The 66,910-nt window shown below is 36.6% G+C and overlaps 1 protein-coding gene and 2 pseudogenes across 1 annotated transcript; 1 reads left to right on the top strand and 2 right to left on the bottom strand.

Moving 5' to 3' along the window:
* Positions 1-10,197: 10,197 nt before the first annotated feature.
* Rab21 (RAB21, member RAS oncogene family) lies at positions 10,198-34,941 on the bottom strand. The gene is made up of 7 exons (XM_087192433.1): positions 34,553-34,941; positions 21,155-21,214; positions 20,322-20,429; positions 17,743-17,806; positions 13,167-13,221; positions 12,475-12,563; positions 10,198-11,211 (listed from the first exon to the last, which is right to left on the bottom strand). Exons 1-7 carry the CDS (start codon positions 34,703-34,705, stop codon positions 11,069-11,071), a joined length of 672 nt encoding a protein of 223 aa, XP_087048559.1. The 5' UTR covers positions 34,706-34,941; the 3' UTR covers positions 10,198-11,068.
* Positions 34,942-56,757: 21,816 nt separating this feature from the next.
* LOC147823660 (uncharacterized) lies at positions 56,758-57,586 on the top strand (annotated as a pseudogene).
* Positions 57,587-59,013: 1,427 nt separating this feature from the next.
* On the bottom strand, positions 59,014-64,590 carry LOC110349227 (transcription initiation factor TFIID subunit 13 pseudogene; annotated as a pseudogene).
* Between the last annotated feature and the right edge of the window lie 2,320 nt (positions 64,591-66,910).

The raw sequence follows: 66,910 nt of genomic DNA, 5'->3' as shown, positions 1-66,910 counted from the left end.
GTTCTGATATTAAGTGGGGCTTTTTCTGTTATATTCTCTAATGGCTGTTATTTATGTAAATAAAAGCTTTGGGTTCCTGTGATTTTATACTCAATGACTATTAGTTTTAAGAGACTTTGAGCCAACTCTCTTAAGCTTTGTAAATTATGTACAAATACTAATTCTACCTTCTCCATTTCTAATGCCTCTAAATTCTTTCACGTGTTAATTTTAAGTTTTAAAGTTCCTTGAAGACATGTTATAGTAGCATCTCTTGTATACGTTTCAGACACCAGTAAAATGCCCTGCATAGAATACTCTGTGACTAGTCCTATTATAAAATGCTAATTCTGAGTCAGCCTTGATTCATTTACTTGCTCCACTTAATCAATCCTAGGCATGCAGGGGATTTAGCTCAGTGGTTCCGCCACCTGCCTCGCAAGTGGAAAGACCCGAGTTCAACCCGCGGTACCAAAAAAAAAAAAAAAAATCCTAGGCAAAACTAAAACCAAAATTCTGTTCTAAAAAGATTAAACAATTCTTTTCATAGCATGTTGTTCTTTTTATCTCACAATAACATTTTTCCCTCACAATAAAATCTCTTAAAGTGTCACATATTTTTCAACAAAATAAGCCTTTTGACTTTTAATCTTTTAATTTTTTTCTGTATTTACATACAAAAAATTATAGGCAAAAAAACTGAAGTGTTTAGTTTTCAGATTTGCTTAAATATTCTTGGTGATATTCATGTATTTTCTATAGCAATCTCCCTGAAATTATATATGGTCTCACAAAAATATATACACATTAGGACGGAGGGGGGGGGGTAAGGAAAGGGGAAGTAAAACAGAATTAAGATGTGTTATGTTAGTACAAACTCCCCACAATGAATGTAATTATGCACTGTACATATGTACTGATAAAAAATAAATTAATAAAAGAATATTGTGATGTGGAAAATGATCGCTAAAGCTTAAAATCAAAAGATCTAAACCAAACATTGAAATAAAAGATTAAATGCTATAAACCATGCAAGAAAACCAGTCCTCTCACTTTACAGTTAAATATTTCCAAATTCTGCCAGTAATCTAGATAGAATAGTGATTGTTCATCAAAGAACATAAAATTAGAAGCTCCACTTTCAAAAAGCATATATTTATTTTCCAGTCCATTTTCAAATGTCATAAAAATTCTAACCTCTTCATCAAAAGATGAAGCAAAAGCTAGAAAGAAATAAGATGAAAATTTAGAGAAGTTCAGACAGAAAGTAACTCTTGAAATAGTCTACAAAATGGATATATATTGATAGATTTTCCCACGGGGTCTTAAGACACTATCCCGCAGAGCAACTCTAATGCTCTTCCCAACCGTCACACGGATGCTCTTTTACTACTTCAGTAATTAATTCTTTCTTGGACTGTATAACGGCTGTGTGCATTCCACTCCACACTCCTCTCAAAAAATGAGCTATATTCCCAGTGTGCTAATATTGATTACCATTAACCCATCAAAAGCAAGTAACTGAGATTTAATGTCTAACCAATGAGTTTATACCATCACCAGGATGGGAATCCTGACCACAGTACTCATAGAGCTAGATTTAATTATTCATTTGGATAAATAAAAGTGTCCATTCACATGGCTAATGAGTGTCAGTGATCAGATTATTATTACAATTTTTTTTAGTGATCAGATTATGATTCCACGTTATTTTACCTGTTGCTTCTTTTCCTGTTCATCCCTTGCTTCATTCTCAGCTCAGGTGCCCCATGAGGCACTTGGAGAGATTTCCTTTTGCAATTTCTTGGTATGGACATTCAAATGTCATAAAAATTCATTTGAGTTTACATGCAAGTATGATTTGCCTTGAATATCCCATTTAATGTGTTCACAATTATAGGTGACAAGTATGTGCAATTTCTAAGTGCAAAGAAGTTAGAAAAATAAAAGCAAAAAAATAGTCTTAAAAAACTTTATACATAAATTTTTTTGTATCAGAGATGAAGAATTCTTTGACATTAAATTCTATTGTTTCCAAAGGTGTGGTAAAATAGTGAACAGCACCAGTTCTTCAGTGGTTCCAAAAAAGTAATAAGAATCACTCTAGCTGGGGATTTAGCTCAGTGGTTCCACCGCCTCCTTCGAAAGCGCAAGGTCCTGAGTTCAATCCCTGGTACAAAAAAAAAAAAAAAAGTATAAAAGAGAAAAAGAATCACTAACCAGATTTCAGAAATTGCATAGATGGTAAGAGAAATCAAGGACAGCATTAGCAAAAATTGTGGTGTAAGAAAAATTTAGAATTCTTCACATAAATGCCAGATAGCTAGAAGCTTCTAATTTACTGATCACAGATAAAGAGGTATTAGTTAAACCTTGAGTGAACAGAGGGTTAAAGAACCAATTCTAATCATCCCTAGATTATAAAGTTAAAGCTGACTTGTCATTCTGTTAGGAACACCACAAACTTCTCCACTTTCATTAAATACAAGATTCCCCCCCCGCTTTCAAACCAGTGCATGGGTTAGAGTGGCATTTTTTAAAACACATGAATACTGTGATCTTTTCACGATATGTATCTTAATGGCTACTTTTAAATTCTTAGCTTCTAATGCTCCAAATCACATTTTACCCACTTTGATTTCTCTAATTAAACCAACCCATATTCTTAGAACTCATCACCAATAGGAAAAAAAAGGAGGAGTCATTCACCAGATTGACACTATCAATCATTGCAGTTAAATTCACAGTTCTTCATTCAAGGAAATTCCTCTTATTTTTATTTTTTTAAATTTATTTATTTTTGGTTTTTTTTTTTATTTTTGGTACCAGGGATCGAACTCAGAACCTGAGCTTGTGAGGCAGGTGGTGGAACCACTGCGCTAAATCCCCAGCCCCTCTTTTTTTTTTTTTTGGTACTAGGGATCAAACTTGGGACCTTGTGCTTGCCAGGCAGGCGCCGGAACCACTGAGCTAAATCCCCGGTCAGCCCCTCCTATTTTTAAAAAGCCTATCTCCGCTATATATTTCGCCAATGAAAATTGCTTATACGTGATTACTTGGCAAGGAATTCTAGATACAGCTAATTTTTTTTTACAAATTTTTGACTGAGGCAGCAGTGGAGTTTTATTCCCAGCAATTGTTGAAGGATTAAGAACTATGAAATATCAGCTTTTTGTGAACTGTTAAGTCTAGAACGCAGAACTCACAATTTGTCATTTAACTCCCTTAACAATGCCATATCTGACCATCTTTCCTAAAGTTCACTCGGCATTCATTATCTTCATAAATTTCTTGTGCCACTACTGATGGTTCAAGTCTTTTGATCGTGAAGAATTACTCACTTGACATCTTCAGTTAAAGAATAAGGTCAGATTTAAAAGAACAATATATGATTCAATTTGAGGGAGGCGTGTTGTACAACTTTTTGGATAAGGTAAGTAATTTTGTCACTCAGGAGACAGCCAAGTCTTCAAAGGACTTTTTTCTTGCTAGGTTTTTCATTCCAGAACTATTAAATTTTGCAGAAAACTGTAATATTGATTATGTCCAAGGCAGGCTGTAAAGAGTTAACCCCACAATTTGCTTGTTTATAGAAGGGAGTCTGGCCGAAGCCTACGTGCCAAGGTCAGTAAATCGCGTCCAAATTCCATTCCCACAGCTGAAACCTTCAGACCAGAAGGACAATGGTCTAATTACAACCACGTATTTAGTCTGTTCTGTTCCTAACTCAAGAATGCTTTGTCTTGTCCTTTTTGAGCCTTGTTTACATTATTTCCTATAGAAACCACTCATAGCTTGCCTTTGACCCAATTGATTGCCAATAAAAGTCAGTGCCTGGGTCTGGTCAGCACCTTTGTCAGTTGCACCAGCACTAGTCATCCGGGCACCCTGTTTTCTCTTCGTTCTGTCTCTTAGCGTATTTTTTACTCAGGCCTGTGCTGCACACTGGGCAAGTGGAGACGAGAGACTTACTGCAGGAGTCTGGCAAAATTAAAGAACTGACACTAAATCGTTAAACTTATTCCCCTTCTATGAACAAATAAAGATGCAGATGAGAAAGTTTTCAACAATTGGCTCGTGTACTACTTTTAAAGTAGAAATATTATTTTACTTTCCAGAAGTATCCACTGGGGTCCTTGATTTAACTTTATTATAGTATCAAAAATATCCTTAAGAGTCTGGAGAGATGATCAGAAAATTCACATACTCATTACACTTTTTTACCTTTATGTTCAACTTCAGATAAAAAAGGGGACCCACATTTAAATTAAGAGAAGGAATTTAGAAATACACAAGCTGTCCTATGTAGCAATTCAGAAACGGCCTAATATGACTCAGGGAAGAATTATGTCCTGATTACCATGTGACGCCAAGACATTTGTCAAAGGCAACGAAAATGGTATGACTGTTCTTAAAATTGTATTTCTCCTAGGTTAACACACACACACACACTTAGCAGCTGTTCATATAAACAAAAGGCATTTGTTTCTTCACTGCCATCACACAATTTGGAAAAGCAGTATGGGCTAAAGAATCACTTAATTATCCCCTGGAAGCTAGAAAATAAATTATTCTATTGCAGTCTGGCTTAAAAACATATAAATGACTTGCAAACATTCTGTCCAAAAAAAAAAAAAATTCTGTCCACTTTTACCTCAAATCCACAATTTCAACTATGGTCATTCCCATTTCCTTACCCCAAAAGTCTTACTGGTACATGTTTGATCACATACAGAATGTGAACATTTTGCCTGGTTGACCTCGTTACCCAGATAAACTATGTCTTGAACTATGGGCAGTGGTCATCAGTTCCTTAAACTGAACTCCAAGTACAAAGGAAAAAGTACTGCGGCTGTCAGGTCCCCCTGCTGTGCTGTATGTACCCTGGGCATACAGCAGCCCTTTGACCAATGAATGAGTCATAATATGCTGAAAATTTTATATTATTTAAAAGATCATAAACAATTTTTAACTCAACATAAACTTGTGCTTAACCCACTCTTAGAATTTACTTTAAAAATCAAATATGAATGAATGTGTTTATTCTGGATCATGCCCAATCTAACCTTTCATCCTAACACTAATGTTACGTACAGAGAAGCACCCTCAAGTAATTGTTGTGCATTGCTCTCCAAATACGAAAAACAAACCTCCCCAAGTCACACAGGTATTAAGCAGCTTGCACTTGCACTATGCTTTCCCTATTTCCACTGGGAAAAGAAACATTTGATTTGACCTTTCTAGAATGCTCTTAAGCTTAATTTGTGATAAGCATAAAACATCTCAGAGTCAAGTACGAAATTTTCTAGAATTGTTACTTAAGGTTTTTAAAAAAGGTATGATTCAAATAAAAAGTATGATTCTGTTTTTTTCTTGCCAGGTTGCTCAATTGAGGATGGAACTTGATACGGGGTGGAGAACTAAATTAATAAAAGCCAAATATAAATTTTAAAATTTATATATGAGGCACAGACATAGACAAAATTGTCAACAATGGCTACCTCTAAAGAGGGATGTGGGATGGTGGGTAAAAAGAAATCTAAAAAGTACTAATGTTTCCTCTAAAAGCACAGCTGAAACAAGGTTGAATTTTTGGTAGTCCTGTTATACAAAATTACTCAAGAGTTCTGTAATGTGTTGTACTCTTTCCTCAACAAGTGCTTTTCCTGTTTTCCTTTCTTCCCTCAAATAAAATCATATTCTAAGTAAAGAATCTGCTAAAGTGAAGGTCCAAATTTCATACACTAGTAAATCAAGCCCAAAAGTAATGAGAACTCCAAATGAGTTTTAGCAGATACTTTTCCAGTTTCCAGACTGACATGATTAGGGGAGACTCTAATTCTAAGTACGAGTTGTGTTTACATTCTAATGGGACACATAATTGAATAGATCCCTTTTGGGAAGAGTTCATGGAGGATCAGATATTCAAAATGGAAAAAAAAGAAAGAAAAAAAAAGCAAAACACACCAAAGAGATGTAGGAGAAAATAAAATGGAAAAGGCAGGTATTTATTGAACTCCTTGGACATGTTGGTAAGAGAAAAAGCAGGTTGCAAAACATATGCATAGTAAGACAGAACCTTCATAAAATTTAGAAACCAAAAGACTATGTATTTCTACATGTAAATACATATATATAAATGCACAGCAAAAAGGTAATGAGTTCACCATAGAACACTAGTTACCATTTTGGAGAGCACACCAAAAGGGACATTTAAATTCTTTTTCCTAGAATGCATCCTTACAGAATTAAATAAAAACAAGAAAACTTCTACATTTCTAGTAATACTACATATATTTTCTTAAAATAGCTTGCTATTAAAAAGCTTAGCAAATACCATTGTCTTTTTTTCAACATTATCATACTTTCTCACCTTTGCTTATGCCTTAGTTTTTGCTCAATGCTCTACCCATGTTCACATTTAAGGAAATTATTATTTTTTTAATTACTTGATAACAAAGAGATGATGCAATTATTACTATGAAAACTGAGAGAAATGGTAGCGTGGGAATTAAGGGCATCTAGTAAGCAGCCCCATCTCAACTTGTAACTTCAATGCAACGCATTGGAAGTAGGTGCAAAGTTTCTAAAGCGGACAAGATGCATTAAGAATAAGAGCCTTACTGAGTGTGCAGTGTATTAACTTGACATGTTTACTGAAGAGAAAATGAGAAGTTAACAATAGCACAGCTTTTCACCAGAGACTATAAATAAATCTTGGACAGCACAAGCAGTATTAAATGGTCTATCAAAATAAAGTGGTATTTGCTTAGAAGACAGGCGTTTCTGTTCTGAATTGGAAACTCTTAAAAGTATTTCTAGGGGCCAGGGATTTAGCTCAGTGGCACTGTGCCTGTCTCCCAAGTGCGAGGTCGTGAGTTCGATCCCTGGTACAAAAAAAAAAAAAGTATTTCTAATTTTCTCATTATACATACTAAAATACAATTAGGAAAATTTTGCTCAAAATTGTAATTTGTTTTCTTGAAATGAGAAAGGCCATCAAAGTCAAGACATGCAGAGCATGAATTTTGGTCCACAATACCAAATAGATTACTGTTAAACATGATCAAAAATAAACAATGTTGTAGAGCTGATGTCCATAATAAAATCACACAAATGTAGCTCAATGAATTAGTTTTTAATTATTAAAATCTAGGTAATGAATACTGTATTTCAGAAGAGTACTTGGGAATCAGTCTCTTTTTCTTTAGACGTTAGCCTCTTGTTAATCAGTTCTACTCACATCCTTTTCTAGATCTCAACATCTTAAACGGTCACAAATGCATTCCTTCTTTCTCACACTGTATTTACAAAGAAAGCTGAAAACTACATATAAAACATAAAATCAAAATGTAAAGTTTGAAGGTTAATGGCACAGGTCAAACTACTTCTAGACATAAGTGGTTATATAAGGGTAAATTATATTATCTTGGGCTAATATACAAGACCAATGATCTACATTCTTGGCATCACTTTGTAATACAAAATATTGCAAATTATATATTAAAAGCATCATAATCTCCTTTTAAAAAATGCTCTATATATTTGGCACAATGCACATCCTTATTTAGAAACTATGTAATAAAAGCAATTTAGATTTCAACATTATTTTAAAAACTATCAGGTTGTAAAGTTTTAAATCTATTTGACTTATATTCTCATCTCCTTTTTCTATTTCCTCAATTTTGTCTTCTATTACTAAAAGCCTAAAATTATTTTTATTTGATGCTAAAGAAATGAACTCCACTAATATATGGCTAATAGAAAAAAAAATTCCAATGCAGTTAACAGCCATAAGCTAAAGGTATTCTCAGGAGATACCCTAGACAAAAGAAATTCAAATATTCATATTCATACAACATGATGCTTTTTTCTTTTCAGATTACTGTTTACCCCCAAATTGTTATATTATACATTTTATTGGGGGGTTTTTTGGTATGAGGGATCGAACTCAGGACCTTGTGCTTGTCATGCAGGTGCAGCACCACTGAGCTACATCCCTGGCCCTATATTATACATTTCAAAAAATAATATTCTTCCCCTGTAATCACAGTCAAATGAGAAGCAGAATATTCATCATTATTACAGAAACAATGATCGTATACTTTTAACATAATATTCAGGTATTTTTAATGACTATTTTAAACCAATTTTCAACTATATATGTTAAGCGCATATACGTATATACTTAGTGTATATACTATGTTAAGTGTATAGTTGGAAAACTATTAACTTGACCTACCTTCTACTTTTATTACACAACACCGTATTTGTGCCATCTTCCTATTAACACAATTATTGGGACAGGAACACAAAAGACATAATTAGAGAGATGAAGAAAGTATCAGGAAAATTTCCCCAGCCTTGGTCATCTCTCTTTCTTTTGTATACATACTGCAGCTGGCTGGTTCTTTCATTACCCTTTCACCCGGTTCTTTCTTAAAGACCTTGTGGGCTTCAAAGCAAAAACACATATACTGTATCATCTTTTGTTGCTATTAAATTTTCCAGTTAGGTTTTTAAAAAGGAGCATGAAATGCTTCAGGTGATGAAAAACACATAGAAATCCACAAGCAAATAAAGAAAAAAATATGGAGAATAGTTGTACTCCACCAATCATTATTTAGAATCTCTGAAGCAGAGGTTCCTATTGAGCATAAAACTAAAGAGTGAAAAAAAGCACAGCTCTCCAATTATCAGGTTTTATAACATTCTTTTGGAATAAAGCTCAATTTCTTCCCTAGTTTAAAAAATGAAAAACATTATTTCACTCCAATGATAAGAACTTATTTCCTGTCTACAACACTAAGAATGGCAAAGCCTTTTTTTTTTTTGGTACTGGGTATTGAACTCAGGACCTTGAGCTTGCAAGGCAGGTTCGGTGCCACTGAGCTAAATCCCTGGCTCTGGCAAAGCCTTTTTTTTTAACTTCCTCTAAAAGAGCTAGGAGGGCTAGGGATGTAGCTCAGTGGTGCCCACACCTGCCTGGGAAGCACAAGGACCTGAGTTTGATCCCTGGTACCAAAAAAATACTACTACTACTATTACTACTACTACTACTACTACTAAAGAGCTAGAAGGGCAGAAACAAACTTTCCTGTGAGACTCCTAATTCTCACTGCATCTTCCATCCCCAAATAAACACTAACTTCACAGGAAACCAAGAGGCTATACAGAGTACAATCATCTCATAAAAGAAGAGTTTTTTGTTGTTCTTTTTGATACCAGGGATTGAACTTGGGACCTTGTGCTTGCGAGGCAGGCGGCGGCACCACTGAGCTAAATCCCCGGCCCCAAAAGAAGACAGTTTTAACTTATCTCCCCGACTCTTCCCTCTCCCACCATCCTCGAACACACACAGCAGAGGTCAGTGTGTTGAGTTTGGCAAGGGGAATAATTAAAAGTACGTAAAGTGTGGGCTACAGAATACTTAATACTACTAAGCTAAAATCCAAACATCATAACATCAAGGTGTCAAGTCACTCAACTTTTAACCCATGTGGGTAGGCTTAAACTATTAAGTTAACAATATAGTAGTACTTCCTCAATAACTAAACCCCATATATCTTCTATAACTGTTCATGCTAACAGTTTCATTACATACTACTGCTTATGAGAAGTAAATCCAAGGACCATTCCATTGTATCTTAGACATAACATTTACTAGTTTTCCAATCATGACAGAAATGAAAAAATATATATTAGAAGAACAATTTATGTTAATTTCCACAATCTGTGTTCCTTTTGTGAGCAGTGCCTGATTCCATCAAATTAACAAGTTTAAGTGTAGTTCTACACTAAAGAAAAATAAATCTAATGAAGGACTAATTTACAAAGTATACAAGAATATAGTTTTACAATAAATCTTTCCAGTGTTTGCTATAACTGTATTATATGAAATGCTTCCCTCCACTGAAACTCAGAAGGACAGCTCTTATAAAATGAACGAAACTTTCTATGTTCATCTCTGACAAGCAAAGAACAAATAGAACTTGCTCACGGGGATGTAAAAGTGCTACTTCAGGAGCATAAATTACCACTAACATGTTATAGAAATGAGCCTTGATGAGTGGCTATTATCCAGAACCTTGACCTCTCTTGTCATGCTGCCAGGGAACCCATTACATATAAAGCCTAAGAGAAAACCAAAGCTGTTGCAGAAGTGAACCTCAGCATGTTCTACTCAAATTCTTCTAAGGTAACCATTCTAAAACAAAATCAGAAGCCATTTCTTTTTATTAAAGCAAAAACAGAAAACCCAAACCAAAAGGCAAATGCTGCTGTTCAATCATCAGATGGACTTAAGAGGCAAAAAATGTGACAACAGCAATATTTCAAGTAAAGTATGTGTGAAAATTTAAACACACCACTTTCAAGTTAAGACACAAGTGAAGGGGGAGTGATGATCTTTATATTAGAGTCAAAAGCTTAGGCATTATCAACAAATGTTAATTCACTTTACAGTCATCAATGAGGCTATTGTACATATATTTTTGCACCTTGCGCTTGTAAAAGCAGATAAAATATTTAATATGTTATTTACAATGTATTTTACCAGCTCAGCATACAGAATGTATATAGATTATATCAAAGTAGTAGACAGTTAGGGGCCTGTGCAAACCCTGCAAAAATAGTACTTCAGGTATCTGCTAACTAAAAACAAAAACAAAATCAGTTCGCTGTTTAGGAGAGATACAATTCAAACTACCACAAAATACAAAGGGCTGAAAAAATGCATACCATTCCAACAACATATATAAGTTATTAAATAAAGATCTGATTTAAAAGAATATAAATGAAGCCTTTAAGAAGGTCTTTTCTACATGCATATTATTTCTCATTAAAGAAAAAAATATGTAAAAAGGCCATTGGTAATTGCTTTGCTAACATTTGTAGAAAATGCCAATTCTCTGGTCACAAACTCCACTAAGTTTAGCACTTAAGGTCTCTGCAGTGTTATAAATGTAATTTAAAATACTGTTAATTCTATAACTCCATTGGTAAAATAATGTGACTTGAAATATGGCAGTCTTCATGTTGAGGGCAATGATCCACAGTTTTGTTTTTTCAATTTCTTAGGTGTGAACAGTTATCCAGAAGAACAACACCCTCCACCACCACTCTGAGCTTGAGGTTCATCATCGATAATCTGTACACCGCGTCTTGCAGCTCCTGGTTGACTAGAGCCATTGCCTTTTGCCCTCTCATCCACTTGTGCTGTTTCTATCATCCCTAGGAGAGGGAGAAAGGAAAGATTATCAGAAATGTAATCTTTGAGCTTTCTCCTTCTGTGACTTCAGTATGCAACTATGAGTTATTTTCAACTTTCAATCAACAAGAAAATTATAAAAGAGCAACACAGATTCTGGTTACCACCTCCAGAGATTCTGATTCAGTAGGTTTGTGGAAGGGCCAAGAAATTGCATTTCTAACACAGTCTCAAGTGATGCTGATGTTGCTGATCAGGGACCTTATTTAGATAATCACTACTCCAGAACTATGAGTGACTCAGGAAGTTTCATAAAACTGAAATTTAATCCAAAATTTGTGTTTGTGTAAGTATGTATTTTTTAAGGGAAAAATCAGTTTCATCAAATTCTCCGAAAGTTATTTCAATCCACTGTTCCATAGATTAGGCTTTCCTAAATATGATAAGCATCTTACTATTAATATGAGAAATAATTTTCAGGCTATACAGAAACAAACTTATTTTCCTTCTCTTCTAAAAAATCTTTATTAATAGAGAAACTTTCAAACATATTTCTTTTTTTTTTTGGTACCGGGGATTGAACTTAAGACCTTGCATTTGCGAGGCAGGCGCAGCACCAGTCAGCTAAATCCCCAGGAAACATACTTCTTTTATAGTAGAAAAAACCCAGCATAATGAAAATCTATCACCCAATTTTATCCATACCCCTAAGCATCCCTACCACTATTCTGAATCATGTAATTTTATTCATTAATTATTTTAATACGTATGTCTAAAAGAGAACTCTTTGAATAACTACACTACTACCACAACTAAAAAACTAATAAACATATCTTAATATCATCAAATATCCAACAGGTGGTCATATATTTCTAATTCTTTCACAAACATTCGTTTCATTAAGTTGGTCAAATCAGGATCCAAAGAAGGATCATTACAACAGCTTGTTATAGCTCTTAAATATGTTTTAATCTGTAAATTCTTCTTCCATTTTTACTTTAATAATTATACATATATTTTTCTTTTCATTTTTTTTGTTTTTATTTTTTATGAGTATATACTACACACCTGATTTCACAGCCACTAATTACTGATTAAGAACAGGGCTATAGTAGGGATTTAAGATTTTTAAAAAATGAGTTAAGAATATTAAGTAAATAATACTACAGGTAGATGTGATGAATTATCTATGTGGAATTTAACAGAAAGTGGTAAAATATTTTTAAAACAGTATCAATACTTAAAAAAGGGTCATTTTTAAACATACTAAATATGATTATACCTACTTTTACAAAGGTCAAGAAAAAGTTCCTCAATTCCTTTGTTCTGTTTGGCTGAGGTATGATAATGCTTTGCTCCCACAGATTCTGCATACCTTAAAAAAAAAAGTAACATCACTGATTGATATAAAACATTTGAAATTTAAAAAAAAATTTTTTTTTTCTTTTTTGGTACCAGGGATTGAACTCGGGACCTTGTGCTTTCGAGGCAGGTGCCGGAACCACTGAGCTAAATCCCCAGCCCCTGAAATTTTTATAGTAGCAATTTCAGTGACTTACTAGTTTATCTTAGCAAATTAGTAATTTACCCAAGTTTAGTCAAATTAGGATTATACAGCTACTGAACCTCTGTAGGCATTAAACCGAATTTTTTAAAACACAAATATAACAAGACTTGACATTTTTATATATTAATTTAGAATTCAAATATTTTAAGTGCCCAGTTGATCATAACGGCTTTCTTTTACATCATTCTTGCATTTTTCACTGCACCTAAAGGTGAAGAGGAAGTGAAGTATCTTTAAACATTGCCAAAAATCTAGAAATTACCAGTGTAAACATGCTTCTTTGAATCTAACAGCTTAATCCACTTTAAGAGGTTTTAGTAACACCTAAATAGTGAAGCACACTGTACAAAAAGGAAGACGTTCTCCTTGCAAGCAAACAGGAGTGGTGTGTAGGGGGTGCGCCACACTTACGAGTCCGCTTCTTGAATGGAAACATGTCTCTCCTTTTCCAAATCTATTTTATTACCTAATTTGAAAAAAGAAAAGACTATTCTTAATACTGATTTTTTATTGTAAAATTAAGCCAATTTTAAACATACAATTGCCATTTTAGTTATCTGAAAAGATAATACAAACTCCCATCAGACTTGTCCTACAACTATAAAGTTAATCCCTATGATAAGACAGCTGTTCATGACTGTCCAGGTGAATACTTCATCCTCCTTTAAAGGGATAAATGCTTACCCCTGCTGAATCTACAGTCAGTCAGAAAAAAATAACTTTTCCAAAGAGAAGGGCTCTATTCTTTGATTTAGAATATAACAGGGACAGGAGATTCCCTAGGTAATCTAGGACTAAACACACAATTCTTAATAAAGTATAAGTGGTTAAAAGAGCAAAATTTTTCTCTGCTCCTCAATTAACTTAGCCAGTCAATAATTAAGTATGGTTCTCTCATAGTTTACTAAAATATATCAGGCTAGCCTTTTGAATTCTAAAGAGTATTCTGGTTTCCTAGATAATATAAACTGGTTGAAGAATTAAATATATGGATTTTTAAGTAGTCTTCCACCACAGGAATTGAATGCCAACATGTCCATATTATTTGTTTAAAAAACAATTTTTGTGAACTTTTTATTAGAATTTTATGTATATCATTAGCTCCCCTTAAAATAATGGAATGAAACTCAGATTATGCTAAAAAGCCATCAAAATGAAAAAAAAGATACTGTAAAATGCAGATTCCTTATTGAGTACAAAATGTGAGTTGGGGGGAGAGTGCGAAAGGTAATGGGAACAAGACATAAAATGGGGAAAAATACCCCAAGAAAGTACATGTCAAATGTTTTCCTTTCTTCTGTTATGATACTGGGGGCAACCTTATAATTAAGGTGTTTTCCCACCCACCCTTGGGACTTTTTTATAGAGTTAAGAAAGCAATTTTAGATACACTTTAGATAAAGCACTGAAGCAAGCATCCAATGAAAAGGTACAATGTTTAGCACCAAGAAGTGTAAGTCCAGAGGTTCTATATATTGAGGACCTTAAATAATTTAGGCACCTAATTGCTGCCAGTTGTAAGACACTATTTACCACCACAGTCTAAGGATGAGCAGGAGGGAAGTAAAGAATACTATAAAGCTCAATGGGTCAACATAAAGCCAGTAGTGAGTTTTGTCTTCTTTGAATATCTGTCTACTTCAGCAAGAAGTTCCATATTATTCTAATGTCCCATTTTATTGTCAATTAAATGGTTAATTTGCTAAATATTATAGCCAATATATCTCACTGTAACCAGAGGGAAAACAAGTTGTTTTATTCTACGAAGAATGCAAAAAGCACTATCTGGTGGCAGGTAGCTTCAACAAACAGGCACAAGATTCTGCCTCTAAAAAGGTAAAACAAGATGTCCTCTTAGAGATAGCAAGGACATTTTTGCTCTCATTAACTAAAACATGATGAATTTTTTTCTAGATCTTTAATGTCAGACTGTCCAAATTCCACCAGAATTATCACCACTTACAAAAACAGTAAGGATAAGAAAAGTAGGTAGTCATTTTATAGTACCAAATGAATATTATGCGGAAATTATCAGAAATTGCTTTTAATGTTATAAATGACTAATTTTAATGAAGTGATTATTAACTATTATAACTTTTAATAATCTACATATTAGTTTAAATTAAAATACTGAAAAATCCTATTAAATAACTAGTGCTACTTGGAACATCAGTATGGACTATGTTACAGAAAAATGACCTGTGAGTGACTGACATCCTCTGAAGCTTAAAAGCTTTTGTAGTTTCTACATTCTTTCAAAAGCAAGAAAGCTACAGAACTAAGGCTCTGAGGCTCCTGTTTCGATACTATCTTGCAACTACATAGGAATCAGAGAATTTTCTGATAGGCTTACAAAACCTGAAAATGAGGACAACCACTATAATAAGTACCCACTTCAAGGTATAGTACTATGAAGGCTAAACACACACACACACACACACACACACACACACACACACACTCACAGTGAGGAAGGGGAAAAGCCACTCTGTTAAATAGCAGGATAAAGAAAAAACCAGGCATGGTGGCTTAGGCCTATAATCCCAGTTTTCAGGAAGGTGAGCCAGAAAGATCCTAAGTTTCAGGCTAGCCTGTACCTAGTGAGGCCCTGTCTCAAAAAAAGGTACAAAACACTTTACTATCTTTAAAAATGCATATTAGAATAAATACGTGGAAGGGAATAAGGATATAACTCAGTGGTAGAAAATCTGCTTAGGATAAGCAAAGGCCTGAGTTTGATTCCCAGCCTCCCCCCCCCGCCCGACCTAGAATATGGAAGAAATATGCCCAATGCTAAGAGTGGATGGCCTAATAATGATAAAGAACTAGAATCTGTAAAGTATAAATGGTCTTCCTGTAGCATCCCGGGAGCCCTAAATGAAATAATAAACATGTAGTTTGCAGAACAGTGCCAGGAACATAAATGCTAACTATGATTAGTGATAAATATGTATTTATAAATAAACATACAAAATTGTTAGAGAGAGACTAGATGCAGAATACTAGGGAATAAAACCACCACAGCTAAGAGTGTTAACCAGTAGATTAAAGGCAACCAAGAGGGAAAAGTCTGCTAGTGGAAGTATGGGTTTCTCTGTAACTGATTAACATATGGTCATCAATGGCTGAGAGAAGAATGTAGAAGGTTAAGTATTCAATTTACACACGAAGAAGCAAAGAGATTGTAAATCAAACATAAAGGTTCAAAGATGTATGAAATTCCTATAGGTTTAAATCACTCAATTATGTAAGAACAAGCTAGGAAAAATCTGACAGAACAGCATTTATAAAAAAAAAAAAGACTTCAGATTTTTTTAAATGCAGAAATAATGAACTGATGTGGCTGAAAAAAAGTTCTATAATTTTCAACAAACTTGATAGGACAGTTTGAACATACAGAAAGAGAGAGAGAAGTGTGGTGTGGTGGTATGCACCTGTGGTCTCAGCTGTGTACTTGAGAGGCTGAGATATTGGGATGGCTTGAGCCCAGGAGTTCCAAGTTAGCCTGAGCAATTTAAACACAGTGAAACTCTGTCAATTAAAGGGGCGGAGGGCAGGACCCCATAAATATATACTGGTTCAACATTTGGCTTCTAGGGTTTATTTCAAATGTAGGAGAAATACACACTAGAATTAACCTAAAAAGAAAATAATCTTGACAAGGACAATCTCTGGAAGATAAGCCAAAAAAAACAGTTGAAGATCTAAAGAATATAAGAATATATGAATCATTCAGGTATGCTTCAAATGTGTGGAGGGTTGACTTATATAAAGAGAAAAGAATAAGTGCTTGTCAAATGCTGATGTCTCTGCCACATCATTATATTATCTTCACTACAATCCTATAAGTTAGTATTATTATTTCAAAGTTAGTAGTAAAAGAAAAGAGAAACACTGAATACTACAGGGAACAGAACAAAATAACTGCAAAACAGATAAACGGGAATATTCACAGAATAAATTACTAAATAACAAAGAGAATAAAATACCCTACAACTATACACAACAACGTAAGAGGAATCTGGTAAACATAACATAAAGCCAAAGAAGCCAGACATGAAACAAGTGAGTCCATAGTATATGATTCCACTAATATAAAATTTAAAACAAAACTAAATCATGCAGTAAAAAGTTAGGATAGTAGCTGGAGTGGGGATGTGAAGGAAAGGTAACTGTGATAGTATTGAGATAAGGAAGATGCAAAATGGGGCCAAAGTGGGGCCCCAAGGGCACCATTTACACTTTATGAAATTTTCATTGTGTGAAAATTATATTGTTACTAAAATTTGTATGCTTTTCTGCATGTGTCATTTTTCAACAAAAAGTTCACTGAAAGAGATGGACATGGTGGTGCATACTCCTACCACCACCATACCCATGGCTGTGCAATACTAGTACTCTGGAGATGGAGGCAAGAGGATCACTGAGAAGTTGAGCCCACCCTGGGCTACAGAGTGAATTCAAGGTCAGCCTAAATAGTGGGACTCTGTCTCAAAAAAACAAACAAAAAGAGGTTCATTTAAAAAAAAATCACTAAGTGAGATTGAGGACGCAGCTCAGTTTTTAAGCACTTGCCCAGCACATGTGAGGCCTTGGGTTGAATCCCTAGTGCTGCATGTCCATGTACACACACACACACACACACACACACACACACACACACGCACGCACACACAGAGCTCACAAGAGAAACCAGTAAGTGAAGGTTATGGGAATATGGTATCAACTCATATGAAGAAAAAACTACAAAGTAAGGGTTGAATTGAAGAAAGATTGGGGAAGCTGAAGCCTCACATGTTTAGCTTCTATTTCTTACCCAAAGAATTCCCTGAAATAGAATTTGAATTTCCTGGAATATCACCTCCAAATCTTAAATTATTCTAAAATACTAAATATTAACATGCCATAATTCTTTTTTTCTCAAAAGCAAGAATGTTTGTTTACTATGTCTTTAATAACAAAGAACATTTAAAAAAATGATGCTTACCAACTATACATAAACAGATTTCATTTCCCAACATTTTCCGTAATTCTTTGACCCAGTTTTTTACCTGTATATATAAAACAGTAAATATTAAAACAAATCCTGTTAGAACACCTAAGAACACAACATTGTGAAAATACTTCAGGATTTTGTGTAACAGCTCATATATTTAGGAATTAATATGAATGACTGACTTAAGAATCAATATTACCACATAATATTGCAAACCACATAAACACAAACATACAGTGGAAAGATCTGTTCTCATTCCGTGGTAGAGAAGCACTGGTATAGAGAATTCTAGAACAAAGTTTCACTATCCATGAATCACAGCAGTAAACACAGGTGGAAGTACACTGGAACCAAGCAAATTAATCTTTTTATGTTTTTAATTATTACAATAAAGTAGCAGGATTACAATAAAACCATAGTATTAAGAACAAATTAGGCTTTCATTTCTTGTAATCAAACAATCTGCAAGCAATCAAACCTCAGAGAATTTATATATATTCCTTAAAAAAACACACACATCTATAATTTACAAAGATTACATGAGATACGTGGTAGGCATTTATTGTCATCTGGTCCTATGGTACAAATATAATAGTTCTACAAAGAATGCAGAAGAACTATCTTGAGAAACCCAAAATCCTTATAAAAGCCAAGGTAAGTATCATCATCACCTTATCTTTATAACAGACTGAAACACAGTTTTCTTGGTACACCACCCTTTTTCTTTCATTCACATATATATGTACAAAGTTTTCAAAGCATTTAACTTAGTCAATTTCATACCAAAAAAATGACAGCATTGGTTTTATACCTCCTGAGGCACACATCCTTACTGCCTCGAAAGAAACATACCAAAATCCAATTAACATATTATTCTACTCCTTGTTCACAAAGTATCACAATTTACTAAACCAACCAATTTTTTAAAAACATTGTTACTGGAGCTGGAGTTGTAACTCAGTGGTAGATTACCTTCTCGCCTAGCACGTATAAAGCCCCGAGGTTCTGTCCCCACCACCATAAATGAAATAAAATTGTTTACTTATCTCCCATTAGATCCTCTTCCACAACTGACCTAATCATAGTTCCCAAATATTTTGTGATAAAGTTAGGCACAGATTTCATACTTCCATCAAATTGTGTCAGATTTCTCAATCTCTGAGTTATGGCTGACTTTGTAACTTGCTTTGACTAAGAGTATGTGACAGAAGTAATGCTCAGTCACTTACAGACATAAGCCTTGAGAAGACCTGGCAGCTTCTACTTTTTATATTCTTGGAACCCAGTTATCATATAAAACGCTTAGGACAGAATACAGAACAATGAGGGTGTGTGTGGAGAGAGTACCAGAAACCAGGTATTTTTGGACATTCCAGCCCCAGTCCCATTCCCAGTTCAATGAGTGACTCCATTGCTACCACATACAGCAGAGGACCTGACTGGTCAACCCTCAGAATCAGGAATAGTAGTTTCCTGAATCATCATTTTAAGCCACTAAGTTTTGGGAGTTTTGTAAGGTAGCCATAACTTGTCATTTTTCTACCTAAAAGGTTCAATTTTCTTTTAATCAATGAAATACTGAAACTTTCTTTTTGTTTTTTATTTTTTTTTTGTACCAGGGATTGAACTTGGGACCTTGCACTTAGAAGGCAGGCGTGGTGCCACTGAGCTAAATCACTGGCTTAAACCAATTCTTTTTATGCAGAAAGTCAGGAAGGGACAAAAAAAATAGCTTCAAACAACAGACTCCAAAATAACTGTTGAATTAGCAAGCTACTTATGTTTCATTTTCCTCTCTAGATTACTTTGCCATGTAATTAATAGTCGAAGAGCTAACTTGTGTATCTGCTCTATTACATTTAATTGAAAAAAAATAAAGAGAAAACAAATAAAACAAGAACTAAACTAAAAAGACAAATAATTTCAACAAGAACTTGTAATTCATGGCAAGAAAAGCTTCTGCCTTGAAAATTATCCCGTTTCATTACACATTGCTGACAAATTTATTCCAAAAAAGGCTTTAGGAGGAAAGGTCAAATAAGTAACCCATCCTGCCTGTGATGAGAATTCAAACGTAATTTCAATGTTAACTAATTTTTGGTCCCAAACAACTTTAAAAACCTCACATTTGTTGCTAATTTTAAAAAGGAGTTTTTTTAAATGAAGAAACTTTAAATAAGCACTGCCTAGATTGTCTTTTTAAAGATTTTATTATATCTTTCAGGATATTTGTTGAAGAGTAAGACTTTAAACTTGATTTTGCTCTACCTTTTTTCTTTTAACAATGAGGAAGCCTGTGCAATCACGCCAAGTTTTCAGGTGCCCAATATGTCTGGAATCAAAGAAATGTATTTTTCTAAAGCTTAACTTTATTTCCCTTCCCTAATATTTGAGAAAGCCATGCAAAAAACTGAGTACTCTAGTGTATATACTCCAATAAAAAAATTGAGTGGTCACCATTTATACACAAATGATATACTTTTAAAGTTTTTAGAAACTAGTCATACCAGTGAACAAACACATATTAAAAGAGAGGTTAGCTAAGTAACTTCACAAAGTAAACAGAATACCTTCTGAAAAGAATCTTCATCTGTTATATCATAAACTAAAATAGCTCCATTTGAATCTCTGTAGTAAATTGGACCCAATGCATGGAATCTCTCTTGACCTGCTGTATCCTAAATAAAGCAACAAATATTAGATAAGAACAAAAAGATACATCTATCTCAAGCTTTGATTAATTGGCAACCAGGGCATAAAGTCAGATAACCCCAAAACACTATTCAAAAAACCCAAAAGTTTACAAAAACAAAGTTATTTTTAAAGTCAAGTTATAAGTCCTATGCAATGTTACTATTATATAAATGTTATTGTCCTCCCAACTCTTTTCCTCAGCAGCTTTCCTATCCCCACTAAAAAACCAGTTCTTTTGCCAGAGGATCAAAATGCCCAATACTGTACTGTAAGCCAGGAGTAGGCTCTGCCCTAAATTCAGACACTCCACACAGGGACAAGAGATGGGAAGAGAGCACACATCAGGACCACCTGCTTAAAGGTACCGTAGCCCTACTTTCCACCAGCCACTCCCTTAGAGCCTGGCACATGGAGACACTTGGGGGGAGAGCTGCTCCCCATCCACCCTGCCTTTAAGTGGAACCCCTGAGTAGGCCCTTTGTGGCAGAAAAGTTATGACATCAATATTCAAATATAAAATTGTATTTCAAATATAACCCTTAACCAGAATGTAGGATATTTTTAATTAAAAAGAAAATTTGGCTAACCTTCAGTTAACTATAAAAATTTGAGAAATTCAAATCCCTATTCCTTAAGGCATTTAGTTAATAGAATACCAATGACAGGTATTTAGTGTCATTTACTCATATAGTTGAAAAGGTTAACTTACCCATATGGCAAGGTTTACTCTTTTCCCACCGATATTTAACTTCTTTGTTAAGAAAGATGCCTGAAGAAAGAGAAATATATTAAACAATGTTTCATATAAAATAATGTTCCTTATCCTAACAATTGTAGACGAATATACCATCTCAATGTGACATTTAAGTTATAAGACAAAAGGAAAAATTAAATTTTTATTTTATAACCAAACATTTTTATTAAAGACAAAATATTATTTACATTCTTATCTAAGAAAAAGACATCTTGTGTTATGCATACAAATTATTAAAATTACGAAGAAAATCTGAGGATGTAGCTCAGTGGTAGAATACTTTCCTGGCATGTGCAAAACCCTGGGTTTGAGCCCCAGCACTGAAAAGAAAATTTTAAGTAATTTTTCTTAGTTTTTCTCCTCTAGATGTGGAACAAATTTTTCTTGGAGTATTTGATTTGATGACATGTTCCTTCCTTACTTAAAGGGACAAAGAACATAAGAGATTTCTAAGATACAATAAATGCTTTCTGGTGATTTACTAATTCTATGAATAACAATATTATTCCAAATGCCTCTGCATTTATATGATTCAACTGTTTTTGTATATCTAATAATTTTATGAGAAATTAAAGGAGCTTAGAGTTTACTAGAGAATTTGAAACACAGAGGGAATTACAATTTCATGTGACAATTGCTAAAATGTAGGGTCTTCAACGATTCCCCTGCTGGGTATCTTCCCAAAAGAATTAAAAGAATCATGCCACGGCGATATATGTGCACCCATGTTTATAGCTGCACAGTTCGTAATAGCTAAAGCTTGGAAACAGCCCAAATGCCCATCAACTGGAAACTGGATAAAGAAGATGTGTTTTTTTTTTTATAAAATGGAGTACTACTCAGCCATAAAGAACGAGAAACTAGAGACATTTATAGCTAAATGGATGCATATTGAGGCCATCCTCTTAAGTGAAATAAATAGGACACACATGTGTAAATACCGAATAGTTTCTCTAGTGTGAGAAACTGAAAGTGTAAATAAGGATTAAAATGATTAAAACGAATAACTGATAATTTGAAATAGGAAGAAAAGGTCCAAAGGGGTAGGGGTGGTGGAAGGGGAAGGGGAAAGGAAAGAAGGGAAAGGAAAAATTATGAAAGAGAAAAAATGGAAACAAAACCTATGTAAATAGGGAAGGCTGGAGGGGGTGAAGGGTGCACAGGTAATGGGGAAAAAATAAGAACCAAGATACATCATGTACAGGTACAAGCACCCAATGATAAATGTAAACGTATTGTATACCTAGAATGTACCAATAAAAGAATTTAAAAAAAAATTCAAAACTTGCTACAAATTGTGCTTGCAAAGCAAAAAAAAATAAAAAATAAAAAATAAAAAGTAGGGTCTTGCCAAGTACACCGTAAGAAGAGTGCTTAGAAAGCAAATATAACAGGGCCGGGGATTTAGTTCAGTGGTTCTGCCACCTTCCTTGCAAGCACAAGGTCCCGAGTTTGATGCCTGGTACCAAAAAAAAAAAGAAAGGAAATATAACAACTGCCTGGATCAGTCGATGGTGGCTTCAGATAGTAGGAGTTTCTCATAACAGATGAGTGAAACCACTGAAGCCTTGAAATACATGACTCCAAGTATGTTTGGGGAACTCCAAGTCCATAAAGCCAGGGGGAGACTATATAGATAAAATCTAAATTCAAAGGATCCTAGGATACTTTGTCTTGTATAGGTCTTAATAAAACCTGTTCCGAACCATTAGACACACACACACACACACTTTTTTAAAAAGTATGCCATGGTCAGGTACATGTGGGAAATGTTACATACTGCTCTGCGTGTATTTACAAGGCACACCAGCACATCTAACCAAAAAGGAGGCTAGCTGTGTTTGGTCAAGTATTTCTCAAACTCATTTGACATCCCTTTTCCTTAAGTTTCTTCCATGTAGCACTGAACCTCTTTTTTTCCCCTAAAGAAATGCCTAATTCATCCTAAGAAATAACTTAAGAAATAGCACCACTGACAAGGGAGGATCACCAAAGGGTTGTAAGCAGTGAGGAAAGAATAGATTTGTATTTTCAAAGAATGACACTGGGAGATAGGAGGGAAGCTTGATCAGCAATGACAGGACTAGGCCTACAAAGTTGCAGAGAAAAACTAAAAAGGCTTGAAATAAGACTAGGCCTGAGTTTGATCCCCAGTACCAAAAAAAAAAAAAAAAGACTAGGAAGACAGAAAAGAGAGGCTAGAAAAAAAGTGTTATTGAAGAGGAAACACACTCAGAATCCATGGTTAGTTGACATATTTTTATTATTTTTTTAAGGGGCATTTTTTAAAGTCTTTTTTTCCTCTCTTTTTTTTTTTTGGTACCAGGAATTGAACTCAGGTCCTTGCGTTTGCCAGGCAAGCACTGTGCCACTGAGCTACATTCCTGGCCTGATTGACATATTTTTAAAAAAGAACAGAGAGCTGAATTCAGAGCTATGTAGAAATAAGTCACATGTGAGTGTACTGATACAGAAGAAAAGTAAAACAACTAAGAAGATAGGATAGAGAATTATTTGAAGAGAAATCTAGACTTTAGGAAGAATTTCTTTGCTGTGAGCCTACCAAGGAAATTTAGAACTAAGAAAAGGCCATTGGGTTTAGGGATTAACTAAGGGAGTCCACAGGTAAGATATAAATGACAGAGCTGGGATAAATCCAGGAATGCCTGCCTTTAAGGCCAAATATGACTCCAGATTGTTCATTACACAAAACAAAGATTACCCAGAAAAAGATAAAAATAAATAAATAAAAGGCAAAATAGTAAAAGAACTTGGTAAATGAGAAGACTAAATATATGACAATACAGTGGTGCTTCAGTTAAGGAACTTAATTTGTTCCATGATTTTGAAAAAGACGGCCATGTTTGTGTCTGTACAGGAAAGATGGCTGTGGTTGTGTTTGTCACTGGATGTAGTTTGCAAACAAACACCAAATTCTGCCACGATTTTGTGAACTAAACTGTTTGCAAACAAAAGTGTCTGTGAACTGAGGTGCCACTGTAAACGTAAATAAGACTTCCCCCATAGGAGCTAAGAGTAAGAACTTTGGATTTGAATCTCAACTTTGTCATTTACTATTAACTGTGAAATTATTTGAACTCGCTCATTTTCATTATGGTTTCAAAATCACAGCCATATAGAAGGACTTAAAATCTAAATCTTATCCAAATATTTAATAGGTTAATTCTTTTCTCAAAGATCCTTAAACTGAACTGACAAAATTCCCTCCAAAACTGACTTTCCATTCCAAGTTTAGTATTTTGATCACAATTTTCAAGTCACCAAAGTTTATTTGCTTTTCACTGTTTGATTTGTTTGAAATAGGGTCTCACTAGATGCATAGGCTGGCCCTGAATTCTCAAGCACAAGTGATTCCCTGGCTTAGCCTCCCAAGTAGCTGGGAATACTGATACACATTACTCTGCCTAGCTGTCAATAAGGTTTAGAAACTTAGAAATATATTCTTCCCTTGTTGGTCCATAATGCCCCCAAATCTCCCAAGTTTTGTCTTCACATTTCCTTTGGGGTTCTTTGACCAGCAGTCTCATATATGTCATAAAGTAAACAGCTCTGGTCTCATCTCATTATCTTGCTCTGTATGCCAAATTACCTTTCCAAAATCCCTCTAATTTTTCTTCTTCTTTTTTTAATCTTACAACTCAGAGAAATGCTCCCTAATAAGTTTTTAATAAGTATGCTTGAACAACATTCTTACTGGCTGCTAATAACATAATCTTGTTGCCACAAGTGTTGATGGTATTTCGTAGCAAAGGGGAGTATATTGGAGCTGGTATAATTATCTTTTTTCTATCATCCCCTGTGTAACTTATGACTATCATCCAATAGCAAATTTAATAACCTAAGTATTCATTAATGGCTAATTAGCTAATAATACACAAATACAGCACATCCATACAGTGAAATACTACAGTCATTTCTGCTATTATTGCTAATACTAGCTAATATTTATTGAATGTTTACTTTCTTCCAAGTACTGTATTATGCAATTTTTATAAAATCATTCATAAGCTTCTCCATTATAAATGTTGGAAAGCCCACATCTACAAGTCAGTCTCAAAGCCTTATCTTTGTGTTGAAAGACATCTACAACTTGTCCATATCCATCTTCCTAAAATAGCTTCTAGTAGATTTTTTATTTTCCAACTTATATGGTTTATTTATACTCTCATTCTATTTGTTCACAAAATTCCCCCCATATTAGGCCTATTCTTTATTCTCTGAATACCACCTATCCAAATCCAGTTCATTCTTCCTTGGATTTTTAAGTTTCTTACATTATTCAAACAGTTCACATTGAGTTCCTCTACCTTGAAGACTTTCACATATATATAGCATATATAGTTTTTTACTTATCTTTTCATGGGTATAAGCATTCGGTTTAGATTACATATTTTTAACAGTTTCACAATGCTTACAATGGAATGGGCAGTGTTCTAAGAGCTTTTCAAATACTAACTCATTTAATTCTAATACCCTGTGAGTCAGATACAATTATTATCCAAGTATTATAGATACTGGAAACTCAGACACATGGAAGATAGCTTGCCCAAGGTCACTGTGACAGTGTAGGATCTGAAATCCAGTAGTCTAGCTCTAGACACGACTTATAACCATTATGCTATGGTACCTCCCAGACTGATATATAAACTAACACTTGTCTAGTGGAGGGGTTGAGGGGAGTCAAAGTGCCCCTGCCCATAACAGACCCTCAAATATTGTTATTGTAAATAAACGCATGTATAAATGTGCCCAAGTAAATCATTGCAAATATAAGTCATGTAAAAGATGTGCTTCAAAAAGTTTCCTTATGGGCTGGGGATTTAGCTCAGTCAGTGGCACTGTACCTGCCTCAAAAGTGCAAGGTCCTGAGTTCAATCTCTGGTGTTGGAAAAAAAAAGTTTCTTATAAACCACATTATTTCAACCTGAATATGTGATGCATTAGTATTGCATATTATCAAAGGATTCCTAGTAAATCTTTTACAGTGAAAAACATAGGCCTACTTTGCAGAAAGATTCCTTCTGTAATATAAATGATCTTATTTTATATACTTTTAAATTTTTAATATTTTATATTTTCTTCAGGAGAAAACACTTTTTTTTAGAAGAAAACACTTAAGTACACAACTATATTTGGGGATACAGCTGAAATATTTAATGTATTATCAAAATAGATATGATCAAAAGGCTGAAATTTCTTTTCTATTTTATTGTCTTATCTTTTCTAATCAATTCTATAATGCACATCCTCAATTTGGCCAGACTATCTGTACTAGAATACCATTTGTCGTTATAATACTCTGGGGTAAAAGCTATTAAGTCTGTTTCACTGTAGTTAAGGTGAGAGGGAGAAGTGAGTAGGGAGTTAAGAATCTGAAGAAAGGGCCAGGGGTTTAGCTCAGTGGTTTTGCCACCTGCTGCGCAAGCGCAAGGACCCAAGTTCGATCCCCAGCACCAAAAATAAAAAGAATCCGAAGAAAGCCATAAACACACTCCCAAGAAAACTGTTCATGTGTACTATTAAACACAATTTCCACTCTTCGAAGGGATTTATAAATGCTTGGCAACATTTCAGTGAAAAATGACCCCTCCCCAGAATGACAAAGAGAATATCATTAAACAACAGCAACTCAAAAGGTTCCAAGATTATAAGGAAGGAAACAAAGTAAAAGAACTAAAAATAGATTTTCCAAGCTCTGTGCTTGGGCTTTCTCATGTAATGTTTGCAACAGGCCTATAAACCATATAATAGGCCCTATTTTAATAGTTGTAAACCGGAGATTTAAAATACAAAGACTCGGGCCAGGGATTTAGCTCAGTGGTTCCACCACCTGACTCGCAAGTGCAAGGACCGGATTTCAATCCCTGGTACCAAAAAAATAAAATAAATAAATAAAATACAAAGACTCACCCAAGGTCAGACAATGTACTAGATGCTGCAGTGGGCAGAAGCCTATCTGACTCTACAATATTTTTCCATTGCATAAAACTCCCTGTTCTACTACAGGCACATTCTTAATCTGGCAGTCCTCCCCTGGGAGAGTTAAGTATTCCTGGATATCAATTCACCTCTCAAAATATTCTCAGGGTATGAACAAAGTAATAAAGATCACAGCAATAGTATATGTCTCTTCCTCCAAACCCTTAATAAATGCACCACTATTTCTTCTACCAAACTTAGAGTATTTTATTTTCTTTATTTTTTGGTACCAGGGATCGAACTTGGGTCCTTGCACTTGCGAGTCAGGTGGCAGAACCACTGAGCTAAATCCCCCACCCTTGAAGAGCATTTTAAAACACTAACAATCTTGGGCCAGGGATTTAGCTCAGTGGCTCAGCTGCCTCGCAAGCACAAGGTCCCGAGTTCGATCCCTGGTACCAAAAAAAAAACCCCACTAACAATCTTACTATTATTATCTCAGGCTATCATTTGTCATTTGTACATGGTGATTATTTACCTAACATCTTATCCAAAATCAGTGGATGACGAAAAAAAATCTGTTTAAAAAAACAAAGTAGGCATATGGGAAACAAATGAATAACAAATTACATATACCAAATTAAAGTTTTTTATAACATGTTTAACCAATTTTTTGGTTCTTGATTGGGCAATCATTTGCTAGGCTTACTAATACTGGCAAAGCTGAATACCTAAAGCATCATTTTGTAAGTATAAGGAAGTTGTTGAAAACATAGTAATTGAATTGAGAACAAATACACTCCTGTGTTTACTGCTAAAGCTATACACCCTTAATTTTGCTAGTCACTAACACTGTTGCAAACTTAAGTATTTATGTATCTATTATTACTTCCAGACTTGATATGTCAGGATTCAGACAGATAATTTATAAAATTAGCTCTTTGTAGCAAGGCCATAAAAATTAGCTATCAGAAAACTAAGCTGGGTGCTTGAATATTTTTATACTTCCTGTTCTTGGTTTCTAAAAAGGAATTCCCATCAGCTTAGTGCCAAATAAAGACTTTCAAAAAGAAAGTTAAAAAGTCACTAGTTCTATGGGACAGCTTAAAACACAAAACAGAAAATGGCAGTCAGATACGGAATACTTATATATTAGGAACTTATGGTCACAATTCAGAAACACTTCTTTGAAAACAATCACCCAATTTTCTGTAGTTCTATATTTTACATGTACACAGTAGACAATGGAGGGGGTAAAAAGATTTTAAAAATACTTCAACTAATGTATTCTTATAATGCTGTAATGAACTGGCTAAATCTGCAATGATGTGGCTTTCAGAGGAACTTCCACACTTCAGACATTCAAGATACTGTGTTTCAGACATTCAAAATAACAATCTTACAAACAAGGATACCAAGATTCCTAGGCAAAAGACTATGATGCAAATCATAAAACCAACTGCTAATACCTGAGTGCAAAGTCTTGCTCAGCAAGGTGCATTTCAAAACAAAACAAAAAAGGAGACCTAGTTTTTAAAAAATGCATACCATTTCTATTTGTAGGACCCTGGAAATCTAATCTAAGTCTTATGTTTTCTCATTTGCCAAACTGTCGGGATACAGTACTACTTGTCCAGCCAACCTTATACCATTATTTTGTTAATCAAATGCCAGGCAAGCTGGGGATTTAGCTCAGTGGCGCTGTGCCTGCCTCACAAGCGCAAAGTCCTGAGTTTGACCCCTGGTACCGGAAAAATAAACAACCACCAAGCACCTACTCTAGACTTCAAGAGGCACACAAGAAGGCTCCACAATTTGGAAGCCTAAAAGGGAAGATGGTTCTGACTATGTTACCTTTTACAGAGATTAATCAAAAGTGACAGACATCACAGTGCAAAATCTTCAATAAGTACATTCAATAAATAAGAAAAAGAGTACAACTAAAGAAAAGGAAATGAATGTCCAGGAGTGCAGATATAAAGACATAAAAGACAAGAAGTGATTACAACTGAAATGCACAATCCTTTAAAGTCAGGAAATTTAACTGATGATTAAAGTACCTTACTCATCTTTATATTCCCTAGCTAGTACAATGTTTGACATGTAATAGGTATAAAATAAGCATTTCTTGAGTTTAATTCCTTAGAGTTAACAGTATTGCCTTAATAAATTTCATAAAAAAGCAGCAACTAGCCAGGCATGGTGGTACATGCCTGTAATCACAGCACTCTGGTAGGCTGAGGCAAGAGAATCACAAATTCAAGCCGCCTGGGTAATTTAATGATTTGGCGAGACCTTACCTCAAAATAAAAAAATTAAAAATGGGCTGGTAATGTACTCACTGTCAAAGTTCCTGGGTTCAATCCCCAGTACCAAAAGGAAAAAGGAAAAAGAATGAGCAGTAACTCACTCCAAATGTCTTCTCATCAAGTTATCAAAGTTTCAAATCAGTGAGGAAATCATTTCACACAAAACAGGTTGGGGACTCTATATAAGCTGAGGTCCCGGGCCAGAGAACTTATCTATGAAAGTATAACCTAGAAGAAATTCTTGAAAAAGAAAGCATTACTAAAATAAATGGTACAATTTTTTAAAAAGTGAATTCTAGAAATGTCAATCCCAGTTAAAACTGTAGTATAGGGCCGGGGATTTAACTCAGTTGTTCAGCCGCTTGCCTCGCAGGTACAAGGTTCTGAGTTCGATCCCCGGTACCAAAAAAAACCCCCCAAAAACCAAAAAACTGTAGTATGCATGTATATATATAATTTTAAAAATACACACACATAAGCAATTCTGTAAAAAATACACATAAGCAATTTTTTTTTGGTACTGGAGATAGAACTTGGGACCTTGTGCTTGTCAGGCAAGCGGCAGACGCACTGAGCTAAATTCCTGCCCAATATCATAAGCAATTTTAAAATGCAGTGATCCCTCAAAGACAACACGGGTTCTCAAAATACTTCAAGTCAAATTAATTCCATTACCCTTTCTGAGCTACCATGAAAGAAATAAACATAAATTAACAATCATCTATTTATTCAACAGCAAACATTTATTAAACAAACACATGTAGGGACTAGGGATAACTTAGTGGTAGAGTGCTTCCCTAGCATGTTTAAGACCCTGGGTTTGACCTTCAGAGGGTGCGCACACACGCGTGCACACACAAAGCTAAGCTAAATAAACAAGGATGTGCCAGGCACTATGCTAGGAGCTTTCCATATTGTGACTGTCAATGTAACCCACATAAAAGACAAATGAAGCTCTTGCATTTTATAAATGAAGAGAAAATATACAAACAGAATAACCTGCCAAGGTCACGATGACTATGACATGGGAGTGAGAATTCACACTCAAGTCTAACTTCAAAGTCGCTTCTCTTTCCCCCACATCACAGGCCTCCTGATAGATCTGGATACTGCAGAAGCAATGTTATCTTTTCTTCTGAAAACATCTAACAAAGCATCTCATAATCCTTGTGGGCAAGACTTGGCTAAAACAAAAAGGAGATCTGTGATGCTGGAGTAACTTTATTTCTTAATACATTTTTGTAGTTCATATGATTACACTGGTTGTGGGAAGTTGGTACATGCATGTAACATATCTTAATTCTATTTTATCCCGTTTCCCTCCCTCCATCTCTCAGTCCCCTCTTCCCTTTTGTAAGGGTTCTCTTATTTCCTATTATCTTTTATTTTACTCTTTAGTTTTTTTATTCTTTGGGTTTCTCATATAAGAAAAACTATACAACATTTAAGCTTGCATGTCTGATTTCTTTCACTTACCATTACGGTCTCTAGGTGCATCCATTTTCCTACAAATGACTCAAATTTATCCTTTATGACAAAGTAATCCTCCACTGTGTTTCAAATTTTCTCTATCGTTTCATCTGGATGGTCATATAGGCCACTTTCAAGACTTAGCTATTATGAGTTGTGCTGCTATAAACACAGGTATATTGAATTTCAGTAAAGGATTTATGTCCACTAGGTAGCGGGCCCACACAGGTTGGTCTTAAAACTGTTTTGCTTCCATTATCATCAACATATACAACAATCCACTAATAACTGTTTCTCACACAAGGGGAAGAGGAGGATGGCCTGTGGTACATACAGACTGAAAACCATCCTGAGCCACCCTAAGCTCTGCATGTCTAAAGAAAAACTCATTTCTGGCCATGCATCACTGGACTATAGAGATTTCTATCTGGCCCTCTCCCCTTTCTTTCAAAGTCTTTATTAATGACATTGAGGGCATTCTTACCAAATCTTCAATGCACAAAACTATAAAGTAGCTAATCCAGACAGCAGCTTTCATGTCTTATTCTTTTTTGCATGTCTGGGACCCACTCACTTCATAACCCACAGAAGCCCAAGCAGTGTTTCACAAACTACACAATCAAGATTTAAAAGGACATTAACAGGCCTTGACCATAGGAGTAAATAAATCAAACCAATTATAACAGGTCCAGTACATTAGAGACACATAAAAATTACAAAATTAAAGAAAAGAGAATTTGAAGGATGCAACAATTTTTGAAGCAAATAGTTATTTTTTAGTCGGCAGAAAATCCAATACTAATCAATGTGACAGGTGTCTACAAAGCTCAAAATCTTTTCTACCTAAGTGACAGAAAATTATTCTCATTAAGGAAAGTGATAGCCTACACTCTCCATTCAGTTCAAATCATTCTTGGAATCATTTCTATAGCTCAAGGCATTCCACTTTTAAGAACAAAGGACACCCAACAGCTTAGTAAGCTGAGGCAGAAGGATCGAAAATTCAAAGCCAGTCTGGGCAACTTAGCAAGATGGTACAGGAGAACAAAAAACAATGCTGGGTATGGTGGCGCATGCCTGTAATCCCAGCACTGGGGAGACTGCGGTAGGAAGATCATCCTGAGTTTGAAGCCAGCCTGGGCAACACAGTGAGTTCAAGGCCAGCCTGAACTACATAGACCCTGTCTCAAAAAACAAAAAACAAAAAAGAACACCCAATAAATAAATAAGGGCTGGAGATGTAGCTCAATCAAAAGTCCTGGGTTCTAAGAAAAAAAAAAAAAAGAGAGAGAGAAAGAAAAGGACAATGATTAAACAAAGAGTGTCTAGGTGAGATGTCCAAATAGTGAAAAGATTTAAAATAATGTAATTGGAGATCCAGTTAAAGGAATTAGAGCTGTTTACCAAAGAAAAGACTAGACTCAAAGAGATGTGATAGCTATCTTCAACTATCAGAAGGGATGTTATATGAGACCAAGACTCAAAGGGCAAAACTAGGACTGGAAACCACGGAGAAATAGATTTTGGCTTTATACACAGAAAAATCTGTTGGAAATTAGACCTGTCTAAAAATGAAATGGGTCGCCTCAGGACATACTTGGTTTTCTACTTTGTATATCAGTTCATTTCACCTCCATGATACTAGAGAAGAGAAGAGAAGAGAAGCAAGAAAAGGAAAAGGCAGATTATCACTTGGCTGAAAGAGTCAAAAGACTGAAACAGTGAATTCTTAGGTTCCTGCCAGCATTACAGTTCTTTTAAAATATGAATGAGACAGTACTTTGCAAAGCACCAAACATTTTATAAAGATAGGTAACTTGTTGATAAAAAAAGGTGAACACTTCCTCTATCTTCAGATGCATGACCTCTTCATTTTTGGAAATTAAAAGCATACAAGGTTATGTCTTATAGGTATACATACATATCAAACTTTTCTGAAAAGTCTGGTAAGAGGATTAGAGTGCTGCTTCCACATATGGGATATAACACAATCCTCAACTTTCTAACGTAATCAAGATACTGTTTATGATGAGTTATATAAATATAAAAATCAGGACTGCTGTTTTGGTTTTTTTTTTTTGGTACTGGGAATTGAACTCGGGACTCGGTCTCGATCTTGGAACCTTTGAGGCAGGTGGTGGAACCACTGAGCTAAATCCCAGGCCCAGGTATGCTGTTTTTAACACTGGAGATCCACCATAATAACTTCATCCTCTCCTGTGTGGTTTATTGTGGTTTTCCCATGTATTTAAAAATCTTTGCCTGCTTTTTATCGTTGAGGATGTTTTAGAAATGTATAACACAAGTTAGTTAAGAAAAAACCATTAAGGGGCCAGGGATTTAGCTCAGTGGTTCCAACGCTTGGCGCAAGGACCCGGAGTTTGATCCCCAGTACAAAAAAAAACAAAAAACACCATTAAGATCTCAGTCACAATGACTGTCTCTTTTATCTTAGATCCTGCACAAAGGAAAATGCTAAATGGCTTGTTTACAAATATCCAGAGGCATTGGAACCTAAATGCTCAAAAGGTGAAGTCTGACCTGAGCGCCAAGTTGAGCTTGGGCAACACTGTACCATTAAACTGTGGCACTACGACGTGACATTCACTTCTTCAGATATTATGCTTACATAGGATTAAAAACTGAGAAGTAAAAATAGAACATAGAATCAGAACCAGAGCATCTTTGTAAATTCTAGACCTAGTAGTTTAATAATAGCATCAAACATCAAATGCCACAACAATTAGGGGATTATGCATGTCATTAAATAGCATCCATGTTCTTGCACACTACACATTTACTAATTAAAATCTATTGTGCAAATTGGGGCAGTAACAATAAAGGCAGAGGGCTTACTCTGGATCCTGTCCTAAGTGCTTTTATAGAAACTTCTCCTGGCAACCCTAGGTGTTAGACACTATTAGTGTGGATATTTCAAAAGGCGATAAAACTCAAGAGACAGACAAGTTAAGCAATCTACCCAAGACCACACAGCTAGTCAGATGGACCGATGTAGGATCTGAATCTAGGCAATCAAGCCCAAAAGTTCACTAGACTTTACTGCCTTTGGCAAACTGGCTTCTTTAGAAGGGGGAAGACTACAACTCCCTCTAAAAGGGAGGCGACCGACTGCTGGTCAGTATTCACATGACGTTTCAACGTGGACTGACCCACCTCGCAGAATTAGTGACCCGCAAGTCAGATCCACACAGGCTGCAATGAAACTGCGTAACCTGTACTGCCAAGCGGTCATTTCAAAACCCCTCCAGAGGCGTCTGTTTTTCTATTCCTGTCACTCGAGAAGGACAAAATGTAACTTGCATAAACACTTTGTCATCAGCAAGAGCTGAAGTTAAAAATCACCTCGTTCGCAAAATCAAATCCGCAGCTAAGTTCCTAATTCGGCAGAAAAGAAAAAAGGGGCTGCCACTTGGAAACTGTAGGGTAAAAACACCTGGGGCCAAGCGGAAGCGCATCAAAGGGGAAAAACTAGTCCACGGACGGGAACTCCCGGACGTGCGCAGCCAGCTCGGGGGACACTGGGGACTTTTCAGGGCCTTCCACGCCCTCCCGGCAGCCTGTCCTTAGTCCACAGGCTGCCCCAACCCAGGCGAGTTCAGAAAGGCAATCGCACCTGCAGAGTGGTGATGTGCTTGTCGTTGAACTTGTTCTCGCAGTAGCGCAGCACCAGCGACGTCTTCCCCACGCAGCCTTCCCCGAGCAGCACCACCTTGAACGAGTACGCTCGCCCCGCCGCCGCCCCGCCGCCGCCGCCGGCCGCAGCCATCCCGCCGCTTCCCGGCCGCCCGAGCCCCAGAACCGCGGCGGCGCCTTCACAGCCGCGGCCGCCACACCCCTCCGCAGCGGCCCGCCGACTGGGACGCCCGCTGCACCCCTCCTCGGGCGTGGTGTGGAAGGGCCCAGAAAGATTCCGAGAATGCAGGGCCCAGCACCACGTCAGGCACCCGAGGAAGGCGAAGAGCGCTCCCTCTCTGCCTCCCTCTAATGGCGTCTCCTTCCTCCTACGTCACACTTCTGGTCACGTGACCGCGGCGGGGCGGGGCGGGGCCGGGCCGGGGCGGGACCTCTGGGTCTTCCCGGGTGGTTGGAAGAGTCGAGCGCCTAGTTGAAGTCTGGGGCGCCGGCAGGGTGGCTGTGGGTCGCTGCCGCTCTGCACTTGGTGGGAGCCAGGGGAATGAGGAACCAGCGCTGCGTGGCAAGCCCAGCTCTCATGGAAAGACGTGCAGAATGTTATCGTTTTTGCCCACAGAATGTTCCGAAGGCTAATGACTCTCGCTCCAGGGGTTATTGTAAGCCAAATCCGCCAAGGTGCCCTTGAATCTTGCTCATGAAATACTCTCCTGCCAGAAAATCTGCTGGTTTTCCCTGAAAACTTGCAACTTGAAAGCTGGTGTCAGTTAGACAAACCTTTGTCATCGGACTTCTTTTACAGTACGAGTAGTGATGTAGCCACAAGCCAAGAATACTGACAGCCACCAGAACTCTGAAAAGATAGGAGCCCCTAGAGGCTCTGTCAGGAGTGTAAGGCAGCGAACAAACTAATTTCAAACTGCGGACTTCCGGATCTGAAAGAGAATAAATGTATTTTAAGCTGCAAAGTTTGATAACTTATTACAGTAGCCGTAAGAAACAAATACAGAAACATATTTGGAGAAAACAATTATGTTAGTTCAAGCATTGAAAGAAGTTTAGGCCTTTCTGGGATAGATTCTGTGCTTTTAAGTAGGATCAGTCTTGGAGTCAACAATGGTCAGTATGAACTTGATAGGGAATGGCTCAAAGAGCTAGAATTCCAGTTCCTCCATAGCCAAGAAGAGCTGCAAAAATGTGAGGACTCCTCACTGAGTACATAACTCAAAAGATTCCTGGTTGGAGAGGTTTGAGGCATGATATGGTACAAAATCATATAGTTCCTTTGTGCCAAAATAAGCTTCTACACACACACACACACACACACACACACACACACACAGAATTATACAGGAGAAATTGAGCTAACAGTGAACATTTAATATAGTGTCAAGCAGGGAAGAGTGCTATAGAAAGGTAATATACTGTAATAGTTTAACAGTCTACTCTCAGACTACTTTATAAAGAAATCTTCACACTTTTTATCACACTCCTAATTGTTAGATATTTTGACATCTGGTAAACTATTGAATCTTCAGGGTCTAATATTATGCCCAGCATATGAGGCAGGATTGAAATATATGATGAACATTTAAGTCTTAAAAAAAAAAGACTATAGTTAAAGACACATTTCCATTAATTCCTCTCAAAACATTCACCTTTACTATGAATACACTTATCCTGTCATTTTTGCCAATTTCTGAAGCAGTTCTGGAAGTCCTCCTTCGTGTCTTGACAAAGTTTGAAAAAAAACAATATAGTGAATGCTGCTGCCAAGTGCCATCCAATGGAAAGGGAGGCTCCTAAAACTTTTGTGGTGGCTTCTTATTCACCTTATTCACTGGATCTGGCATTGTGTGACTTCTGACTCTTCCCTAAAGTCAAAACGTTTTGAATCATCTCAGGACAGCAAAGTGGCCACCACAGTGCAACTAAAGCCACTCACGAAAGAGGACTTCCAGAACTGCTTCAGAAAGTGGCAAGAATGATGGGGTGTGTTCAAAGTGAGAGGAAGCATTTTGAGGAGGACTAATGATAATGTGTTTTACCATAATATATTAAAGAAATTTAGACATTCACCATATTTTTATCACACTTCATATAATGGTCACTCAAATATTTCATTGCAAGAATTGAAGTAGGATCATATTTTTGATAGTTTAATGAATGGCCATTTCCCCCTAATATTTCTTTTGGGGGAGGGGGTTGAGACAGTTTCTTGCTGAGCAATTCAGGTTGGCCTTGAATTCATTATGCAGCCGAGTTGCCTCAGCCTCTGGAGTTCTGGGATTACAGGTGTCCGCTACCATGCCTGGCTCGCCCCCTAATATTTCCATGAGTCACAGGATTACCTATCCATCAAAGGAGATTGCAACAATAGAACACAGTAGAGTCAGATGTTAGGTTTTGGATTTTGATTTTCAGAAGCCAGGGATACCTATATTTAAAGCTTTAAATAGAACCCACAAAACATTGATTTGATAGGCTACAAAAGCAAACAGATTCACTGCTTGACTAATGGATATTAGTCAAGGAAAATTATGGGAAAGTATGAGTTCAACACTGGTAAATGTTCCTGTGACAGGTACTTTTCTTTCTTATCTTTTCCTTTTTCTCCAGTGCTGGGGATAGAACCAGGGTCTTGCATATTCTAGGTAAGCATTCTACCACTGAACTACGCCCCGAGTCCCTGTGGCAGATAAGGTGTGTTGCCCAAACATTCCATCCTCTTCTGCCTTACCTTACACTGCAGCAATCACATTGTAAAGCAGAGAGGGAAGTACCCACCACCAGAATGGATGAGGTCAGTGAGGGAGGGTGTAAAAGTGCAAGGATCAGAGGGGCCTAGGATGGAGTGTCTGAAGACAATGAGTTTCAAAAGCTGGGCAGAGGAAGAAGAGCTATGGAGATCCACCTAAAGTAATCAAAGTAAAACTGAAAATCAATGTCAAGGAAAAGAGAAAAAAGAAATCATGAAATGCTTTAGAGAGTTCAAGTTAAATGATTGGTAAGTGTCCACTATCTTAGCTACAAGATATGTAGTAATTGCACATCTTGGGTAGTTTTAATAGGGTGGTAGGAATTGAAATAAACTTGCAAGGCTCAGGAACTCCTTAAAGATGGTTGATTCAGTCCTGTGGTTCTCAACCAGAGGTGATTAAGTTCCCTAGGGGACATTTGCAATGTCTGGTGACACTTTGGCTACTGGCATTTAGTGGGAAGAGATAGGGGTGCAACTGAAGAGTCTACAATAACACAAAAGAGTCCCCATACAATAAAGAATTATTAAGCCCAAAATGTCAGTGAGGCCAAGCTAAGAAGCCCTGGTTCAGCATAGTTATGTATATTTTTGCAGCTCATCAAAATTATAAATCTCCTGGATGTAGTATATTATAAAGACAAATAGGAGGGCTAACAAGTAGTTAAGAGAATGAGAAATTCAAAAGTTTAAGAAACTATTTCCAACTCTGCTATTATTGCCTATGTACGTCTTTCATATAGCTATTTAAGTATTTTTCTCAGCTCCATTTCTCCATGCAGAATCATCTTGTTTCCACAAAGCACTTTTAATCCTTCACTGAACATTGCTTCCTTTTAGCAATGGTTACAGTGAATATATTCGTATTCTAATTAAATTTCCCTAAAGGGACAAAAGGAGAATTCAAAAAACACTTTTATAATCAGTTAGATAAATTCTAGTACTTACAAATACACTGTTTCTGTATAGCTGTTCTACAAACACAAGAAGTTTGGGTCAATATAGTATGATATCCAATCATTTGAAAAAGAAAAAAATTGAGTCTTAGGAGATACAGTGGAGAGGACAATAAAAGCAAAAGAAAGAAGAGAGATAAATGATTCAAGAAAAAAACCAAAAAGATTCCTGGAGCTGCCAGAGTGGAGGAAGCTGAAATTTGGAGCTTTGCAGACAGGCAGGGATTTTGAATATAGTCTGATATGTTCTACTCTGGGGGATAGAACTATGTCTGTCACATATTTGTATCTGCAGATTCTGGAACATAATGGTCTATTAATATGTATTAATTGAAGCAAATTAATGAATGAAGCCTATAAAATACTGTACATTGGACATGAGAATTAAGAAATGCTATTGAAACATTTTCCATTTGAAGCACCCAATAAGAGTAACAATAGAAAGAATAATAAGGATTAAGTAGTGTGAGCGTTTTATGACTTAACTTCTAACAACCTTTGTTGAGTATCAGGCACAGTGGTTCTGCCTCTATGGAGCTCATGTTCTGCAGAGCCAGCAAGGGGACAGTTACAACAGGGATAATGATTGTGGTTGATGCCAACACTGTACCCAAACTCCTCCTTTCAATCCGAAGCTAGTCCCTATGCTCAGGTAACCACCCTTCTGTAGCAGCCCAGGTGCCTACAGCTTTCCATTCGTTTGAATCTCGTCTCCCTGAGGTTGTGCATAGCTTTCAAGAGCCACAATTTCTTTACTTTGAAGCAAGACTTCAGATGCTTCTCACCGGCAAGCAAAACTAAACTGTAACTATAAAAGCTGACCACAAGAGGGCACCAATAGCTCACAGAAATTTAATAGGCCGGGCATGCGGTGGGGCTTCCTACCATACTGTGAACCTGTGTATCAGCGTTGTGTAAACCTAGTACAGAAGACTCTTGCACAAGCTATGCTAAACAATGCTCAACCAGATCAATATGAGGCTCCAGATAAAGATTTTATGATCGTAGCTCTTGATTTACTCAGTGGCCTGGCTGAAGGACTTGGAGGCAACATTGAACAGCTAGTAGCCCGAAGTAACATCCTAACATTAATGTATCAGTGCATGCAGGATAAAATGCCAGAAGTTCGACAGAGTTCATTTGCTCTGTTAGGTGACCTGACTAAAGCTTGCTTTCAGCATGTTAAGCCTTTTATAGCTGATTTTATGCCAATATTGGGAACCAATCTAAATCCAGAGTTCATTTCAGTCTGCAACAATGCCACATGGGCAATTGGAGAAATTTCCATTCAAATGGGTATAGAGATGCAGCCTTATATTGCTATGGTGTTGCACCAGCTTGTAGAAATCATTAACAGACCCAACGCACCAAAGACGTTGTTAGAGAATACAGCAATAACAATTGGTCATCTTGGTTACGTTTGTCCTCAAGAGGTGGCCCCCATGCTACAGCAGTTTATAAGACCCTGGTGTACCTCTCTGAGAAACATAAGAGACAATGAGGAAAAGGATTCAGCATTCCGTGGGATTTGTACCATGATCAGTGTGAATCCCAGTGGCGTAATCCAAGATTTTATATTTTTGTGTGATGCTGTTGCATCATGGATTAACCCAAAAGATGATCTCAGAGACATGTTCTGTAAGATCCTTCATGGATTTAAAAATCAAGTTGGGGATGAAAATTGGAGGCGTTTCTCCGACCAGTTTCCTCTTCCCTTAAAAGAGCATCTTGCAGCTTTAGGCTGCAGTCCCAAAATTAGGGGTCCTCCGGTCTTGGAGACTATGAGGGAGCCTCTGTACCCAGAGAAAATGTTACCCTTGACGGGGGGGGGGGGGGGGCGGTAAACCAGTAGGGAATACAGTACAATCCCAACCCTATTGGGAGGGGCGGGAGGGAGATGTTGCCAGTCACTGTCGATGTTGGGAATCGTTTTAACATCTGGAGCCTTTGTGGGTGGAAATCTGTCTCCAATTACAACTCCGCACTGAATATGAAGAAGCTTTAAAAAAAAAAAAAAAAATTCGGTCTGCTCACAAAACAGTACATTCTGGAATATTATGGGGAATTGTACCAAAACAAGAACCATATAAATAATCCATAGGGAAAAGAAAAAGGAAAAATTCTGTAGTGCACAATAAAGGGAGCCTAAGAATGGGGGTTTCATACGGTAAAGAAGTTGTTTTTTTTTTTTAATTTAAAGGTTTTTATGTAAATGTTCCCACATTATGGGGTCGTGTTTTGCATGCTGATGAAGAACTACACAAAGCTAATAAAGTTAAAATCAGCTTGCCTTCCCATAGTAGAAGCAGGTTCTTGGAAATTACAATTTAAAGTACCCCCAGAAAATGTTGGAAATAAAACACAACAAATTTGAACAACGAAGCACCCTGTGAAATGCCAAATGAGTCACTCCTTTTACCTGTGCGGGGTGGGCAGGGAGGGAGGAATAGGTGGGGTTGGGCATATCAAACTAAAGTTGACATCTTAATTTTACATTAAACAGTGGATATAATTAAAAAAAATAGGCAGGGCAGAGTCCGTTCAAGGTTGCATAATTTAAATATCCTTCAACAATAAAAAGGAAACCATCCTAAGATTTCCTTCTGAGTTTTAGAAAATGAGGCTATTTAAAGAGACATGAGGAGTGGAAGAAGGAAGAAGGTACAATTCACAAGCTATCTATCCCTAAGATGACAGATGCTGATAACTAAAAGTATTTCATAAAACTATGTATATATTATTCTCAAAGAAAGACTTTAAATCAGATATTTGGATTCTCATATCTTACCAGTTTTCATTAAAAATGTATATCTTGGCTGGGGATTTAGCTCAGTGGTTCTGGCACCTGCCTCACAAGCGCAAGGTCCCAAGTTCGATCCCCAGTACCAAAAAAAAAAAAAATGTATATCTTAAGAGCTACAGAGGGAAAAAAATGATGCCAAAATGTTATTTGATTGTAAATGAGTATTGTATATTTGCACCTGTAAATTGTTTTAAAATAACCAGAGCGCAAAGCCTATTTAGTTATGTCAGATGGAAATGTTTGTCTCCAGTGATTGACAACAGAATTTTATATCAGCAATTTCTAAACTGCTAAAAAGGATTAATTCAGAAAAACAAAAGTCTCACTGAGTCAGTCTGTAGTCTGTTGTAGGCCTATTTTCAGTAGTTATATGGAACTGGAAATTCTAAGATTAGTTTATTTAAAATAGGCCTGAATAATTATAATTTCCTTTTGTTAAGAAATAAATCAGGGAAAAATAGAAACATATTATTTGTAAATAGGGAAGGGTGGAGGAGGTGAAGGAAGGGCCAGGGAATGGGAAAAAAATAAGAACCAAGCTACATCATGTAAAGGTACAAAATCCCAATGATGAATGTAACTATATTGTATATCTAAAATGTACCAATAAATAAACTTAATTAATAAAAAGAAATAAATCAGGGTAGAAAATATAAAAGCCTCTTACAGAAATGATTTGCCCTGGTGAAATATATATATATATATATATATATATATATATATATATATATATTCTTTTTTTTTTTTTTTTTTTTTTGACCAGGGATTGAACTCAGGACCCTGTGTTTGTGAGCCAGGCTTCGGCACCACAGAGCTAAATCCCTGCCCTGGTGAAATAATTTGATTGAGTGTTCTTATGGGAGATTTGTGGTGTTGACACCAGAGAGCTTTTGCATAGCTGTGATCTAATGGAAAAATTTGTGTAAGTACAGGTAAGCACTGAATATATAGTATGTTCAATACCACTTACTTGAGTATTTTCTTCTATTGGCCACACATTTATGCTTGGAAAAGTTCTCAGTCTTACCATTCATCTATACTACTGCCTAAATACTTTGTAGCCTGCATCACCGAGTATTATAGTTATTCATCAGTATGAAAGCTATGAGCTCTATGCTAATATAGATCTGTCTTGCTCATCATTATTATCATATGTTCAGAAGATGACCGGAACATGGTAGAGGCAAAACAATGACATTTTCCAAGTACTAACTTGCTTAGGAGTCCATTATGTGTATATCTCTTCTTGTTTTTTCCTTTTTAGACTTTTGATTATACACATTTGTAGTACATAATGATTAAATTCATTGTGAGGAATTGGTACATGTGCATAACACATCTCAATCTTTTTCCCCTTCACCTCCATCCCTGCTTTTCTTTTTTCTTGCAGCATCAGATTCATTTATAAGATTTTATCAAGTTAATTATCATAAACAGATTAATAGCTAGACTAACAGACCAAAAGACATATAAAACACATAAGACAATTATACTAAATCAAGATATACTTTTAGATACACTGGCCATGCTGGATTACAATAATATTTTTCATATTGTCTTTTATTTTGCATTTTATTTATATACTGGGTTTCTCATATAATAAAAACCATGTACTATTTAAGCTTGTGTATCTGATTTACTTCACTTAACATTATGGTCTCAAGGTGCCCAATTTTTCCTACAACTGACTCAAGCTGATCCTTCTTTATGGCAAAATTGTACTCCATTGTGCATAAATACCAAATTTTCTTTATGAATTCATTTGTTGATGGGCATATAGGCTCCTTCCAAGATTTAGCTATCAATATAGGTGTCCATGTGTCACTGTAGTATAATGTCTTTAACCCTTTTGGGAAGGGGAATAGCTGGGTCCAGTGGAATTTCTAGTTTTAGTTTTGTTTTGTTTGTTTATTTGTTTTGTTTTGTTTTTTGTGGTGCCAGGTATCCAACTCAGGAACTTGCGCTTGCAAGGCAGGCTTGGCACCACTGAGCTAAATCCATGACCCCTCTATTTTTAGTTTTTTGAGGAATATCTGTCCCGGCCCGCGGGTAAGTCAACGGAGACCCTAGAGGGGGAGCGAGGATGAGAGGGGACAGGGGACACGAGAGATGGAGACAAGACAGGTTTCTGATCAAGTCTCGTTTATTGCGGAAGCTGCTACAACATATATACCGTAGGGCGAGAGGGGAGGAGCAAGAGGAGTGTACTGGGGCTACTTCCTTGTTGCTGGGTAGATCTGCAACAAGCCCGGGCATGTCCGTAATAGGCACTCAAGAATTCCAGCGGGGGGGGGGCAAGGCCCCCCACAAATATCCATACTGATTTCCATAGCAGTTGTAACAGTTTATACTTCTATCGACAATGAAGAGGTTGCTATTTACCTGCAGTCTCTCGAGCATTTGTTATTAATTTCTTGATGATGGTCATTTTTTCCAGAGTGAGATGGAATCATTATGTTGTTTTAATTGCATTTCTCAACTGGTCAGGAATGCTGAACATTTTTTCAATTATTGGCCATTTGTATTTCTTCATCTGAGAAGTGTCTGTTCTTTCCAGGTGCTTATTTATTCATTGGATCTTTAAATTAGGGGGGTCTAATTTTTGAGTTCTTTATATGTTCTAGATATTATTTCTTTGTCTGAGAAGTAGTTGGCAAAATTTTTTTCCCATTTCATAGATTGTCTATTCACTCTGTTGGTGGTTTCCTTTGCTGTGCAGAAGCTTTTTAATTTGATGTGATACCATTTGTTGATTCTTGCTATTATTTCTCGTGTAATGGAGGTTCTGTTCCGAAAGTCCATGCCTACACCTATATCTTCAAGAGTTTTACCTATTTTGTCTTCCATTAGATTAAATGTTTCTGTTTTAATATCCAGATCTTTGATCTATGTTGGTTTTAGTTTAATGCGTCATGAGAGAAATGGTCTAGGTTCAATCTTGTGGATGTGGATAGCTAATTTTCTCATCACCAAATGTTAGAGGCAGTCTTTCCTCTAGCAAAAATAGGTGACCCCTTTCTCAAAAAATAAGGTAGCTGAGTGTTCCTAGAGTTGGTTATGCATGTTCTATTCTTTTCCATTGATTCACAAGTCTGTTTTATTGCCAATATCACGCTGTTTTAAATTACTTTAGCTTTGTAGAGTCTGGGATTGTGATGCCCCTGCCTTGTTTTTGTTGATCTGAGTTGCTTTTGCTATCCTAGGTCTCTTCTAGTTCCATTGGAATTTAAGGATCGTTTTCTCTAGTTCTGTGAGGATTGCTGTTGTGATTCTGATTCAGATTGAGTTAAATCTGTATAACTGTTTTGGAAGTATGGTTATTTTGACTATGTTTCTGCCTATCAAGGAACAGAGAATATTTTTCCATTTTCAGATGTTCTCCTCAAGCTCTTTTTTCAGAGTACTGTAGTTGTCATTGTACAGATCTTTAAATTCCTTGGTTAAGTTAATTCATAAGTATTTCATTTTTTGATGCTATTTTGAAAGAAATTATTTCCCTAATTCTCCCTCAATGAGTTTATTATTGGCGTACATGAATGAAATTGATTTTAGAGTATTGTAACCTTCTATAGTTCTCCATTTGATTATTAATTTTAGGAGTTTTTTGGTGGACTTTCTGGGGTCTTCTATGTGGAGGATCATGTCATCTGCAAATAAGGATAATTTGATTTCTTCTTTTCTTGTCCATATCCCTTTTATTTTTTTCTCTGTTTAATTGCTCTGGCTAATGTTTCCAGAATTATATTGAATAGGAGTGATGATAGAGGATATCTTTGTCTTGTTCCTGATTTTAGAGGTAAAGTTTTCAACTTCTCTCCATTTAGTATGATGTTGGTCATAACAGGCTTTTATCACATTGAAATAAAGACCTTCTCTTTCTATTTCTTCAGACTTTTGGTCATGAATGTGTAGACAGCTAAGCTAGTTAGAAACTATTATAAGGCAGTTAGGAGTTGTCCTTATAATATTTTCTAACTAGCTTAGCTGTCTTAGGAGGGAGGGGTAGGGAAAAAGAAAGAAGGGAATGGAATTAATATGAGAAGAAGAAAAAATGGAAACAAAGTCTTTGTAAACAGGGAGGAATAGAGGGGTTGAAGGGAAGGCAGGGGAAGGGGAAAAAATAAGAACCAAGATGAATTATGTAAAGGTGCAAATTCCTAATGATAAATGTCATTATATTGTATACCTAAAATGTACCAATAAAATTAATTAAAAAAAATAAGGCAGTTAGGCAGGGCTGGGCTCTCAGCACAGAAGACAGCTGTGGCCTGAGGTTCATTTACTGAAGGCCAGGATTCAAAAGAGACCTATACCCACGTACTTGCCCTAGGGATGAACAGCAGTGATTGGTATTCTAAATAGGCATCAATCCCCTTAGGTGGGGACCAAAACCCCCCTAGCCCATTCCTTCCCCCAAATCCTTCTTCTTGCCATTTATGCTTGCTCTGTGACTTGCTTCCCCATTTGACCCCCATTTAATCAATATAACCTAAGTGACTATACTTGTTGTAACTGTATTGGCTGACCATAGTTTTGTCCCACCTCATGATTTCCCATTGGATCAATGTTACCTATGGGACTATACTTGTAATCTTATTAGTTGAATGTAGTTTTGTCCCACCTTATACCTGTCTCACCTGTGGCTTTGCTCAATAAAACACTTTTGAGGGATGGGGATTTAGCTCAGTGGTTCCATTGCCTGCCTTGCAAGCACAAGGACCCGAGTTCGATCCCCAGTACCAAAATAAATAAATAAATAAATAAATAAATAAATAAAAATAAAACACTTTTGAGAAGCAGAGTGGGTAGGCAACCTACTTTCTGGTCCTCCTTCTGTCTCTCTTAAACAGAAGGTATATTTCTCTCAACAAATTTTTCCTACTCTTAACTTCTGTTGTTCCTAGAATTCATTCTTCAATTTTAGAGAATACAAACTCAGTGTTACATATATCTAGTAGGTTGGGAGTTAAAATATTTTCTTCAAATTATTTGGATTATTTGGAGATCCCATATCAAATGGATGTTGGATTTTGTCAAATGCTTTTTTTGTATCTATTAAGATGATCATGTGAAAAAAAAAAGGATGATCATGTGATTTTTGTCCTTCCTTCTATGTGGTGGGTTAATATATTGATTTGTGTATGCTGAACCAGCACTACATCCCTAGAACAAATTCTACTTGGTCATGATGTATGCTCTTTTTGATGATCTGCTGCATTCTATTTGCCAGTATCTTATGGAGGATTTTTGTATCTATGTTCATTAAAGATTGGCCTGTAGTTCTCTCTTTTGGTGAGGTCCTTTTCTGGTTTTGGAAATAGGGTAATACTTCTTTCTAGGAATGACTATGGGAATACTGCTTCCCTTTTAATTTTATTAGAGTTAGAGGAATATTGACATTAGATCTTCTCTAAAGTTCTTGTAGGATGAGTCAGTTGGGACCTTGGCTTTTCTTAGTTGGTATTTCTTTTATTACTTCTTCAATTTCATTGGCTGATACTGAATTATTCAGGATTTCTATATCTTCTTGGTTCAGCTTTGGTAGTTCATGTGTATCCAGGAATTTATCCATTTCTTCTGAATTTTGCCTTTTGTTAAAGTATGGGTTCTCAAAGCAGTTACCAATGATTTTCTGGATTTTGGTGGAATATGTTGTGATTTCTCCTTTTTCATTTTTAATTACATGCATTTGGGTCTTTTCTTTGTTTTGATAGGATTGACTAAGGGTTTGTCTGCTTTCTTTCAAAGAATTAACTCTTTGATTCATTGTATTTTTTAAAATCTCAACTTCATTGGGCCAGGAACTTAGCTTAGTGGTGCTGTTACCTGCCTTGCAAGTGCAAGGTCCTGAGTTTGATCCCTGGTACCAAAAAAAAAAAAAAAAAAAAAAAATCTCAACTTCATTAATTTCTGCTCTGATCTTTAATTTCATTCCTTGCACTAGCTTTGAGTTTGTATTCTTTTTGTTTTTCTAGGAACTTGAGATGGATCATTAGGTTATTTATTTGAACTTGCTCTGTTTTCCTCATATGAAAATTCATTGCTATAAACTTCCCTCTTGGGACTGCTTTCACTGTGTACCATGGATTCCAGTTGTCATACTGACATTATTGTTTGATTAGACAATAGGAACTGTCTAATTTCTTCCTTAATTTCATCTGTGACCCATTGATTATTCAAGAGGGTATTGTTTAATTTCCATGTGTTTGCATAGTGTCTTTTTGGTTCTTTTGCTATTAATTTCTAGCTTCATTGTACTATGATCTAATAATATGGATGGGAAAGTTTCAATTATTTTATATGAAGGATGTTCTATGGGGTACTATTTGGTCTATTTTGGAGAAAGTCTCATGTGCTATTGAGAAGAATGTGTACTCTGTTGCTGTTGGATGAAATATTCTGTAGATACCTAATAAATCCATTAGGATTAAGGTTTGGTTTAACTACTTTGTTGAATTTTTGTCTAGTTGATTGGTCTATTTGTTGTTTTGGAGTTTGTTTAGGGTTTTTTTTGAGACAGTGTTTCACTATGTAGTTCAGAGTGACCTTGAACTCCTTATGTACCTGAGCGTACCCTCAAACTCATGGCAATCCTCTTGCCTCAGCCTCCCAAGTGCTGAGATTATAGCTGTGCACCACTAAGCCTAGCTTGAAATTGCCCATTTGTGACAGTGAGGTACTGAGGTCCCCTTTTACAATTGTATTGGTGTTTAGCAGATTCTTCATGTTCTTTACAGTTTGTTTTATGATGTTGGGCACACCAGTATTTGGTGCATATATGTTTTCTCTTCCTGTTAAATTGTTTCCTTAACCAATATGTACTGACCTTTTTTATCTTGTCTGATCACTTTTTGCTTGAGATCAACTTTGTCTGGAAATTAAGATACCTACTCCTACTTTTCACTGGGTCCCTGTTAGGGTTAGAAAAAAATGAGAGAAAAATTAAAGATAGAAAATTAAAATGGAGAAGAAGAAAAAATAAAGAAAAAAAAGAACTAAGAAGAGATGTGAAACAAGGAAGGACAAAGAAAAATTCCCCAAGCCCCAACAAATTGGTGTAGGAGAGTATAGGAAAGAAGAAAAAAGAGAGACAAAACAAAACATCCCCCCAAAACAATGCACAGACTCCCCAAAAAATAAAAACTATAACAAACAAAAAGTAAATTTCTTTGTGATTTTGAATGTGTTCTGGGATCTACAATTTTGGCACAATGTCCAAGCCAAGTGTCTCTGTCCATGCTGGCAGATAAAGAAACCAATCAGATCCCAGATCCATGCTGGGTGCAGGCACCAGCAAGCAGTAGGATTAAGGTGAGTGCACCAATGCTGTGTCTTCAAATCCAGAGCAACTCAGGCTGAACCTGGCCTGTGGCCATGGGAGCAGAGCCTGGGTCTTTTAGCTCAAACTTCTCAGGGGGTCTCTTTTCAATCTGACCATGAATCCCTGAACAAAGCTGTCTCCCTAGCTGTCTCTCACCCAGTCACTGTGGCAAACATAACACTGGGAATCCTGAAGTGAAGCTGTCCCATGGCTGCTCTGATCCCAGGTTCAAACAATCAACCTTTCTCTGGAATGGCAACTGACCAAACACTCTCTTCAGGGATATGCCATGTACGCGGACTGGAGTCACTCACCAGCTGCTGCCTGTGGAAGGACTCATGTGGGAGCAGAATCCTGTGCTCTCCCTTCAGCTCACAGCACCTGCTGCTCTGTTCCACTGCTGTGTTTCTCCCTGTAGCCCTCTGGAGTCCCCAGCTTTCAGCTTTCACTTTGTCTCTTTAGATTTGGTTTCCCTTTCCCAGGAGCTGATGTGAAAGTGCAGATCATTCCTTCCCTTCTCCATGTGGTGGTCTGTCTCTTCAATTTCACTGTATGTTTTAATTTTCCTGCCGGATCCTTCCTGTTTCCCAGGGCTTTGCTTCTCTGTTTTGTTTTGTTTTTTTCTTCAGTTTGTTACTTTCTAGTATCTGGATTCTGAATCTCAGCAAAGCTAAGTTGTTGCTCACCACTCTGCCATTTTCTTGAAAGGACCCTTGGAGACTTTTTGTTTTGTTTTGTGTGTTTATTTTGGTTTTTTCCATATAATGTTTGCTTAGTTTGGGTGTTAGAGTAATATTTAGATCATAAAATGTGTTTTGGGCACTGTATTCTCTCTTGCACTGTGGTCCACTCACCCTGCAGAGTGCACGTCTTTTCCTACTTTTATTGGCCCACACTTACTCTGCAGAACATATTTCTTTTCCTACCTTTCATAAATGTAAAAGCTTGCTACCTTAAAATAAATGAGTTGAAAGAGGTTCCCATTTCTTTAATTTTCTGAAAGACTGTGTAGGGTTAGTATTATTTCTTCCTTTAAATATTTGATATAGCCCAGTGTGGTAGCACATGCCTATAATCCCAACACTGCTGAGTCTGGGGCAGGAGGATTATTGTGAGTTCTAGGACAGCCTGGGGTCCATAATGAGTTCAAAAAACAAAGAAAAAAAAATTTTTTTAAATTTTTGATAAAATCTATTAGTGCAGCAACTTGGGCTTTATATTTGTTTTGCTGAAACTTTACAAACTCATTTTTAAAAATTTCTATAGGGCTATTCAGATTTCCTTCTTGAGTCAGTTGTAATTTGTGTATTTAAAAGAATTTTTCTATTCCATATAGGCTTACATTCACATAAAATTTTCTTTCATCCATTTTTTTAAATTCATGAAATCTGTTATGCCAGTCTTAGTTACACATCTGTAATCCCAACTACTAAGGAAACTGAGGGAAGATCACATGTTCAAGGCCAGCTTGTGAAACTTAATGGAGACTGGCTCAAAATAAAATTTTAGAGAGGGCTTGGACTACAGCTCAGTGGCAGAGTACTTGCCTGGCACATGCAAGGCCTTTGGTTCAATCCCTAATACTGCAAAAAAAAAAAAAAAAAAAAGAAGAAGAAGATCTACTGTGACTGTTCATATATTTTGAGTTTTCTTTCTTTCTTCTCTTTTATGCTTGATAGCTTTGTCAATTCTTTTTAATATTTTCAAAGAAAATATTAGATTTTTAAAATTTTAGGTTTGTTAAATTTCTCTGCTTTAAATAATTATCTTTTGAAAAAGATTAAAATGTGAAAAGGGATTTAATATTAACTCATACAGTTCTTATTCCTGGTACTCTCCATTCCTTTCACATTTTCATATAATTTTCCTCATATGAATATTTCTTGATAGTAAAGGTCTGCTTCAAAAAGTTGTAATGAGTTATATTAGCTTTTATTGATCTGAAAAAAGTTATTATGACTTCATTTTTTTATGACTTCATTTTTGAAAGACATTTTCCCATGATAGAGAATTTTACATGGGTTGATTTTTTTTTTCACTTTAAAGATGTTTCATTGTTTTCTGGTCTGCATAGTTTCTCATGCGCAAGGTGTCTCCCCACATTTCTTTTAGTCTTTGTCCCTCTAGCTGCTTTCTCTTTTCCATTTATTTTCAATAATTTGAACCTGACATCCTTTTAAGTTGTCCTCTATATGCTGCTTCTACTTTGAGTTTGAGTTTCTTGGGTCACTAGATTAGTTGATTTTCTAATCAACTTTAGAAAATGCTTAATCAGTTTTCAAACACTTGTCCTTCTCTATATCTTTCTGGGGTTACATTTAAATATATATTATACCACCTGATAGTTTCCCATGTCTCAGTTCATTTATGTTTGGGTTTTTTTTTTCCTTCTGTAAGCTTTGTCATGGCTAGTTTTTAGAGCTGTGCCTTCAAGTACACTGATTTTTTTTCCCTATGATGTTCTGCAGTGGGTAGGGTATTAATCCCTCCAACGTATTTTTTATTTAATAGATTGTACTTTATCTCTATGAAATCCATTAACATATTTTTGTATCTTCTATTTTTTTCCTCCCTATGTTCCTATTTTCCTTTAATTCCATGAACATATGTTTTTATTTACTTTTTATTTTTTTAGTACCGGGGATCGAACTCGGGTCCTTGCGCTTGCGCAGCAGGCAGCAAAACCACTGAGCCAAATCCCCGGCCCCCATATGTTTTAAAATGTATAATAGCTCTTTTAATGATTTTGCCTGCCAGTTCCATCCTCTGCTATTTCTCATGCTGTTTCTATTGACTAATTTTTCTCCTAATATGGATCAAATTTTTGGCCTTTTTCATGCTTAATAACTGTTATTAGATGCTGGGCATTATGCATTTTACATTGTGGAGTATTGAATTTTGTTGTATCATTTTTATTGTTTTGTTGTGATAGTTAAATATTCTCGAGAATCAGCTTGATCTATTTTGAGGCTTGTTATGAGGCTTTAGAGAAGACTACTTGGGGCTGTTCATCTCCTTCTCTTGGAGGGATGTACAAAATGTCCCCTGTTTAATGAGCTCCCCCCATTCTGACTGGTGGGAACACAAACTGTGCCCTGTATGAATACCAGTCACTATCTGCTTACTCCTTCCTTTGGTCTGTGTTCAAGATTCCTCTCATGCGCAAATCAGTACTGACTCAAATATTTGAGAAGACCCCTCTGCAGTTCTCCAGAACTCTCTCTCTCTCTGTGGAGTGCCCGACTCGCCAGTTCTGGGTCTCCATTTCTAGCAGCCTCAATGTTCTTGAGCTCTGATTTCTGTTCTGCCTTCATAACTTTTTAGTAATATTCCTTTGTTTATTTAGTTTCCTTTTCTGTAGATCAAAGCCAGTGCTTCATGCATGCCAGGCAAGCACTTTAGCACAAGCTACAAATCAGCTCTGGTTTGTTAAAAAAAAATGCTTTAAAAAAAAGTACTATCCCTTTAAGAGTGTTGAACTTTGTTCTGGAAAGTAACTTTTGGATCAACTTCATCTTTTTGAGGTTTGTTTTAAGTGTTTCAAGGTGAGTATAGGTAACCTTTACTGTTGAACTAGTTTAGCTTCACTATTAGAGTGACTCTCTGGGATTTCTACTGAAAGACCTATTTGATTTTTTTTTTCTTAAATTCTTTTATTGGTACATTTTAGGTATACAATATGTTTACATTTATCATTGGGTGCTTGTACCTGTACATGATGTATCTTGGTTCTTATTTTTTCCCCATTACCTGTGTGCCCTTCACCCCCTCCACCCTTCCCTATTTACATAGACTTCATTTCCATTTTTTTTCTTTTCTCATAATTTTTCCTTTCCCTTCTTTCCTTTCCCCTTCCCCTTCCACCACCCCTACCCCTTTGGACCTTTTCTTCCTATTTCAAATTATCAATTATTCATTTTAATCATTTTAATCCTTATTTACACTTTCAGTTTCTCACACTAGAGAAACTATTCAGTATTTACACATGTGTGTCCTATTTATTTCACTTAAGAGGATGGCCTCAATATGCATCCATTTAGCTATAAATGTCTCTAGTTTCTCATTCTTTATGTCTGAGTAGTACTCCATTTTATAAAAAAAAAAAAAAACCAAAACACATCTTTATCCAGTTTCCAGTTGATGGGCATTTGGGCTGTTTCCAAGCTTTAGCTATTACGAAATGTGCTGCTATAAACATGGGTGCACATATATCACTGTGGCGTGATTCTTTTAATTCTTTGGGGAAGATACCCATCAGGGGAACACCTGGGTCAAATGGGACCTCTAGTCCTACTTCTTTGAGGTATCTCCATACAAATTTCCACAGTGGTTGCACCAGTCTGCACTCCCACCAACAACGGAGAAGGGTTCCTTTCTCCCCACACCCCTGCCAGCATTTGTTATTGGTTGATTTCTTGATAGCAGCCTGAATGACCTATTTATTTCAAGAGGTTTTTCCACTCCATCTGATAAGCATTAGGATGATCCCTAAGCTTTTGTAAACATTAGGAATGTTCTATATTACAGCTAAACTATAAATGTTCTTTTCTCAGAAATTTTGTTCTTTGCTTAGCCTTATGGAGTTTCACACTTCACATACAGTTAAAGGAAAGGGGACCCCTTTATTTCTAGTGTTTTTTCTTTAACTATTTCTTTATTTACTGCTCCACAAATTTTAGCTGCCTTGAAATTCCTTAAATTCAATTTATGTCTCCTCTTTTTAATTTCAGGTTATCTTTTTATCCTATACTCTACTGAGAAATAATCCCTGGACAGAAAGCCAAGGTAATCACAATGCCCACATAGATTGTTTTCCTTCCTTCAGAGATCACAATTCTGTTCCTGCTGAACAGGGTTTTGTTTCCCCAGTTCTTTAGCTGTTTACAGTTTGGGGAAGGGAGTCCCCAAGAATAGTTATTCCTTCATGTGTGGAAGCAGAAGTCTAGCTTTGATTTTAAAAAAATTTTATTGGTACATTTTAGGTATACAATATAATGACATTCATCATTGGAGATTTGTACTTTTATATAATCTCTCTTGATTCTTATTTCTTCCCCATTTCCCTGCCCTCTCTTCCACCCCTCCACGCCTCCCTATTTACAAAGACTTTGTTTCCAGTTTTTAAATTTTCTCATGTTAATTCCATTCCCCTCTTTCCTTTCCCTTACCCCTCCCACTTCCCCTTCCCCTGTGCACCTTTTCACATTATCTATTGTATATTTTGACCCTTATTTACACTTTCAGTTTCTCACATCAGAGAAACTATTCAGTATTTACACATGTGTGTCCTATTTATTTCATTTAAAAGTATTGCCTCAATGTGCATCCATTTAGCTATAAATCACTCTAATTTCTCATCCTTTTTTTTTTTTTTTTTGGTATCGGGGATCGAACTCAGGTCCTTGCGCTTGCGCAGCAGATGGTGAAACCACTGAGCTAAATCCCCGGCCCTCTAATTTCTAATTCCTTATGGCTGAGTAGTACTCCATCTTATTTTAAAAAACCATATTTTCTTTATCCAGTCTCCAGTTGATGGGCAATTGGGCTGTTTCCATGTTTTAGCTACTACAAACTGTGCCGCTATGGACATGGGTACAAACTGATTCTTTGTAGCAGTCACTGATGTTCTTGAGCTTACAGGGAAATATCTGTAAATGAGTGATGAGAGTTCTTTTGCTTCTGAACATCAAAAAAAGTACATGAGACCAGGTGTGGTGACACACCTGTACTCCCCACACTTGAAGGCTGAAGCAGGAGGATTGCTGTGAATTCGAGGCCAGCCTGGTCTACATCGTGAGATCTTGTCTCAAAAAAGAAAAAAGTCCATGAGCAAGGGGCAGTAAAAAATGCTATTAATGCTGCTAGGCTAATAGTTCACTGAAAGTTATTTTTCTAATGAAAACCACACTTGGGAATTATTTTTATAAGGATATAAAGAAGACAAATTTGTTAATTTCCTCTTTTCTACAGAGTATCCTAAGGGTTCCATTGGAGAAGAAAAGAATGTTTGAGTTTTAGCCAAGCTTAAACTCTGTATTAGCCAATGCTTACTAGGATCCAATTAAGGGCTCAGAGCCCATGCAGTGTCCTGTGCAAGTCTACATTGAGGATCTGCACCAGGAAGGCCCAAAGGTCGGTGGTAGAAACTAGAAAGTCTGCACTGGCAGGGTGAAGGCTCTGTGCCAGAAGGCTGGGGAATGTGCACTGGAGCCAGGAAGCAATGCTCAAGGAGAAGACCAGTGCTCCCTCAAAGAGAACAGAAGCCATTTCTGGACAGCAAGGGTCCGCGCTCCTCCGACCAGGAGAACAACTGAGTTTGTATTAGGAAAACCAGCCTCGGCAAGCTTCTCCAGGAAAATCAACAACATGCAATCTTCCCCTCTCCTTCTTTTATGTCATTTTGGCAATAATACTCAGGTGGATCTTCCATGCCCATGCTGACTCAGTTCAGCTGAGTGTTCCAAGTTGAACATTAGTTAATCCACCACAAACTCCTTTTTAATCACAATAAATAATGTAGATCATAAATTTTGTGACTTGAGAGGCTTTTTTTTGGGTTGCTTCTGTAGAAGTGACAACAAATAATACATCCATTATCAATAAATAGCTTTCCAATAGTCATTGATTCAACCAAATTTTTTAATGCCTATAGCATGTGAGGCACTACACTAGGCACAAAACTTAAAAAGATAAACAAGAAACAGATATCAGAGAACTTATGACACAGTGAACATTTGTCTTAGTCCATTTGTGCTGCTATAATGAATCACCATGATTTCTGTGATGTAAAACACAAGCTTATCATCCCACGGTTTTGTAGGTAAGAAGTCCAACTGGGTCTCACTAGGCTAAAACTGAGGCATAGCAATACCCTCCCATCTGGAGGATCCAGGGGAAACATCTTTTTCGTTGCCTTTTCCGGCTTCCAGAGGCCATCCACATAGCTTAACTCACAGTTCCATCCCTACATCTTCAAAGTGGGTATCATAGTTACTGTCTTATCACTGGGACACCATACTCAACACCCACAGCTTAAAGGAGGAAAAATTTATTTTGGCTCACAGGTTGTAGAGGTTTCAGTCTATAGTCAGCTAGTTGCAAGGCAGGGAGGCATGGCAGAGGAAGCTTGCTCATAATGTGGCAGCAGGAAGCAGTGAGCCATCAAAGGAACAGGGTCATATATATATATATATATATATATATATATATATATATATATATATATATATATGCCTTTCCAGGTCACACCCAGAGTGACCCACCTCTTCCCACTAGGCTTCACCCCCAACATCAAACAAGGCTATAAGCTCATGAATGATTGAATCCAGTATCACACACCCACAATCCAGTCACTCCCAAAAGCTCCACCTATGAACATCTAGATATTAGCTGTAACATACTGCCCCAGGCCCCCAGAAGACTCATGCATATCCCTTTATAAAAAAAATGCATTTAGGGTCCATGCAGGTGGCGGGGAAGGCACCAAAGCACACATCCTGAGCATAGTGCTGAGGGCTGCCTCAGGTGGCTAGGCCATCTTGCTGTAGGATTTCTACTGGTTGCAGGCTGTGGGAAGCACCTGGGGAGACCCTCCAGTGACAATGAAGGCAGTGACCTTTGAGGATGTGGTTGTGAACACCATGGAGGAGTGGGCTTTGTTGGATCCATCCCAGAAGAAGCTCTACAGAGATGTGATGTGGGAAAACTTTAGGAATGTGGCTGCTATAGAAAGAAATTGGGATGACCAGCAAATTGAAATGAGTACAAAAATTACTGAGGAAATCTAAGAAATGCAGAGGTAGTTAACATGGTATCAACATGGAAAAATGATTTTTGTGACTCCTGATACAAATGTGCGCATGAAACTGCTTGGTATAAAACCAAGTGAAAGCCTTGCATGTGGAAAGCCTCTGATTGGTCATTCATCACCAACTGTGCCCATCATAAATAACACAGAACCTCAATCATATGAGCTCCATGGGTTGGAACAGAAGCTGTCTAACTGTAACAGACATGGAATAACCTCCATTCACTTTCAGTACTTGCAGAAACATGCAAAGACAAATCCTGAAGAAAAACACAATAGATAAAAGCAATGTGGAAAATCCTACTGTGATTGCAATGAAGGGAGTAATGCTGATGAGAAATCCTTTGAATATAAGCCAAATGTGAGGTTCTTCAGTACACCCAACTATGTACAAATCTAGAAAAGAAGTAACAGAAGGTTGAATACCTATACATGTATACAAGGTGGAAAAGGTTTGAATTCTCACCGTGATATTCAGAAACATAAAAGAACTCACAGTGGAACAGAATCCTATGCCTAAACACTGTTTGAAATCCTTAAATAATGACACTTCATTTTACTAATCATGAAAGACTTCACACTGGGAGAAAACTCTGTGTATGTAAGCAATGTGGAAAAGCTTTCATGCCACAAAATAATTATAAAATAGATGAAAGGACCCTCACTGGAGAGAAACCTTATGTATGTAAGCAATGTGGGAAAGCTTTCAGGGCTCAGAATTATTGCAAAATGCATGAAAGGACTCACACTGGGGAGAAACCATATGTATGTAAGCAATGTGGGAAAGCCTTCATCGGGCACAATCAATGTAAAATGCATGAAAGGACCCACACTGGGGAGAAACTCTATGTATGTAAGCAATGTGGCAAAGCTTTCATCAGGCAGAGTCTGTGTAAAATACATGAAAGGACTCACACTGGGGAGAAACCCTATGTATGTAAGCATTGTGGAAAAGCTTTCAAGACTCAGGGTTATTGTAAGATACATGAAAAGACTCACACTGTAGAAAAACCCTATGTATGTAAGCAATGTGGGAAATCTTTCAGGACACACATTTCTTGCAAAATACATGAAATGATTCACACTAGGGAGAAACCTTATGTATGTAAGCAATGTGGGAAAGCTTTCACAGGACCGAGTTATTGTAGAGTACATGAGAAGACTCACACTAGAGAGAAATCCTATGTATCTAAGCAATGTGGCAAAACTTTCACAGCACTGAGTTATTGTAGAGTACATGAGAAGACTCACACTGGGGAGAAACTATGCATGTAAGCAATGTGGCAAAACTTTCAGCACACATAGGAGTTGTCAAAGGCATGGAAGGTATAACACAGTGTAGAAACCCTATGTATGTAAGCAATATGGAAAAGCCTTTCAGTTACTCTAGTACTCAACATAGATATTAAAAAATTTAAGAGAGGAAATTAGCTTAGAATATATTAAGTGACTTTACTGACATGGAAATATAGTGCAGAGAAGCCCTTTCTTTGTGTGTAATATAAAAAATCATTTAGTACACAGGTGTTGTTACATACCTGAAAGAATTCATAGAACAGAGAATCTGAACCATGTGGGAAATGTTTTATTTTTCTCAGTGCACTCAAGTTCAGAAAAGAATTGTCACATGAAAGGGAAGCCATATGCATGCAATAAATATGGGAAACTTCCATTTTTTCTAGGTAGCTTGGAAAACATAAAAGAACTCCCACTGAAATGAAAGCCTATGTAAATAGTGTGTGAAAGATTTTTATGTTTTGCATAACATGAGAAAACATGCACAAATTCAAAATGAGATTTATTGTAAATACCAAATATGAGAAAGCTAAGAATCAGAGTAACAGAGAGGTGTGTTAGGAATGAAATATGCTGTTTCAAACCACTGGAGCAGAGACAGTCTTTCTCCAGTATAGCTATAGACTGAAGCACTGATGAGGTTGGAAAAAGCAAAATAATGTTAATTCAGAATAACTAGGCACCTTGCATCTAAGTTTTCAATACATGGCCTTTAAGGGACATTTTACCTGCAAACCATCACCTTATTTGTATGGGTAAAGTGAAGTTCATATAGTCAAATTTTATTGAGTCTTAAACACTTCGTTTGTGACAATGTAGATTAACCAAGAGGTCATTATGTGAAATATGCCACACATAGACAAATTAAAGCTTGATTTTTTTTTTGTTTTGTTTTTTGAGATAGGGTTTTGCTCTGTAGGTAAGGCTGACCCTGAACTCACTATATAGCTCAAGCTGGCCCAGAACTCGTGGCAAACTTCCTGGCTCAGCTTCCTGAGTGCTGGGATTATAGACATATGCCACCATGTCTGGCTTCATATTTGTTTTTTTTTTTTCTGTTTAAATTTTCATACTTTATTCCTTGCATCAATAGATTAAGAAATTAAATAGGACACACATGTGTAAATACTGAATAGTTTCTCTAGTGTGAGAAACTGAGAGTGTAAATAAGGATGAAAATGATTAAAATGAATAGTTGATAATTTGAAGTAGGAAAAGGTCCAAAGGTGTAGGGGTGGCAGGAGGGGAAGGGGAAAGGGAAGAAGGGAAAGGAAAAATTATGAGAAAGAAAAAAAAATGGAAACAAAGTCTATGTAAATAGAGAAGGGTGGTGGGGGTGAAGGGCACACAGGTAATGGGGGAAAAAATAAGAACTAAGATACAGCATGTTCAGGTACAAGCAGCCAATGATAAATGTAAATGTATTGTATACCTAAAATGTACCAATAAAGATAAAAATTTTAAAAATGTACCAATAAAGTTAATGGAAGAAAAAAAAAGAGATTAAAATTTTCCCAAACTGATTTATAGTAATGTTTTTATAAGTGGAAACAAAATGTTCAGTTCCATAAAACAACATTCAACGATCTCTTTGTATGTAATTTTAATCCTTATTTTAAGCTGAAGACAATAATAATTTAATGCAATAAGCTAAGTACACACAAAACCAGCATATCCTGAACTACACAAAGGGGTTTCTATGGCCACATATGGTTTCAATCAAGTATACATTTCCACAATGAGCAAGTACTTACAAATATGTTAATATAACACTATTCCAAATCCTTATCTTGCCATTAGCCTTTTAATCATCGCCATTCCTACTACTGAAAGCATTTAGATTTAGAATCTTTGATCTGGGAAAATGAGTTCTCCTAAAACTTAACAAATACCTGTAGTATGTTATAAGGCAAAAGGCTTTTAAATCAACAAAAGCTTTAACACAGAAGCACTGACATGAAACTTATTTTGTCAAAAACAAAAAAAGTTATCTTTAAAAAAGATAGTAAACAAATTATCTTTTAAGACAAACATTCTTATAAAAACTTGTAGTTTTCTATATCATCTCCTTACACACAAAATGATGACTGTTGTCTAAAAACTTCAGAATGCATAAAGTACATGCCTTAGCTGTCAGTCAAAAAGGCCCTTGAGATTTTACATATTAAACAGCTAGCATACAGCTTATAATGGCATGAATATATCTAATATATAATACAAGTTTATTCTTCAGACAGTCAAAAGTCAGAAGGGACTGCATGGTTTGCAAAGTACTTTAACTTATATGTAGCCATTAAAATCTAGTAAGTAATTCAAGTATGGTTGCATAAAGGCAGGCAATTAAAGGCTCAAATCAAATGCTCTAAAAACAAAGACATGAAAATAAAGGCTGAAAATTGTGTTTTTTCCTCTCATGTACATGCCTAAACATCAGGACATTACTGCAGAAAATAAATTTATATATGGTTTCCATAGAATATAATGACATTTCAGAAAGTACACAAGGTGTCAAGACCCATAGTTTGCTTCATCAAATGCTTTTCTAGCTCGTGTCAATTCTTCATTCATAGTAAGCAAGTCTCTTACCCTAGCAAACTTCCTTGGGTCCTTTTGAATCAAGAAGACAATATCTTCGACTTGTACTCGAACTTGTCTTCCAATGGACATTGCCTTGTGAGTCATTTCAGTGATGAACTCTATGACAAGGTGTTCAAGAATATCCACTGACTCAGTATAAGGATTCTGGTCATCTCCAAACCCATACATCATACATCATAATTCTTTAGAAAAAAGTGTCTTTTACCCGGTCCACCTTCAGCACCTCCTCCAATTTCTTCATTTTCCTCCTCAAATGTAGGATCCTCTTCCTTATCTGCCATCCCACCAGCCAGCAAAGCCTCATATTTGTTATTAACATCTTAAATTGACAATTTTACAGAAGCAGAGAATTTAGTGACGGTTCTGACATGTGTGGGTGGGGAAGTTGAGAGATGTTAATGGAAAGCACAGTTTCTTTTGTAGAGTACAAAATGGTGTAGATTTCTTAGTGACTACAGTAATTAATACAGTGCCACATAGGATTACAGTTTGCTAAAAGTTGCTTTTAGTGTTTTCTCCATATACCCAAAAGGTGATTGTTAGGTGATGCAAATGCTACCAAGGAAGAATGTAGTAATTTCACAATATAAAAAGCAACAAATTGCATTCTATACTTTCAATATATGATTTTTTTTTGTTTAATGAACACAAATTTAGCAAAATTAACATCACTATGGTTTCATGATAAAGGCTCAGAATCTCTCCTTCAATTTTTACAAATGTAATTTTGTTGATACTGTATTTATTTCTTAAAATATTCAGTATTAATTGGTCTAAAGGTTGTAGGATATTGTTAAACTAAAAATATTCAGTATTTATTGAAATATATACTTCATTTTTGGAAATGTAAAATAGATGTTTGAGGATATAATTTGGAATCAATTGACACTGTCACAAGCTCATTTCATCTCATTTTGACAGAAAGTTGTTATATATGTTTTTCAGAAAATTTCTCCCTTTTAAAAGCACTTAAGGTTGTTTGTTTGATTTAATTACCTTAACATTATGCTTTCAGGATATTTCCATTTTCCTATAAAGCTCTTGAATTTATCCTTCTTTATAGTCAAGTAATATACCATTAAGCATAGATACAATATTTTCTTCATTCATCTGTTAATGAACATATTTGAGGGCACAGACAGATACCTCCTCGGCAAATGGTAGGGAATCAGGAGGCCAAGGATGGGAAGAAGGGGATGTAAAAAGATTTGATATCACATACCACTCCCCACAATGAAAGAAATATATTTGTCACAAACATGAACTAAATAGTGATAATAACACTAAAGGTGATGATGAAAAAGGGAAAGAGGAACTGGAGCCAGAGGGAGGGTGGTGAGTGAGAAAGAGAAGGGAAATCATAAGAATCAAAATGTTAAACACATATTCCTGCTCTCTAAGATTAACATGAACATGTACATCAGGTATGTATTAATTAAAAAGCTTAATATTGAAATACTTGAATATTTAGAGACATTTCATACTTTTTTCTTCTTCCTAAGGATTTATCAGTAGATGTATTGAAAATAGTATGTAAAGATGCCTTTGGGTCTCTGGGAATGAACTTTCATGTTGCATGTTTCTTTAGTTTTGAATTCCACAAAAACATTCATCTGTGTCATAAATATATTGACACTAACTCAAAAAAATTCATTTAGCCCATCTAAGAGCTGCCAAACTCTTAACTTTGTCAGCATTGGTGAAAAGTCCAAGTCCAAATTCTGAGTTTTAAGGCAAACTCTTAGCTATGAGCCCTTGTAAAAATAAAAGAAAGTTAAATACTTCCAACATACAATGGCACAGGGTAAACATTTCCATTCCACAAAGGAGAAACGGGGACAAAAAGGAATGGGACCAAAGCAAGACTGAAATCCAGCAGGAAAAACATTAAATCCATAGTTCCATGTCCAGAACCCAGGGCAATCTGCAGCAAGATGTGGCCTCCAAAGGGCTTGGGTGGCCCTTCCCCTGTGGCACTGTCAGGAGGTATAGCCCTCACAGCCTCTTTCTTGGGTCCCCTTTACTCAATCCTTGTGGCTTTCCTCAGACAACCCTCATTCCTGACTTCTCCCACTTTCTAGGGTCTTCATTCCACTTTCAGGTTACACACTGCCCTCTTAGGAGCACACTGCTTGGACTCCAGGTCTTCTGAAATCTGGGTGGAAGCCTTCTTGATCCCATAACTCTTGCATTTGCATGCACATAAAACCAGCACCACATGGATAATACCAAGGTTTCCACTAGCTGCTGCAGTAAATGAGCCCTTTTTCATCTTGCTGGTAGTTACAGAGACCTCTGAGTGCCTGGATGGCTGAGCATGGTGAGTAGAGTCCTAGTGAATCAATTCCTACTCCTTGAGCTGCTGCCATTCTGGAGCATGGTGCCCTGGGGCTCTCTTCTCAAAGCTAAATCTTTCATGTTTGCAATTTTGAGCCTGAAAAGGGTGGAGTCCTGCTGTTTCTTGTGATGCTCCCATTCTATTGTCCTTTTCCAAACTACTTGGTTTTTTAATGCTAACTGCTTCAACAAACAAGTTCTCTGATTCACCTTTGTGGGTCACAGTTTTACCTGAGTTTTTATTTTGGCCAAAATTGTAACACTTTAAATCATTCTGCTAGATTGCTGCTCTTGATTCTCAACAGATCTGGCTAAAAGCCCACAATGGTATCCATGCCAAAACCTCAACATTAGGCTCCCTTGAAATTTCTTCTACCAGATTAGTCTGCTGCCCTTAATCTCAATCTACCAGAATGTCTCTAGACAGGAGCAAAATGCAGGTAAATTTCTGCCAAAGTATAATATGTAACCTGGAGTCCAATTGCCAACACATTCTTTGTTTCTAAGTAAAATCTCCCAAGGCTTGTCTTTACCAGCTGCATTTCTATCAGCATTCTGGTCTTCTGAGCTATGACCAGAATTTCCCATCAAGCTCAACCCACAGCATTTTAAGGCTATTTCTCCAGCCAGAATCTCCAAACTTTCCAAACTCCTCCTGCAAGACAGTTCCAAGGCTTCTCAATTTCTTGAGCAGGTATAGTCACAGCAACAACTCCATTTCTATACCATAATCTGTCTTACTTTCTCATTGCTGAAACACAATATGTGACACCCACAATTTAAAGGAGGAAAGATTTATATTGTCTCACAGTTAACAGAGGTTTCAGTGTGTAGTTGGCTGTCTTCAAGCCAGGGCAGCATTGCAGAAGGACATAGAGGCTTGCTTATGGCATTGCATGATGGCAGTGAGCCATCAAGGGACCCTTCCAGGTCACACCCAGAGTGACTCACCTTTTTCCACCAAACTTCACCTCCCAACATCACACTGTTATAAATACATCAGTGTACTAATCCAATATCACATATCCATGATCCAATAACCTCCCAAAAGCCCCATATAGGAGCACATGGGGCTTTGGAGGAACATCTAGATAGATAGATGTTGATCGTATCACTCTGACCTTGTTTTACCATCTGAATTTTCTGTCTTGCTTCTACTTGCAAGGATCCTTGTGATTATGTTGGGGCTACCTGGATAATACAGGATAATATCACATTTTTAAAGGTACATTATTAGCCATCTTAAGTCCATCTGCCCTCTTAATTCTCCTTTATCATGTGTTCAAACATATTCACAGGTTCCAGGAATTGGGATGCCAACATCTGTGGGTAGCAGAGAAGAGCATTATTTTGTCTTTCAAGAAATTCATGGGTAAATGTCTCAAAAAAAAATTTAAAAAACATATATTTTTAACTAAATGGAAATGCACCTTGTCAAAAATTAATGAATGCACCTAACAATGCTTACAGTGAAATATAAGGCATCAAATATTTATAATAGGAGAGAATAAAGATCTTAAATTAGTAACCTTAAATTTCTACCTTAAGAAACTGGAGAAAGAAGAGCAAATTAAACCTAGAGCAAGCAGAAGACAGGAAATAAAGAGCCAAAATCAATGGAAAGGGGAAACCCACTTTCCAGTCCCCCTTCTGTATCTCTTAGAGAGAAGCTTTCTTTCTCTCAATAAATTTTTCCTACTCTTAACCTCCGTTGTTCTTAGAATTCATTCTTTGATTTTAGAGAACAAGAACTCGTGTTTCAGATATCTAGTAGGTTTGGGAGTTACATCTCTTTCCCTAATATCATTTTGGAGGTCTTCCACTGAGATTACTGGTCAGAGATAAGAGTTTGCTTTTGTTCCATAGGTTCTAACTTTGGTCTTTTTGCTTCACACATTGTAACTTGTTTCATAGGCTCTGGACATTTGTTTCATAGATTTTGGTTTTTGTTTTATAAATTCTAGCCTTTGTTTCAGCTTTTGTTTCAAAAGTGTCTTAATTTTATGCTGTGTGTTTTAAATGTTTGCAAATTTCTTGTTTTTCTTATGCATTGTCTTTGGTTAAAATTATGTTTTATTCTTGTTTTGTATGTGTTGCATCTGGACTTAGTTGCTTAAAAATGTTGAAAAATGGGTCTCTTATAAAATCATCTCAGATAAAGACAGTTCAGGCTTTTATCTGTCCCTTATAGAATGCAAAATCGTGGTTACTCTGCCAGCTAGTAATTGCCTTTAGGGCAGCTGCCACTCTCAAAGCAGAGGACAATTTTCTCCAGTTGTCCTCTGGTGAATCCCCACTCCCATTGATGCCAATGGTGGGTGAAATGTTGACCAGATAGGCAATTGAGTTCCTTTCAGAGACAGATCTCTGAATGTGTGGAACTAGCAGAAACTGAGGTGCCAACTGAGGGGTCATAGCCAGGGCTAGGCTCTGTCAGATACCCAAAGGTCCCTCAGAAGAAACTAGCTCACGACAGCCCATCCAGGTTATCATCAGAAAATCTCCACATCATGTCCCTATCTGGACTCCTCAGTGAGGTGAAAGGGGAACTCTGTCAGTGATCATCAGATATCCTCTGTCTTGGAGTGATCTGAAACAATGCCATCAGAGCCCTTTCTTAAGCCTCCATTAAGAGTAGAGCTACAGGTTTGGACTGCTTTCTCTACTAGTAAGATAGGATCCTATGTCAGACATAAAAAACAAATCTTTGATAGATTAAAAACTACCTGAATCTTCTCTCCCCCTCCTAGGCATGGTCTTCATCATTTATGTGTGTAGGGGAGAAAAATGCCTTTTCTGATAGGTTATGGACTTTGGAATGTTGACTGTGGACTTATAAAATGCTATATGATGATTTTTTTTATATTTAAATGGCTTGAACTTTAATTAGACTTTTTCTCTCTGCTAGTGAGTTAGACTCCCCTTAAACTTTTCTCCAACTTTTGGGAGTTCATTTGAGAATCCCTTGTAGTCAGACTGCTACTCCTTCCAGAAAGTCAGACTAAGGCAACTTGCAACAACTGTTTCGTCTTACACTAGGGAAAAAAAGCAATCAGTAACTTGCATTTGTGTTTTTACATGCTAATTAGAATAGGGGAGTATTTTGGTCAGCCTTTCTCTTCCTTCCTGCATGGGAGTGTAAGAAGTTGATAAAGGTGCCATTACTGATGTGGACTGTGGCTGCTAGGAAGACCTAGGAGTTTTAATACTTAGTGAATTTAAAATGGACCCTAAAGGAGTAGCCTTGTCTTGCTACTAATAGAAATTGCCTAAATGACTGGATAGACAACAGAAATTTCCCAGAGCTTTCTCTGCCCTAGGGCCCAGGGCAGAATCTCTGACCTACCACCTCTAGAGGTGATCTCTTTAGCAGGAAAAGTGCCCTAATTTGTATGTTGACCTATTTCCCTCTCTCTCTTTCAAGGAACTAAAAAGCAGTGGTTTAAATCTCTTGGCTTGCTAGCAATACTTCCTTCTCTAAACATGATTGTTATGGCTAACATCAATTGTAACTTGTGCTTTGAGAGTACCTACTGGAGTAAGGATATGAGTTCTCTGAGGAAGATAAGATCATGTGCTGCTAAAGGGTAGAGAGTCCAGTCCAGTTTTATTTTCTGGGTCTCTCTCCAGAGGGTAGCTACCTACCCTGGAGTGGAATAAACCTTGGAGGATGCCCTGGGGATGCCCTAGGGGGCAGAGGAATCACACAGAGACTTACGAGATGCCACATTTGTTTCTCTTGTTTCAGATTAGGAACTCCATATCTGAACATCTTACTCGTTTGGAATGTATTAAGGAGCAATTTAGTATTTCTCTACACCCATGCATGGTGTGCCTACCTCCTAAAGCCAAGTACACAGAGGAAAGTACTATGATGCTGTCTCACAATTAGAATTATACTGTAAAAGAGAGAAAATGGTCAATCATCTTATGTTGAGATTTTCTTTACATTAAGAAGTAATTCTTCCTTGTGTTCAAATGTAAATTAAATGTGGGACATAGAAAAATGAGACACCTCACCCTTAAGACATTCAGTACCTCTAAGCCTGAGGTTGCTTCTCACCTTTTAGAACCTGATAACAAAGTTTCCAAGACAACTTTAAGCCTTGATCACCAGGTGTTGAGGGTGGAATTTCTAGGCCAGCCATAATTAAAACCTCCATGAGGCTCTATCCATCCTTAGCTAAGTTGTTCAGGTCCCTCAAAGACAACATCCCTTGCAGGAAGTAAATGGCAAATATGGGACTACCTGTGTTCATGTGTCTTTTTCTCTCAGTGATCTAAAACAGATTAAATGAGACCTAAGAAAGTTTTCAGATGATCCTGATATGTACACTGAAGTCTTTAAAGGACTTACTCAGACCTATGGAGCAGATTAGAAAGATGTAATGTTGCTCTTAAATCAAACATTGATTTCTAATGAGAGACAAGTAGTATTACAAGCTGCTACTACATATAGAGACAA

This window comes from Heterocephalus glaber, unplaced genomic scaffold (genome assembly GCF_053883595.1).
Source record: "Heterocephalus glaber isolate CG9 unplaced genomic scaffold, H.glaber_assembly_v1.0 deba00001571, whole genome shotgun sequence".
NCBI lineage: Eukaryota > Metazoa > Chordata > Mammalia > Rodentia > Bathyergidae > Heterocephalus > Heterocephalus glaber.
This window is presented reverse-complemented; position numbering and strand designations above follow the sequence as displayed.

Bases quoted from the DNA above. Each gene is read 5' to 3' on its own strand.
- Rab21 (XM_087192433.1), bottom strand. From the start codon at position 34,705: ATGGCTGCGGCCGGCGGCGGCGGCGGGGCGGCGGCGGGGCGAGCGTAC. The intron at 12,564-13,166 runs GTAAGTGTGGCG...TTTTTTTTTAAG, and splicing joins TCCATTCAAGAAGCGGACTC to GTATGCAGAATCTGTGGGAG. The intron at 11,212-12,474 runs GTAGGTATAATC...TCCCTCTCCTAG, and splicing joins TTTTCTTGACCTTTGTAAAA to GGATGATAGAAACAGCACAA.